The 72,089-nt window shown below is 40.9% G+C and overlaps 1 non-coding gene across 1 annotated transcript; it reads left to right on the top strand.

Moving 5' to 3' along the window:
* The first annotated feature begins 37,483 nt into the window (after positions 1 to 37,483).
* Positions 37,484 to 37,602, top strand: LOC145395115 (5S ribosomal RNA). Its single transcript, XR_013896545.1, has one exon. It is a non-coding gene; the product is annotated as a 5S ribosomal RNA (ribosomal RNA).
* Positions 37,603 to 72,089: the final 34,487 nt, after the last annotated feature.

Raw genomic sequence — 72,089 nt, 5'->3', positions numbered from 1 at the left:
AGAATGGATGTGGAAAATGTGCAGATTGGCCTGGGAGGATGGTAGAGTCCCGGAGGATTGGAAGTCAGGTATAATTATTCCCTTGTACAAAGGAAAATGGGAAAAAGAAGTGTGTGGTAATCATAGGGGCATTTGTCTTCTTAGTATAATAGGAAAAGTGTATGGCAGGATACTTATTGACAGAGAGAAAGAACAGAGGAATTAGTTGGAGAAGACCAGGAAGGCTTTAGGAAGGGAAGAGGTTGTGTAGATCAGATATTCATTCTTAGATCTTTAGTGTAAAAGTTTCTAGAGAAGGGAAAGAAGTTGTATGCAGCTTTCATGGATTTAGAGAAAGCATATGACAGGGTGGATAGACAAGGATTGTGGAAAGTATTAAGATTATATGGAGTAGATGGGACGTTGTTGAATGCTGTGAAGAGTACAGTATGTATGATGGTGCTAAGGCTGCAGTGCATGTGGATGGTGAACTGAGTGAATTTTTCTCTTTGAAGGTTGGGTTGAAACAGGGATGTGTCATGTCTCCATGGTTGTTCAATTCGTACATGAATGGAGTAATAAAAAGAGGTACAAGGTTGGGTAGTGGATGTTGGAGTGGCCCTGGTGAGAGATGGTAGTGTTTGGAAACTCCCTGTACTGTTGTTGATACTGTGCTGTTGAGTGAAGACGAAGGAGAGCTGCAAGGCTTGGTGGATGAGTTTGGGAGAGTATGTAAGAAACGGAATCTAAAGGTGAATGTAGGGAAGAGTAAAGTGATGGTCTTTGAGAGAGGTGAAGTCAGTGAATGTACAGAGAGGTTGGATGGTGAGGAATTGGAAAATGTGAGTACTTTTAAGTACTTGGGTAGTGTGATGAATAAGGATGGAGGTTTGGAGGGTGAACTGCTTGAAAGGGTACAGCAGGGAAGAAAGGTTGCTAGTTCCTTGAAAGCAGCGATAAGAAGCAGGAAAGTGAGAATGGAAGTGAAAAAGTTACTACATGACAGTATTGTGATACCAACTCTAACGTATGGAAGTGAAGCTTGGACGTTGCTGGAAGGACACAAGTCAAGAGTGAGAGCAGTGGCAATGAGTTATTTAAGAGGAGCCTGTGGAGTCACATGGAAAGAGAGGCTGACAAATGAGGATATAAAGGAGCATTGTGGTGTGGATGTGGATGTGACTGGAAGCGTTAGGAGGAATACACTGAGGTGGTTTGGCCATGTGGAGAGGATGGAGGGTGAAAGACTGACGAAGAGAGTGTATGTGAGTGAGGTGGAGGGGGGAAGAGGGAGGTGGAGGCCGAGGATGAGATGGAGGAATGGGGTGGAGAGGTATATGAGAGAGGGGGGTTGAGTTGGGAGCGGGGCAGTGAAATGGCGGGGGACAGGGTGACGTGGAGGCGATTTGTTTGTGGCCACCCCGAACGGGATTGGGACGTCTGGCAATATATAGATAGATAGATAGATCATCATCATCATCAGCCATAACTAGTCCACTGCCGAACAAAGGCCTCCCCCAACCTTTTCCACGAATTCCTTGACAGCCAATCTTTGCTACGTTTTCCCTGCAAATTTCTCTATCTCATCTCTCCATCTCCTGTCTGGCCTTTTTCTGCTACGCTTACAATCACTTGGTGTCCAGTCATTCAGCCTCTTGCTCCATCGGTTATCCCTTATTCTTGCTACATGGCCTGCCCACCTCCATTTCTGTTCTTTCATAACTTCTATAATATCTTTGACTTTGGTGTCTCACCTAAGTTGATCTTTTCCTGTCTCGTAAAGATGTTCCCAACATTGACCTTTCCATTGCTCTCTGAGAACGGATTAATTTATTTTCCATTGATTTTGTCAGTTTCCAGGTCTCATAACCATACGTCATAGCTGGATTTATACGTTCGTTATCTATATACTTTTCGTTTCATACAAACTGGCAAGCTACTTTTCATAATGTCTCTATGTTTACCGAAAGCTTTCCATCCAATATTAATGCGTCTTTTTATTTCCGTATCATGCTCTTTCTTTAATTTTAGTATTTGTCTCAAGTAGTTGTTCTCCTCAACTTCTTCAAGAATTTCATCGCTTATTCTGATGACGCTTTTTGGTGTTTGTGGATTAAACATTAGTTTTACTCCGGTTCATTTTCAGTCCTACTTTCAGACTTTCTCTGTTCAGGTCATTTAACATTTCTTGCAATGCCTCCGCTGTTTCTGGGATTAGGACAATGTCATCTGCAAAATCTTAAATGGGTTAGCTTTTCTCAATCTATGTTCACTCCTTTGTTTTCCCAGTCTGTCTTTCTGAAATACTTTCTAGGCATGCTGTAAATAATTTTGGTGAAATTGTATCTCCCTGTCGCACGCCCTTCTCAGTCTTCATTTTTTCCGAGTCCTTATGTAATTTAACTGTAGCAGTTCCCTCTTTATATATGTTTTCGAGCAGTTTTACAATGTTCTCATTCACTCCTTGTTCTCGCAATGAATTTATAATTGCTATGTGCTCCAGTGAATCAAAAGCCTTTTCGTACTCAACAAAACCTAAGCACAGTGGTTTATTATATTCCGTAGTTTTCTCAATTAGCTGATTCATTGTGTGTAGATGATCAGTGGTCGAATACCCGTTTCGGAATCCTGCCTGTTCACGAGGCTGGTTTTCCTCAAAAATTGTTATTCTGTTCGTAAGGACTTTAGTGAAGAGTTTGTATATGACTGATAATAAGCTAATGGGACGATAGTTACTTAGATTTTTTGAGTCACCTTTTTTGTCGAGTAAAAGAACTATCGCATTACCCCATGTTTTGGGAATTTTCTTGTTTTATACAGTGGTTAAATAAGTGAGCAAGCCTGTTTTGTGCTTCTACTCCTGCATCCAACAGTAAATCTATTACTATTCCATCTTCTCCCGGAGCTTTCCCTCTTTTCGTATTTTTAAGACAAATATTTACTGCGCCTGGTGTTACCGCAGGTATTTCACTTGTGACAACTGAAAAGTTAGCTATTGGTACTGTTATTTTTGATGCATACAGTTCTTTGTAAAATTCTTCAACTCTCTTCACCATCTTATCTCTGCATTTAATGATTTCACCATTTTTGTCTTTCAGTGATGTCATTTGTTGCCTTCCTAGTGCCATTTTACTTCGGACCAGTTTCAGACTTTTTCCATTTGTGATGGTTTCTTTGATCTGGTCCATGTTTCTCTTTCTTTTTTCTTCTCTCTGTCTTTTGTTGATAAGCTTATTTAATTCCGCTCGTTCTATTTCGTCTTTCTTTGTTTTTACCTTCATTTCCTTTCGTTTTTTCATAAGCCCGAGTGTCTTTTCTGAACATTTCTTGGCTATGGTTGTATTAGGTTTTCCTACTACCTCCGCTGATTCTCTTAACACTTTTGTTAGTCTGTCATTCAGCTCATCAATGTTACATTCAGCATTACTTAGAGCTTGAAATCTGTTCCTTATTTCCAACCGAAGATTGCTTTGTTTTCGTTTACTATTATTGGGCATCTCTTTTTATCTTTAATCATCTTCTTTCTTTCACTTCTGAAATTGAACCTGGATGTGCAACCCACCATTCTATGATCACTAACTATGTTTACTTTGTTGATAACTGTGACATTTGTGATCGTGTTATTCTTATATACTATAATGAAGTCGATTTCATTTTTTGTTTCTCCATTTGGGCTTCTCCAGGTCCACTTTCTCCCTGTTCTTTTGTGGAAGAATGTGTTCATTATTCTCATGTTAATCATTTCAGCAAAATTTACCAGCATTTCTCCTCTTTCATTCCTTTCTCACACTCCAAATTTTCCCATACATGCATCTCCATTTTTCGACTTCCCAACTTTTGCATTGAAGTCTCCCATGAGTATAGTATATGTTGTCTTTTCTTCTTCCATAATCTGGGAGATGTCATCATAGAATGTTTCTATTTCTTCGTCTGGGCTTTGAGTAGTTGGTGCATATACTTGTATTACTTTCAGGGTATATCTTTTGCACAGTCTAATGACAACATATGCTGCTCCGTCAGATACATTGCTTAATTTAGCAATGATGTCGGCATGATTTCTGTTCATTAGAAATCCTACACCACTAACTGTCATTTTCTCTTCCTCTGTAGTAAAATAGGTGGTTGCTGTCTTCGAGCTGAATTACTTTTTCTTCTTTTATGTGGATCTCACTCAAACCTACAACATCCCAACTAATGTTTTGCAGTTCAATATATATATATATATATATATATATATATATATATATATATATATATATATATATATATATATATATATATATATATATATATATATATATACATATATATATATATATATATATATATATATATATATATATATATATATATATATATATATAATTTATTTATTTAAACCTTTTAGGCAGATTTATGGAGTCAGAGGTCAAAGCAGACAAGCACAAATTTGGGAATCTTGTGTTATTGTATGTTCATTTATCATCATGGTAACTTGCAAAAGTACCGTATATAATAGTACTGTATCTGTATGGAGACCATCCTGCATTCCCCTGGGAATGCTGGCAATCTTTAATCATTTCTATTTCATTTGTGCAGCACTTTTTATTTTATTTACCATAGCTAGATTAAAGAAGCACTATTGTATTTTTCTACGATGCAAAAAAATACCAAAGTCTTGCAATGGCATTGATGTATAAAAAAAAACCAGTTATCGTATTAAAGAGGTTAATAGTACCACTGTAACACAATACCAGGGTCGCTTAAAAATGAGACTTGCCGATGACTCTAATGGTATTACAGGGAATCAGGCAAGGAAGGCAGTTTCTTTTCTTTGTTTTTTTGTTTTATTACGTATCTGACTCTGAGTACAGGATCTGGACTTTAACAATAACCCGTGTAACACAACTCAAGGGTAGATTTAATGGAGACCAGCCTCATTATTTCATCATCAACCTGGTCGTTATGATGTTACAAGGAATAGGACAAGGGAGAGCTCCGTGAGATTACTTTTTTAACATTCCCTATACCCTATTCCTGACTGCTGATCTCCATTTGCACTTCTTTCATCAGGCAGTATTGATATTATGAACAAGAAATATTCTTTCCTGTCACCATACAACAACAACAACAATAATAGGCTAATTATTATTATTATTATTATTATTATTATTATTATTATCATCATCAATATTATTAAATAATAAGTAGGTAAGGTTAAACCTTTATCCGACGGCGGCTTCTTCACGTACTCTTGCAATACCAGTGCTAACATATCCTGGGCTATAATTTTCCCGACTGGAGAGATTTGACAATGCTTTAACTGATCCTTTCAACACGACAGGTTTTTCTTTAAGCTGAATAGACTCGCAGTGAAGTTGCGAGACTAAGCAATAATGAGATATCATCGTGGTGAAGGGATAAGCACACTTCACTAACACGACCACTTTACCATCCTTTCTTGCAGCCAACAGGCGATTTTGCTCAGCTCAAGAAGGCGCTCTGGCAGTGGAGGAGTTACGGTATGGTTCTAGGGGCAGAGCTACGACTGCAACTGTTTGACTACTGTTGTCCTAGTGTTGGTATAGGACTGGGGGGGTTTTATAGCGGTAGTGTGGCTTTGTGGGTGGTTGTTTGGTTAGAATAGGGACTTTTGCGGCTATTTTTGCATACTTGTTTCAGAGAGGGAGGAGGGATAGGGACAGGAAAGATAAAAAATGAGTCACTTTCAAAATAGGAAGAAAACACAAATGGAGATACGGGAGAAATCCAAAATATAGAAAAGACCTAAAAACCGAAGAGAGAGAGAGAGAGAGAATGTGTCAAAGGGTTACACAGATGCAACCTTCAGCCGTGACCAGCTTAAGATGTCTCGTTTCACCATACTTGCCTACTGGTACTGAGGGTCGTAATAAGGAAGATTAATGGAATAAGTTTGTCGAGCGATGAGTACATGTGGGTTGATAATGAATAACGGTATACTGTATGTAAGTAGGTATTAGTGAATGTGTGTTACCGTGTAAGTTCCACCAAAAATGTGGAACTTTAATCACCAAGTCAATAGGAATGACAGAGAAGAGATAGAATTAGGTGGGGTAGAAGTTAATTTTAGAGAATACCCTTGTCTGGCCTTAATCCATCATCAGCAGTCAGTATTTTGTGTGTATGGGGACAAGTACGGACACAGTGGCTACACGTGTGACTGGCGAGGAAAGCATGCACATATTCCCCCACAACACGACACGCAACCGTCCTTTTATATCCACGTCCCTATATTCAGTTGATGGTACTGCAGTTGACCGGGGTGAATATGACCCTTCCAAATCGTTTCGTCTGTAACCCGAAACTAACCCCGGATCTCTTGGTCACTTGCCGGATATGCTACCAACTGTACCACCGCCATCGCATTCCATTCCCGTGAATGAACTGGAAATAGATAAGACATTAATTAAATGAGTACTAACTTGGGTACCTTCTTAACACTTTTACCACGAAAGGTACAGAACAGTCTTATTTTGTCTCTCCTCACCAACCGCCTCATCTTTCAAAAGTAATGCGATCATATTGTTTTTTTTTTTATCAGACTTGACTACGATGGGACAATTTCCCCAGGCTTCTACCGTTTGCTTCCTTCACACTATTAATATACCCGATATGTGTCTAACAGTAGCAAGAATATATCACTATTGTATGAGACGTCATCATACTGACGGTAGCAAGTAACCTCTTTAATCTGAGTATGTCATATTTTTGCTTCATTCTTGCTGCCACCAAACCATTCTGCCCAGCTCAGGGGAGTACCAGAATCCCAGTAATGGTTTAGTGAAGGTTTTCAAACCACCCAAGTGTAAAATTTCTCCGGAGGTGAATTAAATCGTCTGGAGATAACAATAACATACCGATAATACACAAGACGTCCTTGGGCCGAAAGGCTTAAGGAAATATTCACTGTAAACGTTCTACCTCTTACCCCCTACTACGGAGCTGATGGTGGGTAAATGCTACTTGTATTATGGGTTATTGAATGATTGTGCTGAACTGCTTGGAATGACACATGACACCGCAATGTAACAACTCAATTACATGAGAGAGAGAGAGAGAGAGAGAGAGAGAGAGAGAGAGAGAGAGAGAGAGAGAGAGGCAATCAGAAGGGAACATGGTATGCTCGAATAACGGAGATGAATTATCTGCATCCGATACGCATACCTCTCTCTCTCTCTCTCTCTCTCTCTCTCTCTCTCTCTCTCTCTCATATAAACAGTAAGGTATATATATATTTACACAAAAAGAAAGCACAAAATATCCTGAGCGCTTTCGTGTATTCATATCTTCAGAGGAGACCAAAGTAAACATGGTGGTGTACACCTGTCATTTTTGTATAAAAATGACAGGTGCACACCACCACCTTTACTTTGCTCTCCTATGGAGTTATGAATACACGAAATCACTCGGGATATTTTGTGTTTCTTTTTTTCTGTCAACATCAGCATATTTATGAATCACATGTTAAGTGATGGTTGCATGTAAATACCGTTCGTGTATATTTTTATATATAAACATATAATTATATATTAAATATATATACAAAAACACACACACACACACACACACACACACACACACACACACACACACACACACACACACACACGAGTATATAGCGCCGCAGAAACATTTGCCCCCATCTTAGTCTCTCTCTCTTTCCTTAGCCCAGAACTTTTAGCACAAATGCTATCACAAAACTCTAACTACTTGATCGATCATGTGTAATTGGCCTAACAGCACACCTGATGGATGAACTTGAGGCAATAACTGCTGTAGCCTACCTTTGCTGTTTGGAAAACACACACACACACACACACACACACACACACACACACACACACACACACACACACACGCATTACTTCCTTCTTCCACACTTTCAGTAGTGTCTTAATTTTTGTTGTTGCTGTTGTTCCCGGTTCATCCGAAATGTAAACCCAGTGAACTTTAAGTAACTTTCCTCCTGCAGTTTACCATTCTACTTTTGGAGACTCGGGATGATGAGGGATGTGTGTCAGCCAGGCAGTCGGGATCGCCTGGTTACATCGGTGCCACCACGTGAAGTCGTCCCTCTCCAGCACAGTTTTACTTTTTACACATCCATACGGTTTTACTGTTTCAGTCCCAAAACATAATCCTTATATCATTCTCGATACCTCCAGATGATTAATACTAAGACGTTTTTTGTACTGAAGACAAGATATGAAGTTCATTTACCCCTGCAATACAAGAGGTCTCCCTTGGACTGAATAAAACCGCGTGGATGATATACCCAGAAAGAATCAATAAATGATTTTACTTGGCCTATGACAGACATTCAGACATTCCCAAACCCTTCAGTACGATGACTCCAGATGATTTTACTGAACTCAGCATTGGAAGGTGTTGATTAAGGATATATTTAGCTAGCACTCTCCGGTAAAGAGGAAAAAAAAATCTTTCCTAGAATAAACAAAAAAGTCACGATGTAGCAAAAATACATCTAACGGAAGACAAAAAATAAAAGGTTGTCCTGGTATGAACAAAAAAAAAAAAAAAGTCAACCTGCAGCAAAAGTACAGTTAAGGGGGGAGTTCTCGTGGTGAAGTGGCAAAACCTTGATTACCCTAGGCTGACCTTTCATCACTGTGTTATCACCAGAGCCAAAGATATGAACTTCATTTTACATTTTTACACTGGCTACACTATCCTGTTATCACTGAAATTAATTTGCCATTTTTCTGGCAATTAATTCTTTACGTTTCATCCCTCTCATATAGCAAAATTTATCAGGGATCATTGAAATTAATTCGCCCGTCGCTTCCCTTTGTGTGGAAATCATTTGTTCCACTAAACCTTTACATCAGGATTAACCAATTTCTACATAACCTAACTAGACTGACTTTATGTCCTACCCAATTTTCATAGCCGAGCACAACTACACAAATCCTTTCATAAGTTTAGCACCACCGGCACAATACCTAACCTAATGACCCCTGATGGTTTTTCCCTAGTGATTAGCCCCTTTAGCCGCTACAATGACTCTTCTCTTACTCTTGCTTAGGGGACATCTTCCGAACTGGTATTGGGTATAGGTTTCATAGACTTGATGATCTTTTTTTTCTTTTGTTTTGTTACTAGTAGTTCCAGACGGTTCTGTTCAGCTTAGAAAAGCGACACAGTACTAAAGGGATTAACGATCGCCACCTTACTCCTAAAACTCAGTCTGTCCAAAGGTGAATACAGTCGCCTCGGGTTAAAGAATTTAGACTTAATAAAATCATCGATTTTTTTTAATTCAAGGAAGAACGAACCAAAAAGCTACAAGCCCGCAAAAATTGTTGGCACAGAGAGAAAAAAATACAAATTCGAGTTCTCGTCATTTCGAGATGCCTGGACACATTGCATTTAAAAGACTGAAGGCCCCAGGCAGAAAGAAACACAGACAGAGAAACAGATCTCCAGAGTTCACATATTGCATACCTGAAGGACTAGGAGTATCAGGTAACTTTTGAAGCAGTGAGTAGGACAGAAAAGGGGTGAGGGTCGTATCAGATGGTCAGACGGGTGCTACACGGCAGCCGCAATGGAGGAGGGATACATGCAGACAGTTCAAGAAAGCAGCTACCATTGATGTAGCGATGGAAAAGAGATAAAGATGCAAGAGTGTGGCAAAGAGAGAGAGGTTGAAAGGAGTCAGTAAGAGGAGGGAAGTTACTGAGACGAAAAAATTTTGACTTCACCTTGTTGAGAAGAGCTGTGAGTGGGGATCCCTAGCTAACACCATAAGAGCTGTACTCACGGAGGCGAATGGAGCCAAAGTATAAAGTCAACAGCTGTGTGAAGGTAAAGAAGGCATAGTACTCCTAATCTCTTGGAAGCAGATTTTACAAGACAGGTAGTGTGATCTTTTCAAGATAAATCCAAAGAGAATATAACCCCAAGAATGTTGAGATGATGCAAAGTTGAGTTCAGTACATATGAATATTAAAAGATACTCCTCTGGAAGATTCTGACTGATTGAAAGATACAGGAACTGAGTTTCGGATGCATTGACAAAATAACAGGGTTGATTGTACCTCAATCACAGACAAGAGCCAAGTCAGAAAACATGTGAGCCATAGCCTAACTCCGTGTTTGTTGAAGCAACTGCTGTAATGGATGTTGTGAGAAGCAAATGGAAAAGTGTGGGATGGAGTCATCAGCACAGGAGTGGATATGGTCAGATGTACAGCTCAGAATGCAGCAATAAAGGTCTAAATCGGACGTTATAGTAACTGAAAGGTTAAAGGTACGTACGAGCTCGCTATCAAGTCACAGCAACGCACTGCACAAATAAGTTCCGAAGTCTAATACGAAGCACCAAGTTTTCCCCAGGTAATCTAATGCCTTAAACCTCGTACAGGTGGGCTGGTCGTGTGTCTGCCCATGACTGTTCTGAACTACGCAAGTCTTGCCTCGAACTCCTACGGCTTGAACGTTAATTTGGAACTGGCTTTTACCGTCTTCTCTTGTCACCAGCCATTAGAAAGAGAGAGAGAGAGAGAGAGAGAGAGAGAGAGAGAGAGAGAGAGAGAGAGAGAGAGAGAGATTTATCTCCCTTCTGTAACCATTACAAACACCTACCCTATTATACTTACAGTTCGTTTACCTGTTTTTTTTTTTTTTTCGACTTTCTGATGTCGAATGAATGAATTTAATATCTACATAAATCGGTGGCTTTTGTATATTAAATCAAAGAGGAAAAGAAAAATAACCTTATTTATGATCATGGAAATATCTTTTTGTGAAACTGAATGCAGACATTTTCAAGAAGGTACAGTGTTGTTGTTGAGTAACCTTAGTCTGTCTGCCCGAGCAGATCCATCAACCGCAAGCAAGCAACGCCCTGCAGGGCCGTCCCGTGCAGTGGATCGATGTTCCCTTGCGGTAAACAGCGCCTCGCCACAGCGAGGCTTAGGAATGAGTGTGGAGGTTTGGTTCTCGATGATTGCCGCACATGCATTCTTCCGCCCAATTAACAGGGACACCATAGTAGACTCCACATCACCCCAGTAATTGGCTGTACAGTACCACCCAACGTTGTCAATGGTTTCCTGGGTTGCAGTAAACCATCGGGCTTCTCACGCGGTGTAGGGCTACCTGAAGTGGAAAATAGGGACAAAAAATTGACAGGAAGGATGGTGAAATAAGAGAGAGGAGGCCAGACATACAAACAGAATGATACACGTGAAGGAAGACGTAGGCAACACCACATCAAGTGAGTGGATGAAGGCTGCCACCATCAACCACTATGGGACATGGTAATCACTTCTGTTTGGTGACGTTTTGAGTACTGTATTCTTGTTACTGACAGACCATTTCATTTCATGTGGCTTACAAGCATCACCATTAAGCCTTTCAGTTCCATATTGTGTATTATTCTTGCCTTCACATTAGTGTACTCACCTTACGATAGACAACTGCTAACTAATTGGGTTAGATACAGCCTTTATTTGCCCCTTCACTACAAGATTGAACACTGCATAATAGCTGGAGAACGATACTTGATACATTTATTTGGCTTAACATAATATAAAAGTACAGTATATACATATACGGTACAATTTGCAAACCACGGTCCGTTGAGCCGATGCTCTTTTATGGACCTGATAATGTTTTCATATTTTGTTTGTCCTCGTGGATTTGAATGGACATGGAAGAAAAAAGGTTATAATTAATTCAGATATGGACATCTGTACTGATATCAATCAAAGATATAGTAAAAGTGTACATAAGTAGATGAGGGAGGAGGGAGGGGAAGTGAGTTGGGGGAAGGGTAGGCAAATGGTGGGTGACAGAGCGACTTGGAGGCGTTTTGTCTGCGGCCACCCTTTGCGGGATTAGGGCGTCGGGCTATAGATAAATAGATAGATAGATAGACTGCACATAAGTTATGAGAAATAGCAATAATAAGTGTAATAAAAGAAAAACATTAACAGCAATAATAACTGATAGTGTCAGTGCTTTGCCTACAACAGTAGCCGTAGGTGATAAAAAACATATGGAATCTTAAATAGTACAGAATGGTAGAAAATTTAGATTAATATAATTAAAATTAGTAGTATAATAACAGTGAAAATAATAATAATAATAATAATAATTTTTTAACAGTATTGATTATAGTAATAGTACCAATAGCAATAGTAGTAGTAGTAGTAATAGTAGAAATAATAATAATAATAATAATAATAATAATAATAGAAATAATAATAAACAATAATAATTACAGTAGTAATATGTATTGAAAACACTAGCATTACCAATATATCCATCATTGCCAATACCAGTAACATTACCCTGAGATAAATATTTTCCCAGTTCAACAACAAACCAGTACACATCTTTTTACATTGTTACATAGCCTATGATTTCATCATCCTTTGTGTAATTCTAACGTACAGTATGCTGCATGTTTGATCACGAGCGTGTTCTACCTCACGCCCCCCCTCCTCCCTTATAGTAGAGTAAGTCGTTCTTTCTGTTGTTCAGAGCAGGATCGTCAACTCTTTGTCCCCTATGGCTTCATTTGCGCGTCCTTCTTACAAGTTGTATCAAGCTCTGCCGGCCCCTATATAATGAGCTCAGTCTCTACATTAATTGCCACTTAGATCTACTCCTCATTTTGTTCACATCTCTGTCCTCCCCTGTACAGTTGTTATTATTGTGAGTGCTCAGGAAGTCTCCAACCATCTAGCAGCTGTGTAATTTGAGTATAACTGTTATTGCATTTTTTTCCTGTACTGTGTAGCATAAAGTGTTAATTCTTAGGCCTAGTAATGTTTTTGTGATTAATGTAGGGTTTTATGTCAGCCAATTGTTAATAATAGTTTGTATCTGTAATAATTTATTTTGCATTAACTGAGCATTACCCAGTGTATTCTCATTTTATCAGGGCTGACTTAGATAAATTTACTCTTGCTAATTTCGTGTTAATAGAGGCTATTGCAGTTAACCATATATTTAACCTGTTTTTTGCAATTACATTATCCTTATGAGTCCTGAATATTTCGTTGTTAGTTTGAGCATTAAACTTTAACTTGTAATTTTACCTAACTCTTTTGTTTTGAACCTGGAACTTTACAGGACAGTAGTGATTTTTAGTATTCTCACTTAAAGTGTACATTATCTTTCTCTGTTCCGTAACATAAATTTGCCGATCTCTTATCAGGATATTCAGGATATTATCATAAGGATATTGCTTGATATTTTGTGACTGATTTATTCATGATGTCTACTATTACTACGCTTGATGAAGCCAAAGATTTTTTGTCAAATGTGCAAACAGTGTGTGATGTAGAAAACAGAACAAAGAATGAACTTAAGCTTGTTGCTCAACAATTGGGAATTGCTGTTCGCTCTCATCATTCTAAAGATCAAATTGTTGACATGATTAATGAAAGCTTGTTTAATGTAACTCCTCGAAATGAGCAAACGCAGATTGAATTAGCTAAGTTACAGCTAGCCATGCAGGAGGCTCGTGCTAAGGAGGCTGAATTTCAGGCAAATGCTAAGGAGGCTGAGTTTCAGGCACAAGTTGAACATGCTAGGATTCAGGCAGACCATGAGTATCGCATGAAACAAGGTGGAACTGGATCATCTAGCTCTGATGATTTTGATGTGGCTAAAAATGTTAAACTTGTCCCTCCTTTTAATGAATCTGATTTAACAAAGTATTTTCAGTTGTTTGAGAGGGTAGCTACAGGTTTTAATTGGCCCAAAAAGTATTGGCCAGTACTCCTTCAAACTGTTCTCACCGGTAAAGCTCAAGTAACTTATGCAACTTTGCCTCAGGATCAATCTGATAATTATGATGTAGTTAAGAGCTTGATTCTTAAGGCCTATGAGCTTGTTCCTGAAGCCTATAGAGTAAAATTTAGGACAACTTATAAGCAAGATAAGCAATCCCATGTTGAGTATGCAAAAATCAAAGAAGATCTGTTAAAGCAGTGGTTAAATTCTAAGAATGTAAATTCTGATTTTGATAAATTTAAGCAGATGATTTTGCTGGAGGACTTCAAAAGGTGTATTAATAAAGATGTAAGCCTATATCTTGATGAGAAAAGAATAGATAATTTGTCTGATGCCGCAGTTTTAGCTGATGAATATGTTCTCACTCACAAGAGATATTCTAAAGAAAAAAGGAAAGCTGAGAGTAAGTACGTTGCCTCTACTCAGAGTACAGGTAACAGGAAAGAGAATAAAGATGATGTTTCTCAGGAAGTAAATACCAGCTTCACCTCTAGATTTCAGAAAAGTAAATGTACTTATTGTAGTAAGCTTGGTCATACTACGGAGAAATGTTTCAGGAGACAGCGTGATGTGAACAAACAGGAGTTTTTAAATATTCAGTCAATTGGTCTAGTGTCCACCCTTGAGAGTTCCCAGAATTCTTTAACTGAGTTAACTGAACCTGCTTTGAGGGGTAAATTAAATTCTCATGATGGAGCTCCTCTTTTAAGCAGTAACGTGGGTGACACTCTCAAGAGTTCATGTGCTAATTTCCTGTCTGATGGTTTTGTCAGTCCTCTGGACAGTAATAACAGGAAATCAGTTAAAATATATCGTGATACAGGTGCTTGCCAATCCCTTATGCTGACCAGTGTTCTAGGCTCTAATGTTAATTCCTCTGATGAAACTGTTATCTTAAAAGGTGTAGGGAATAATTACTTCTCTGTCCCTCTGTGCAGAGTGAATTTAGAGTCTGGTTTTGTTAATGGTTCCATTATGGTTGGGTTGGTTGAGACACTCCCAATGTCAGGTGTAACTTTCTTACTTGGAAATGATATTGGTGGAAGTCAAGTGTGTCCAGCTCCTCAGTTGTCTAGTGAGCCAGTGGCTGCGGCCCAGGATTGTGATGTCCTTGATGTGTTCCCTGCATGTGCTGTCACTAGGGCTAAGTCTAAAGTTACTGGTGACTTAGAGGATAATGATGATGATGATGTTATCCTAGCTGACACTTTTCTTGCTAATTTGGACCACGCACCAGATGAGGCAGTACCCCGTAGTGTTGATAATTTGCCTCGTCAAGAGTTGGTTGAGTTGCAGGTTGCTGACCCTGAGTTGAAAGGTCTAGCTAACTCTGCTTGCAGTGAGGAAGAGTCAGCTGGTGCTTCTACTTGTTATTATATAAAGTCAGGAGTACTTATGAGGAAGTGGAGACCCCCAACAGCATCAGCCGACTGTGAATGGGAGGTTGTACATCAAGTTGTCATCCCTCGTGTTGTAGGCAGGATATCATTAGAGTGGCTCATGATTCCAGTTTGACAGGACACCTTGGAGTGAGGAAGACTGTGGCACGCATTTTGAAACACTTCTACTGGCCAGGTATCTTCAGAGATGTTTCCTGGTATTGTAAGTCTTGTCACACCTGTCAAGTTGTGGGGAAGTGTAATCAGACCGAAAAGATTGCACCTCTAGTTCCCATTCCTCCTTTTGAGCCGCCTTTCACCCGTGTGTTGGTGGATATTGTGGGCCCTCTTCCTAAGACTTCTTCAGGATTTTCTTATGTGTTGACCCTGATTGATATGGCTACTCATTATCCTGAAGCCATTCAACTTTGAAATATCTCAGCAAAGAACGTGGTTAAGGAAATGCTAGGGTTCTTCACAAAGTCTGGTCTGCCCAAGGAGGTACAGTCAGACCGGGAAAGTAGTTTCATGTCAAATGTTTTCAAGCAGTCTCTGAAAGAGTTGGGCATCGCCCAGATCACGTCTTCAGCTTACCATCCCCAGACCCAAGGAGCGTTGGAGAGATATCATCAAACACTCAAATCGATGCTCAAGAAATACTGTTTGGAACATCAGAAAGACTGGGATAAAGGTCTTCCATTCGTTGTGTTTGCCGCAAGAGAATCTCCAAATGAATCACTGGGCTTCTCACCCTTTGAACTACTGTTTGGCCATGAAGTAAGAGGACCCCTTAAGTTACCCAAGGAATGCTGGCTGTCGGAAGAAGATGACGTCAACCTGCTGGAGTATGTGATGAAGTTCAAAGAACGGCTGTCCACTGCTTTACAGCTGGCGAGAGAGAATTTACGAGCTGCTCAGGAGAAGATGAAGACTTGGTATGATAAGAAGTCCAGGTTACACCACTTTCAGCCAGGAGATCAAGTTTTGATTCTGCTACCGGTTCATGGGCAACCTCTTCAAGCCAAGATTAGTGGTCCTTATTTCGTGGAGAAGAAACTCAGTGATGTCAACTATGTCATCGCCACACTAGATCGTAGAAAGAACAAGCAACTTTGTCACATCAACATGCTAAAGTTATATCACAGGCGGGACGAAAATTACCCAGTCTGCACTGTAGCTGTTCCACCCGAGTCTGCAAGTGAAGTTCTCCCATGCAGCAGGAGCTTGAGTGATAGTATGGGGAAGAATCCTGATATCATGAATAATCTCCAGACTAAGCTTTCTCATCTACCTCCCGAGGAAAGGCAGGAGTTTTCGGCATTACTGCAGGAGTACCCGCAAGTGTTCCGTGCCACTCCAGGAAGAACCACTGTGTTGATGCATGATGTCGATGTTGGAGACGCAAAGCCAATTAAACTGCCTCCTTACCATGTGAACCCAGTGAAAGTTCCTCTCATCCAGAAGGAGCTTGGCTACCTGTTGGACCACAAGATGATGAGCCCTGTCAGAGCGAGTGGAGTTCTCCTGTCACTCTAGTCCCTAAGCCAGGTGGGTCAAAGCGGCTTTGCATTGACTACAGACGTGTTAATCAGATAACCAAAACAGACACTTACCCTCTCCCTCGCGTGGAAGATTGCATAGACAAGATCGGAAAGGCTAGGTACATAAGTAAGTTTGATTTGTTAAAGGGATACTGGCAAGTACCTATGACTGAACGTGCTAGGGAGATCTCATGTTTTGTAACACTAGGAAAGACTTTTGCATGTTCTGTAATGCCATATGGTATGAAGAATGCACCAGCCACTTTTCAGAAGCTCATGAATGTTGTAACAGAGGGTTTGGCAGGGTGTGTTGTTTATATTAATGATGTATTAATCTTCAGTGACAACTGGAAAGATCACCTATGCCATGTCAGTAAATTTCTTGAGCGTTTGGTTCACGCTAATCTTGTAGCTAATTTATCAAAGTGTGAGTTTGGTCAAGCTAAAGTTCAGTACCTTGGGTACGTAATTGGTGATGGACATGTTCCACCACCAGGAGCTAAGGTTCAGATTATAAGTGATCTTCCCAGACCTAAAAGTAGGAAAGAGCTACAAAGATTTTTTGGAATGGTAGGTTATTACTGGAGATTTGTTCTTAGCTTTTCATTTCTTGTATCGCCACTTACAGACCTACTGAAAAAGGAAGTTAAATTTGTCTGGACCGATGACTGTGAATCCTCTTTCACCAAACTTAAAGCTATCCTATTAAGTCAGCCACTGCTCGCTACTCCAAATTTTGCTAAGCCTTTTAAGATGGCTGTTGACGCAAGTGATACAGGAGCTGGGGCTGTTTTGCTGCAAGAGGATGATCAGGGTATAGAACACCCTGTATCTTTTTACAGTAAGAAGTTCACTCCACCTCAAAAGAACTTCTCAATTATTGAGAAAGAGCTTTTGGCCTTGATTTTGGGTTTACAGCATTTTTCATTTTATTTGTGTTCTGGTTTTGACCCCATAGTCATTTATACCGATCATAACCCACTGAAATTCCTTAGTAAGTTTAAAGATAAAAATAAGAGATTGACAAGATTAGATTGAGTCTGCTTCTTCAGGAGTATTCATTGGACATACAACATGTCAAGGGGAAAGAAAATGTTATTGCAGATTGCTTATCTAGACTTTAGACATTGTTTTAGAGTAATAAGAAATTGCCTTTGTAAATTTCTTTTTCTTTGTGGGGAGGTGTTACATAGCCTATGATTTCATCATCCTTTGCGTAATTCTAACGTACAGTATGCTGCATGTTTGATCACGAGCGTGTTCTACCTCACTCCCTCCCTCCTCCCTTATAGCAGAGTAAGTCGTTCTTTCTGTTGTTCAGAGCAGGAGTGTCAACTCTTTGTCCCCTCTGGCTTCATTTGCGCGTTCTTCTTACAAGTTGTATCAAGCTCTGCCGGCCCCTATATAATGAGCTGAGTCTCTACATTAATTGCCACTTAGATCTACTCCTCATTTTGTTCACATCTCTGTCCTCCCCTGTACAGTTGTTATTCTTGTGAGTGCTCAGGAAGTCTCCAACCATCTAGCAGCTGTGTAATTTGAGTATAACTGTTATTGCATTTTTTCTTGTACTGTGTGGCATAAGGTGTTAATTCTTAGGCCTAGTAAGGTTTTTGTGATTTATGTAGGGTTTTATGTCAGCCAATTGTTAATAATAGTTTGTATCTGTAATAATTTATCTTGCATTAACTGAGCATTACCCAGTGTATTCTCATTTTATCAGGGCTGACTTAGATAAATTTACTCTTGCTAATTTCGTGTTAATAGAGGCTATTGCAGTTAACCATATATTTAACCTGTTTTTTGCCATTACATTATCCTTATGAGTCCTGAATGTTTTGTTGTTAGTTTGAGCATTAAACTTTAACTTGTAATTTTACCTAACACTTTTGTTTTGAACCTGGAACTTTACGGGACAGTAGTGATTTTTAGCATTCTCACTTAAAGTGTACATTATCTTTCTCTGTTCGGTAACAACATGCAGTGCATATCCACTCCCTGTTTCCTACTTACACCAACACATGCCCAGAACTACATAATAAATACACACAGTCCACATATACTTTAATAGAACACAACAACTGCTAATATATCAGATTGTAATTTAATTATATTTTCTGAATAATTCTGCTTTAGTTTTGTAACTGAAGGAGGTAAGTGACATAGTATCCTTGACAACCTCTTGCAGCTGGTTCCACACCTTTGCTCCCCTAAAGGTGGCACTTTGCTGTCCATGTGATGTTCTGTACAGTGGGAGACTGAGGTCATTAGTTCTTCTGGTGTCAGTAGTATGAGGTATATATCTGAAACCACAATCAACTTGGTGAATAAAATAGCTTTGAACACGAACAAGCATATTTGAAGGTGGATGATGTCATGAAGGTCAAGTATTGTATTCTTACTGAAGAGGGGATTAGTACCTATGATCGTATCTTTGTTTGTGGAACATGATACGGATTAATTTAATCTGTGCTATGAATATATTATCTAAGTATGTTTTGTGTGTCCCTCCCGATATTGCTGAACAGTATAATAAATGTGGATAAGCAATTGATAGGTATATTTGTCTTAAACAGTTGGAATTTAAGAAGTGTCTTATCCTATATAACACACCAGATATTTTAGAAATTTTAATTCGTAAATCATATAACTGGGAATGCCAATTTAATTTACTGTCAAAAATAATTCCCTCAAATCTTGTTTCATTAGTCTGGTTTATTACATGATTATCAGTTTTAATTTCAGTGTCAGGGGGTTGCATCATATTTGAATGTGATACCATAAAGTGTGTTTTAGAAATATTTAATGTAAGTTTATTATTCTTTAACTAGTTTGACACATGAACTAATTCTGTGTTTACTATATATCTCAATTTAAAGATGTCTTGGCACTGTATAAGGATAGTAGTGCCATCAGCAAAACGTAAGAAATATAGCTTATCACTACTACGGGTTATATCATTTATGTAAATTAAAAACGGTTTATCTATCTATCTATTTCCAGACGCCATAATCCCGTAAGAGGTGGCCATTTGGCTTTGAGTTAATTGTTTCACAGGAAGGGGACACTAACCCTTCACCAACCCACTTGGTGACACGTAGGAAGAACGTATGGTTTGGTTATATGGTTACCACCCAGCGTTGTAAATGGTTTCCTGCCTTACAGGAAACCATCTGGCTTGTCACTCAATGTTAAGCCACCTGTAAAGGAAAGAAAAGCAATAAGAAATGACGAGAAAGATGGGAGAGATAGGAAGAGAGGAGGACAGGCATAGAAATAGATGATAAAGGCTAAGGAAGAAGTAGGCAGCACTACATTACGTGAGTGGATGATGGTCACCACTACCTACCACTAATTACTGGACCTAAAGTAGAGCCTTGTGGTACACCACAGCTAATGGGTCTTTGTGAAGTGGTTTTATTTCCATAAACTACGTATTGTTTTCTCTGACTTAGCTCTGAAACCATTTGAATGCCGGTCCACGGATCCCATACACTAACAACTTCTGTAGTAAATAAAGTGAGGGATGGTATTGAAAGCTTTTGTCAAGTCAGAGAAAAAAGTCAACTGATACATCCTAGTATCTAAGGCAGTGTATATATATTGGCTACGGTGGTGGTGTGCCAGTTCTGTGGAGCGTTTAGGTTAGAATCCATGCTGAGACTCTGTTAACAAGGTATGTTGATTAAGATAGTCCATAAGTCTTATTACGACAACTTTTTCAAAGATTTTACTGAAACTTGGTAAAATTGATATTGGTCTGTAATTAGTGTGCATACTTGTGTCACCTTTTTTTTATAGATGGGTACTACTATTGCAATCTGTAAATGCTTTGGGAAGGAGCCCTCTTTAAAGGACTTGTTTAAAATATACTTAAAGAAAGGGGAAATTTCTTCCGTTATTATTTTCACATTTATATGGTCATGACCTGGTGACATTACTTTAAGTTCATGAATTATTGAGTTAATTTCTGTGGTTGTTGTTGGTCGTTAAAAAAAAAAAATGAAACGTTAGTGGGCTCTGGAAGAAAATTGTTTTATGAAACAGAAGTTGGTCTTCCTTGTGCTAGGGTGCTTGCCACATTACAAAAATATTCATTAATTCCTTTTGCTATGTCCTCACTGTTCGACGTTGTCCTGTTGTGTAGTGTGACGGAAGGTGGAGATGTAAGATTTTTATTTCTACCCATGAGGCTCTTGATACTTTCCCAAGTTTTCTTAGGATTACCTGCTTGTTCCTTAAGTTTTGATATGTAATACATTTCTTTAGCTGCTCTTATAACTGTTGTTAGCTGGTTCCTGTAACTTTTGAAAGAAGCTTCATAACTAAGGGGCCATTTGGCAAAGAGTTTCTGTAACCTATTCCTATGCTTGAGTGATATCCTTTTAGCTGAAGTGATATACGGTTTATTAGAATGTTTTTCCTTGCCTGTAAATTGTTTAATGGGAATCAATAAAATTTTTCAGATAAAATTCAAAACAACCATATACATTTTTACCACTGACTTCATCTATCCATCTGAAATGTATTAGATCAGTTTTGAATGCATTAATGAATTCATTGTTTATTGTTCTTTTGGTTATTGTAATGCATGAACAGCGGATATTATGTTGGGGAACCGAAAAAGAACTGACAACGAGGAAGTGATCTCTCATAGAAGTGTACAGTAGCTCCCAAAAGTATCTTTAAAGTGTGGTGCGAAGAATGACAAAATGAACAGAATGAAACATTATTCCCGGCCACTTGTCGTCTCGGTGCGGTTGGTACGCATGGTTAGGTATCGTGGGTGGTACTGCTAATAAACACATCAACGCCACTATGTGACTGCAAACATCCATCGACTTGTAAATGGTGACAGTTCAGTAATATTTATACCTCTGTGTTAAAGACTATAACCCATTACACACATTATATTGTGATAAATGCATCTTGGGAAACATAGTAACTGCGACGGATAGAGTTGCCATGTTCGAATACTGACTGCGATGGGCTGAGTTGTCATGTTGGAATATAAAAGAAGGAAGGAATTCTCCGAGCTAGGCCTATAATAGACCATATAGCCGTGATAGGGTGATGAGAGCGCTAACTTTCAGCTGAGTAGCTACCCAGGTGGGTCGCGAACTCTCTACTTCATGGTCTTGAGCTACCCACGCCACCATTGAGTCACCCAGCCCCCCTTGAATATAAATGAAACTCAGATTATTAACCAGCATGAGAAAAATGCCCATCACAGTTCTTTCGTTATCACAACTACAAATAGATTAACAATGCAGAGGTTAATAATAGCCTATAGGGTCTGCATGTAGGACAATTTTAACCATACATCATTATTATTATACATACTACTCGAATGTGGCGATATCTCGGTTTCGGAAGGTATTGTTGTGTTTCGTTACGTGAATGGCACAGCTTCATTGTAGGTGTCGCGTCGATTGAACAGAGGTCTGGATGCAGGCGGTGGATACAGTGGTTATTAAATGAATAAAAGGAGCCCCCAGAGTGTGTTCAATCTTACCTTGTATTTATTTTACATAATAATGTCCACTATAAGAATGAATCTCGCATGTCACCTCCACAATACGGCTGGTGTATCAGTGACATGGGTTTATATGCTGCTCTGGGGATTAGTTTCAGTTAGCTTAATTTACTGTCTTTACATTTCGTTTACCTCTACCTGTCTCTCTAATATTTTTGTGCCGTTCACATTATACTGGGTGTCATATATCTCCGAGTCATAATCACAGATATTATATAAACACTTTCTCAGAATATATCAATTCTAGGAAAGCTTGTATACTATTTATCTAGAGTGATGATAGCCTTGTGCTGGCACTCGTGAAAGCATTACTGGTGAACCATAGAAAGAGTAACCGTGCCTATGTTAAAACTAATATTTGTCATCATTATAACATCAAATATATCTACATATGACAAAGTGATTAGTATTACATTAGAAAGAAAACGGTATATACAATCCCAGGTCATATACAGGTGTATGGCAACCACTCCCCAGCATGCAAGTCTACCAATTTTGTTGCCGCTTCATGCAACACTTGTCAGATACATCGTCCATTGTGTCAGAATGTATAGTACTTTTTTTTAAAGATACTTTTGGGAGCTACTGTACATGATGCCACGGGCCTGATAGTTGTTTAAGTCGTTCTCGTTTTTATTCTCGTTTTTAAAGGCTCCAACATGCTTGCATGCATCGGCCTTGGTCACCTAATGGCGTCTTTCCATGCTGCACGGTCTATTGGAGCCTCCCTATTCAGTCCCTTAACCCTGAGGTCACACTTAAGGACCTCGTCCCATGTCTCTCAGACTACCCCTCATAACCGCCCCCCAGTATTAACACTTCTCACATTCTGCACCCAATTAGCATCCCCCATCCTCTCCACATGCCCAAACCATCTCACTCTACCTCTCCTCATCACAACACCAATACACTCCAGTCCCATCCTACCTCTCAACTCTTCCATCGTAAACCCAGCTCCCCGAGACCTTGCATGCAGGGACGCACTGCACATCCAGCTAATCATTGTCATTTCTGTACGTCTGAGCCTGCGAATATCATCCTCCTTTACTGCCTAGGTCTCACTACCATACAGCATTACACTCCTGACACATGCTGCATACAAAGACCCTTTAGCATGTAGGGAGAGTCCTCTCAATGTCAGGAGAGGCAACAGCTCCCTGAACTTCTTCCAACCACTTCTCATCCTAGCCATAGAGCTAGCTCCAGCCCCACCTCCAGCACACAACATGTCTCCCAAATAACAAATCTCTTCCACACACTCAAGAGACTCACCAACAAGTTCAATCTTTTCACGCCTGACAATCTTCACCTGCTCTCCCCGACACACCGTACACATAAAACCAGCATTATCTCGCAGTCTACCTCTGATACTATTACATCTCTTGTGCACCCATTTATCACAAACACTGCACAAGATGGACTTACTTCCAACACCCTTGCGGCAAACTGCACATGGCCACTCTCCCTCGTCTTTGACAGTACCGCCACCAACTCTCGATATCATCACTTTTGTTTTAACTGCATTTACCCTTAAGCCCCTGTGCCCCATACCATCTCTCAACATCCTAAATTTTTCCTCCACCTCCCTTTCGTTCTCTGCAATCAACACCAAATCATCAGCAAACAACATCTCCCACGGGAGTCCGTTTCTGAAGTCATGTGAGAGGGCTTCAAGTACCAAGATAAACAACATGGGACTCAAAACTGACGCCTGATGCACACCAACGTTCAAGGAAAACTCATCACTCAAATCTCCATTCACTCTTACGTGGGTGTGAGCACCCACGTACATAGCTATAACCACCCTAACCAGCCACTCCTCCAAGCAAAGCTTTCTCATTGTCCACTTCACCACCTCTCTAGGGACTCTGTCAAAGGCCTTTTCCAAATCAACAAAAACAAAACACACATCCCTTTTCTTCCCAGTATACTTTTCCTCAAGCTGTCGAACAATGAATGTGGCATCAGTGGTCCCCCTGCCTGGCATAAATCCAAACTGCATCTCATCAATATTCACTCTTTCTCTAATCATACACTCTAGAACTCTCTCCATTACCTTCATTATCTGATTTAAAAGCTTTATACCTCTATAATTTCCTCTTTCCAGGGCATCACCCTTCCCTTTACACATATTTACAATTACACTCTTCAACCAATCATCTGAGACAACACACTCATATATAATCATATTTATGAGGTCAGTGACTAACCTCACCCCTACATCTGAGGCCTTCAACATTTTGGCAGTCAACCCAGACACACCTACTGCCTTCTTCACCTGCATCCTGCCTATTGCCTCATTCACAGTAGCAGTGTCAATCAAATGCCAGTGGCCAGACACTGGATCTGCTGGCTCCAAACCTTACCTGTCCCAGTCAAACTCTTCATTCAACAGCCGGCTATAATGCTCTCTCCATGCATCGTTATTATCCCCACTGTTCACCACTACACTTCCTTCATCATTCTTCACACACTGCTTACCTATAATATCCTGATTATCCCTTTTCATCTAGTTTGCCACCTTAATTATAATATTTTTTTCTTTCCCCATGATTTAGGTTATCAAGTAAAAGTCTCTGTGACTCAGACTTCGCCCTGTATACCTCTCTTCTTGCCCTACGCTTGGCAGCCAAGTATTCCTCCTTGTTATCACCTTTCTTCCATTCCCAGAAAAATCTTCTTTTCTCCTTAACTGCAAGTTCTACACCCACATCCCACCACCAAGTTACTTTATGTCTTGGTGGGCCTCTTGTCCAACCGCTTATTACATCAGTAACTCTCAAGAGATTGTTCTTGAGGGCTCTGTACTGTTCATTAATGCCTCTGTCTACGGCTCCCTGTTCAGCCACCACTCTCCTCGTCTCGCTATAGAAGGCATCGCTTACTACTTGGTTTTCCAGCTTCCATATTTTCCTTCTAGGTACATAAGTCCTCTTTTTCATCACTCGTTCTTTAAGAACCATATCACAAATCAATAGCTTGTGCTGCTACATACACTCCTCACTTCCTATAACTTTAACATCCCTCACTAACCTCCTATCAGCCCTCCTAACCAGAAAATAGTCTATCTGACTGCTATTTCCCCCAGACTCGTACGTAATTAACTTTCTCTTTTCCTAAAATATGTGTTGTACAAATCATGTCCGTTGCCTCCCCAAACTCGAGTATCCTTTCCCCTTCCGCATTTCTTATACCATACGCACATCCCCCCTGTACTCCTTCATAACCTTGAGCTGCTCCACCTATATGACCATTTAAGTCCCCTCTCAAAACCACTATCTCATCATCCCACATACCACCTACTATCTATCTATCCATTGCCAGAGGCCATAATCCCGTAAGGGGTGGCCATTTGACTTTGAGTTATTTGTTTTACGGGGAGGGGCATTAACCCTCCACCAACCCACTTGCTGACACGTAGGGAACACATATGGTTTGGTTATATACTTACCACCCAGCGTTGTAAATGGTTTCTAGGCTTACAGGAAACCATTTGGCTTGTCACGCAATGTAAAGCATCTGTAAAGGAAAGAAAAGCAATATGAAGTGACAGGAGAGATGGGAGAAATAGGACCAGAGGAGGGCAGGCACAGAAAAAGAATGATAAAGGCTAAGGAGGAAGTAGGCAGCACTACATCAAGTGAGTGGATGATGGTCGCTACCACTTACTACATGTATTAATCCCAAAATCTATCTTTCTCTACTTCATCCAATCCCGCCTGTGGAGCATATGCCGATATAATTGAAGTTATCTTTCCATCGAACAGAATTATCACTACCAATATCCTATCGCTTACCCTCATAACATTCATAACATGTTCCACCCATTTCTCCACAACCATCACACCAACACCCCCATATCCGTCTATCCCCCCCTGCCAAAACAACTTATAGTAACAGACCTTCCCAACAATCTTTCTGGCTGATCCACCTCTGTACCAGACTTACTGCAAACATGCCACATTCACCCACCTCCTACTGAATGCCTCAACGACTTCCCCGGCTCTTCCTCTCAAACTTCCCACATACCATGAACCCACCCTCATCCCCCTGGGTGATATACTGTCCTCAGGCTTGCTTTGAAACTTATACTTGTATTTAGTCATAGTCAGTATTAATAAAGCGGGGTAGACATAACAGGCCCCACCCACTGCACAGTCCCAGGTCAAGGCAATGGAACTGGGACCCCTAGCCCACCAGCTTATCAGCGGCTGTGGTAGTGGCCTCAGGGCACCCTGCCAGGACAGCTGCAGGGACACCCTCCAAGCGCGCCTTGGCACTGCAACAGTCTCGTCATTATACACCCACAGATGGGGCAGCCCCCTGGGGTGCTACTCCCAGGTTCGGGCCCCTCTCTGTTAGGCAGAAGCGGCAGCCTAGGAACCGTTGGTCCAAATGTGATCTCTTAATGACGCTGATGTATTGGTCACCCGCATAGGTTTAGTAATTACTGGAAAGTAGGAGTAAGAATAGAACAAAATTCAATACCTCGTTTACATTATTGTCTTGTTGCTTAAGCAAATTAACGTTTAAGTCTCCCATTAAATAACATGGTAGAATTTGTTCGAATGTTACCAGTTCTAGGAGCTGCTCAAGAGATAGCATGAAATCATGAAGGCTTGCATCAGGGGACCTATATATCATTCCAACTAATAACTTGTTTGTTCTTGTACACTCTATAAGTATGTGTCAACTGAAGAGATAGGTCCTGACGTATTACCCCTTTTATATATCTTACTATGTAAAGAGCCACGCCTCCACCATTGGTTGCTTTATTTTAAAAATGGCATTATAATCATTATGATGGTAGAATGCAGAGATTTCATCATCTAGTGTTTCACAAAATCATATAATGTCAAAATTTGTTTCAATTATATTTAAGCTTTGATCATAAAAATTATCTGGGCGACGTGGTAAACTATTTATTAGACAGAAGCTCTAAATTAAAAGAAAGAAATATCTTCTCAAACTCAGGATCATCGCAAAAATAATAATTACATAATGGCTCTTTCAGGCCTTGACAGATGAGGTAATTGTCTAGTGAAATACTGTCCTCATCAAGATCAAATGGATGAAAAATCATGTTGTTTATAACATGCAAGGGATATTCATGTTCTTCCTTAACATTTAAAGTATTTATAAACTCTGTATCATTTAGATCACTAAATGCCAGAGAAACATGTTCTGTTGACATAAAGAATTGTAATATCATCACTTGTAGGTTATAGCATTTGTAGTCTTACCCATTTATTTTTTCATTTTAACCTGATGAATCTCTGGTGCGACATAGCAGGGGATGGGCGACTCCGGACTGCAGCATCGACAGAACGTCCTAGTCTGCTATCACTGGCAGGCAGGACAGCTGCAGCCTCACCAGCAGCGGTACCGGTCACACCATCACCACATACCGCACCAGGCGTCGCCCCAGCAGCAGGAGTAAATTCCCCACCAATGGAGCCAGCCTCGGCCCTGGCAGTGGTCGCACCAGCATCTGTAACATCGGCGGCAGCAGGACCAGCACTAGCAACAGCTACTCCAACGGCAGCAGGAGCATGTCTAGCGGCTGCACCGAGGTCACTGGCGGCATTCCCAGACACACTTTGTTTGTCTCTGACGATCAGCTTTGTGTATCTAAAGAACGTCAATTTGCTCTCACTCCTTGCTCGCTTCAAAAGAAATATTTGTGCCTTCCGTTTCTCTTGTGAAGCAGGCCACAAGTCCTCATTAATGAAGACTCAGATGCCTCATAACTTTGGAGCATTTCTTAACACGGTTTCTCGGTCACAACAATGCTTGAAACGAGCAATAACTGGGCGATGGCGAAGAGTACTTTCCTGTCCGGTTCGATGTGCTCTTCCAGTTTGAATGTTGGGCAGCTGAAGCTTGCCTTCTAGTAGTTTCAACATTTTTTTGGTGGTTTGTTCCCATGTCTCGCCGCCGGGAAGTTCATCAAGTCCAATAATTTGTAAGTTGTTTCTTTGGTTATAGTCTTCTTGGTAATTGCATCTGTCCTCCGGATCTTTAACTAATTTTGTTGATATTTCAAAGTCTTCCGTCAACTCCTTGATAGCTGGTTGATTTTCTTCCTTCTTCCGCTTGAATTGTTTCACTTTGGACTTGAGATCCTCCATTTTGGCCTGAGTGAATTCGAGACTTCTAGTTAATTCACTGATTGTTGGTTGCAGTGCTTCTATTTTTCCACTTACTTGCCCCATAAATACTTCCAAAGCTCTTTTGTAGGCTTGATCTTGGGCAGCAAGGAGTGTCATCGATAGTGCTGAATCCACTGTAGTTGGATAGAGGTGAAATTACGAGTAGCTAGCAGGAGCAAAGTGAGACACGTCCACTCGTTACGACGACCAGACAGACTGCTTCTTTAAATTCTATTTCTACCTCCAGGCAATTCCACTTAGATTGAAAAGACCTCACAATGAAGCGGCTACGAGAAACAGTGGTTTTTGTAGCTCCAGGTTCATCTGAAAAGTGAACTCAGTGGACTGCAGACTTAAACTTCCCTTCTCCGGTAGCCCGCCAAAATCAATTCAGGCGGCCGAGATGTACTGTATACAACCGGGCAGTGGATTCCCCTGGCTATATTAGTGCCACCACATGAAGGCGATCCTCTCCAGCACCAATGAAGGGGTTTTTAAAAAATTATCTGCTGCTGCTGCTGCTGCTGATAATATTAATAATAATAATAATAATAATAATAATAATGGAGTAAGCCAATAAGGAAGATTATCGAAACACATTAATTCGTCTCAGGAGCTGGAGTCTCATTCTCAGCAAAATTTATAATAGAGTTTTGGTAATTTCAGCTGCATCAAATTCTCTCTCTCTCTCTCTCTCTCTCTCTCTCTCTCTCTCTCTCTCTCTCCTGTGTGTGTGTGTGTGTGTGTAAGAGAGAGAGAGAGTGTGTGTGTGCTACTCGTACCGAACATTTTTCTTCCGGCTAATCCCCGGTTCAGAGAACAGATGTTGTTATTTAAAACATCTCCACACGCATCAGTCAATCAAACAAACACTTAGATGGTATCGCTCCTTAGACCAACTTGTAGTGCAATAACGATACTGTACTAATGCACGGTGATGCAACAGTACAACAGCTTAAATAAGAATATTAGTCCACGTGATAACACTGCGCTAGGTAAACGGATATACCCTTAGTCTATTTACTTCAAGGCGAATCCGACTGTAACAATAACACTACGTGAACCTAAACACCTGCACAACACATTTAGTCAGTACCGGTACTGGTAAATTTAGGGCTTCCTGCAAGTGCCAATAACATACAGTCTTTAGCCAACAGACAAACTGTATACGCTGTGATATACTAAGTTCATAGGGTTTACTGTCTCGCTAAAGTAACCCACACTCGAAACAAACAGTAAATATATATCGTTGCTTTGCTTTCGAAACATCCGGCTACCATATCGTATTACACAATGCTTACTGGAAGTGTTTGTTTATAACTTGTGTGCCACTCTGTACCATGCGTCGAAAAGTAAGGGCGGTTGTCATGGTAACAAGGGAGGCTGTAGTAGGTAAACTCTGCACGGTGGGCAGCCTAAGGTTACCGTCCGACGAGGCATTCAGGGCGTAGGAACTTAAGTTTATCTGTATTTTTTATTTATTTTTTTTTTATCCAATAGCCGAGGGGCACTGTTTCGTGGCTATTATTAGTACAGAAGCCTATTAGGCCTTTCAAGGCTGTCCAATTCAACACAGATAAATGACAATCAATAACTAGAACTCCATAACTGTCCTGCGGACAATTACTAGTCTCCACCTACTGTTTCTTACAATAGCCTGAACCCTAGTGGAGAGATTTTGATTTTTTTTTTTCTATCAGAAATAGCCTGTGCAATTCAGATTACTTGCGCAGGTACCATTGAAATCTCCAATAGACACGATCACCTTATCTCATTCACAACATAATAGGCTACTGATACTGGTATGACACTTTCTGCTATGCCCTTCCACTGCGCATAAATGACTTGGATTTTTTTTCTATCAGCAATGGCCCATGCCAGGACACATAACCTGACCCCTTCAGATTCTTCATGCAGGCACCGGTTCTCCTGGAATCGTCACGAGACTCTGAGGCCGGAATAATAATCACACTAGCAAAAACAATAGTCTCCATCTATGTAATAGGTGGAGACTAATTAATCTTCATTATCATCATACATAATAGTGTGTGTGTGTGTGTGTGTGTGTGTGTGTGTGTGTGTGTGTGTGTGTGTGTGTGTGTAGGGCAACTGAAACTGGAAAAAGGATTTTGACGAAACTTGGTGGGATGATTGCAACTGGGTCAATGATAAGCCCATGTCAATTTCATGTCGAAAGAAATTTTCCAAATTGCCGGTTGACCCACTTGTTCCCACTGGGTTTGGAGCTGAACGATCCTATCTAGCCGGGCGGGAAGTACTTGTTCCTAAGTCGATCCACAAATCGTTGGTTTCGAGCAATGCGAAGCGCGGTCTCTCATTTTAGCAAGTGCTGAGCGGCCCGGCAGGGCAGCGAAAAGCTCGTCATCACGAAGTTCATCACTTGTTTGTTGTGGCACGGTTGCTAGCAGTTCAATTCAGGAGATGGTAGGAGTTTTCCCGATCATCTGGTATTAACTCTGCCAGGGACACAGAGTCGTCTCCGGTGGCTTAAATATTCTGGACTATGATATCCTAGCCTCAGGACCTCGTACTTCCCGGGCATTACGGAGCCCCAAAGGAATGTTAAACAACTGAGAGACCGGCTGCCAGCTCTTTTAGCAAAGCGAGAGTTCAATATTAACTGTGTGTAACCTCTCGTAGGCTAATATTATAAGATTTACCATCCCCAGCTACGATCAGCCATTTTCAAGTTCAAATCCATGCTGGTACCCTATGAATACTGAAATCGGTTCCCCCCAAAATATGTAAGTGCAGTAACTACTGCTACTCCTCTTAAGTGATTTCGAATGAGCTAGGTTCTAGAAGGCTAAAAAATTTAAGTTAAAATTGTTCAGTCAGAGAACATTAGCGTCCCAAAATTCTGTATTATGGGGTGGTTGTGCTATTATCAAAGGTATTCATCTGGGCAAGTAAACACCACTATTCAATATCAACCACGGCTCATATTTGCAATTCCCCACTGTAATGGAACGGCAACTGATACATCCGATAGCAACATTTACAACTATTGTTGAACAAAATATCATTCCCGATAGCGCCTGACAGCTCAATGAAATATAGGAGCGGCACGGCGGAGTATGATGTGAATGAACTCGATATTTTGGCCGTTTTACTCATAAGATAGTATGATGCCACAGAAAGTAGCTTAATGCAGGCCACCACCGTTCGTTGTTGCGTGTGATGGACATTTTGGACATACATATGAGAACGGAATTATTAGATGATTCAGATGGATCACTGCCGTGCGGTAGGTGGGCAGGTGCCGTAATAATTAAGTGACATAAGACATAGAATATAATGGTAAAAGATACTGACAATGAAACTCGGTATACCGGTATAAACAGATTTTATTATAGTATTATACGTAGTGATTTGACTTGGGGCATAGAAGCAACAGTCCGTTCCGCGACATCTCTCAGTTCTACTTGTTACACAGCTTCACACGTCACCATTTTGGCACGAGTACTCACCGTTCATATTGAGTACGGTATATGTTATGGTTGTCTCAGAAGTAGTGCAAAAATATTAGATAAAGTGTCTTATGACATCATGCTTTTTGCATGAGTACATTCTGCTTTAAAACATAGTATTCAAATCGCCAAATTCTGCTTCAACCCAAGATCGAACTCGCTTCAATTTAGACAACACTCCTCTTCCCTATCCACTGGACCACCACATCCCCAAGTGAGGATTAGCATAAAACCAAGAGAATATTCCGGTGACCGAGATGTCCCAGCATACATCATTAGAGGGTATATTGGCAACTATGAGATTAACACCAGGCTTTCATGTTTTAACTGGTACACTAATCTGGTAAAATACGGGAACTCTTCAAAGTGCCAAGTCTTGCGTAGCCACTCGCAGCCCATCTCTCGTTGCGGCAAGACCTCCTGGCGGGACCAGCTCTCCACAGCAGCCTTATCAGCCGAGGGACGGGCCCGTCGTTTCGATCTGAGGGAGAGCCCTGGTCTGCCCACCAGGAGGTCGAAGCTCCTCCGCCCTAGACTACCCGGCCGACGACCCTCCCTCCGCCACTACCATGGACCGGGGCTATGCCATCTGTGACGACCAGAACCGGGCCTACCCTCTGTGCTTCCACCTGCTGCTGCTGGAGAGCTGGGCGAGTCTTTTTCGCCCTTTCCATCACGGGCGTGTCGGTCGAGGTCAGCGTCGGGGCTGCTTCAACCTGAGCTCGTCGGCGCCTCCTCCATCGGCGACGCTGTCTACCAGGCTCCCGTCCCGCCCTGCCCTCGTTTAGACCATCGTGATGCCGGCCTCACCATCCACCGCCAATCCCCCTCCTGCCTCGTCCATCATCGGGCAGCCGATCTCACCACCAACCATCGCACCTTCCCCTGTCTCTCCCGCCTTTCCCTCGTTCGCCAGTTTGCTGTCCCCGCTATGCTCTCATTGGAAAGCTTTTTTTCCTGTTTCTTCCATGACGGGCTCTTTGTTTGCCCGTGCCCCAACAAGTGCGGGGTGAATATAACAACAACAACTTGCGTAGGCCCGGTCAGTATCATTTCCTTCACACTTCTGGGAAATCGGGCTAATAAAGCGAGCGAGACTTCAACCCATTTGATTACTGTTGATTGAGTCTACCAGGAACTCATTAAGTTTCATTACACTTCCAGACATTACAAAGGGGCTAGTAAAGTATGATTCCAGCCCATTTCTTTCGCCTCCCCTCTCTCTCTCTCTCTCTCTCTCTCTCTCCATTAACTATATTAATTTGATGGTGGGTGGTGTGTTGGTTGGCAGTGAACATAGTAGCGCATCTCTTATTAACCGCTTTACAATGAGCTGTCTTCCTTAAACTAAATACAGTTATCAGCAGACTGCAAGACTATGAAGAGGACATTGTATCATCGTAATGGAGATTATTTTTGGAATGGCTATAGCCCCCTTAGCCTCTTCACTCCCATGGTTTTGTTTTAATTCTTGAAAACTCCAGACGATTTTGTTTTATTAGGTCCAGGAGAAGCTTTTCGAAATATTAGGACAAACAATTTACCTCTTCACCACAGGCCTGTCCCAAGATGAATAAATTTGACTGAAGGTGGGCAACACTAAACCTCTGAAAAATGTCATTGGACTGATGGAGCTAACGAGAAGTCTCTCATAAGCTAAAGAAAATCGTCCGCCGATAACAAGAATATTGATAATCGTACTGGATGAATTAAGTTAACGGGAACTGGTTATAGACTACCCCTACAGAACGAGAGGTCTCTCCTAAACTGAATAAAATCGTTTACCGGTGTCACATATATGTACAGGCTTAATAATGCTGTCGAAACATTCCTTAATAACGACATACATCAGTACTGACTCCAACTGATGTCTAGCTTTAATAAACTAATTGTAACAGCTTCCAGCTCGATGGCTACTCAAACACAACCACATTGTCAGTTTTGAGTAACTTAATTGGATATTTTATTGACCAAGGGCAGTTCACAGCCGTGACCCGTTTTGTCCGTCACCTCCTCCCTCCCCATGCCACCCACACACCTCCTCTCTCACTTTCACTTTATGAGCGAATGAAAATAATTGTTTTCTGATAAGAGTAGCAAAAAATAGCAAAGTATAACCCTTACTCTACTCATTCTTTTCTCAAACACGCCTCCTCACAACATGCGCAGTAGCCTGTATATACGTTTACACTGAATATACAGCTTGGGAGCCTGGACATTAATCAGGAGCTTGGATATTAATCACTGGACAGGACCTATCTAGTTAACCTTCTAGCCTTTGAAAAGTTCCCAGTGGCAAGTTGTTGTTGTTGTTGTCTCAACCCTGGTCTGGCTGGCCGAAAAGACCCGTCAACAACCCTTCAGCAACTGCTTCTGTGGGACTGTCCTGCAGATATAGTACAGCACTGTACAGTACTATCACGATCCAAAGCTTCTTTACCCCCCTGAGTGGAGGAAGGTTGAAGCCAAGGTTGAAGAAATGACGGGCCACCGAACACAGGCCAGTTCATGATGGAGGGGTTCACTCACCTGAAGCTTAGGAGAATAAGAATCACCCGGATGAAACACACGAGCCTATTTATGAATCACGGTATCATGAACCATTTTTAGTCTTGTATACTGGCAGTGTCCGATCATCTGGTCTTGATACAACCTTGGCTTCGACCTTCTTCCACTCAGGGGGGTAAAGAAACTTTGGATCGTGATAGTACATACTGTACGTGGTGCAGTGGAACGGCGCCCCCCTGTGGTACAGAGCGCCTCGTCAAGGTTGGCCAAAGGTCCTTCACCACTGCAAGGCTCACTGCTTCGCTTTACTTAGGGTACTCAGTACCACCAAGTGTGGGCTTCTCATCAGCACCCCCATTGGCAAATAAAATCGTCTGCCGACAGCCAAGTATATTACTTGTACCGGTAGTTTAGTCGTCAATCTCTCTCTCTCTCTCTCTCTCTCTCTCTCTCTCTCTCTCTCTCTCTCTCTCTCTCTCTCTCTCTCTCTCCTTTTTTTTCTTTTTACTGCTTTAGGCTATGTGTATTACATCGTGTGTAGGCTAATACCGTAAGCACCTACACGAAACGGTTAGGACTTAACAAGAAAATAGCCACTTTCCTTCACCTCAGACCTACGCCTTAAAGCTAAGCCTGAGCTTTATTAAAATCAATAACAATGATATTATTATTATTATCACGTGGCTGGTGACTTCAATGTTCCATTAATGTGCTTTGCACTGGATCGAATCCCAAAGAGAATGAAAGTTTTTTCAATTATGTAGCTAACCTAATAACCAACAAGGTCGTTAGCCGATTACTTATTGCCATTCCGTGATATAGACCATCCTGGCCTCAGGCTTCCAAACCTCCAAGAGGACAAAATGGGGATAGCTGTAAGCCTGTTATCGTTCCCGCTTAGGGTTTAGAGTACACTGCAAAAACTGTAACGCCTTAGAGATTTAAACTGCGAAGTAATGTGTCGCTAAAGGAACTGTCCATCCCTGGATTAGGTTAATGACAGCATCTGTTCTTCGCTATCTACTCTATTTCTACCTACTGCCTGACGTCTCTTGCCTGAGTCAACTTTTCCTTCAGCCAAAAACTTCTTCAAATCATTTCCAGTAGCCCTTACAACCCTTCTACACAGTCAGTCCCACTGTACGAACATCTTCTGCTACATTTTCACCAACTTTCTCGACAAACACACAAACACCAACCACATAGAAAGCGTTAAAAAAAAAAAAATGTGGAGTGGCCGTGGCGAATGCATGATGTAGTCAGGTGGAACAACATGTACACGTGGTAATGTAAGAAATTTCTCCTGGTGTGTGTGAGTGTGTGTGTGTGTGTGTGTGTGTGTGTGTGTGTGTGTGTGTGTGTGTGTGTGTGTGTGTGTGTGTGTGTGAGAGAGAGAGAGAGAGAGAGAGAGAAAGAATAAGATGCAGTTCAAGGATGTCATAGGATGTCAAACATAGGCAGGCTGTGCGCTGTGGGTGGGGAGGGAGGTGGTGTTCGAGGGGGGACGAGGAAGGCGGTGTGTGGTGAGGAATGGGAGGGAGGTGGTGTATGGGAGGTGGTATGGGAGGGGACTGAAGGTGCTAGTGTGTGTATTGTACCAAGTAATGTGGGAATGGAAGGTGGTGTCGTGGCTATGGTGTGTGAGGATCTATGGTGTGGAGGGAAAGTGAGGGATGTGCGGCATCAGGTGGTGGTAGTGGTAATGATGTAGGTTAAGGAGCAGCGGTGCCGCTGCTGTGTGAGATATTATCAGCAACATACTCTGGAGAAGGAGACCCAGTCCACAGTGCCCGATACCGCAGGTAGATAACCCCTGGAAAACTAGACTCATTTTCTTACACATTCTCCATCTGATCGTATTCCCGTTAGGAAAAAGGAACCATCGGTGAGTTAAAACCTTTTTATATACACGACTCCGGGCACAGGACACCATTAGTCAGCCTACATAATTAGGTCCCCACTCTGTGGTGTGGAACCTCTTGTATTTACTCCAATTTTTTTTCTTTCTTTAAAACAATTCGGTTTGATGTTATTCCTTTATTTCCTCAATTTGCTTCAAACCTGGTACCGTACAACTGTTCTCTTGGGCAAATGGCGCCGTGCCGTATATATGTATACGGTATGTATCGTGGTAGGTGGGGGTGCTCGCAATCCACCCACTCGATGTAGTGCTGTTCTCGGGTGTCTGCACTTTCCTCTCCTGCATTCTTCTTTCTTTCCATTCTCTTCTGTCTTTCCTTCATTCTTCCCTCGTCCTTCTGCCTACGGGTGACTTTACACGACCTCTTCTGTCTTTTTTTCCTTCATTCTTTCCTCTTACTTCTGCCTGCGGTTAACTCTACACTGAGTGACATGCCAAATCTTTTCCTGTACACCAGGAAACCATTTAGCCTGGTAGTTTAGCGGGGAATTACGGCACTCCAGTCAGATTGAGCCGGTGAAGATTTATATCCAAGGGGTAGTTAAGGTTTCTTGCTCACGTAATGTCACTCAGGGTTGAGTGAGGCTGGTCACTCATCTTAAATATCAGGACCAACTTGCCTAGCCCCGGGCTCCTACGCTCCTCAGGGTACAACATAGGATTGGATGATGGATATATATATATATATATATATATATATATATATATATATATCATCGTCATCATCAGCCTTTGAGGTCCACTGCAGGACCGGCCTATCCCTACCGAAACAGGGACGATACAGCCAATGTCTCTCTACTCAGTGGCTTAGGCTGTCTGGTAGAGACTGTATGTAGGGTGAGATGTGTTTGTGAGTGTGACTGTAGTGTTGTAGTGGCTTTGTATATGTGTGTAGTCTGTGAACCAAATGTAATCGGCCCGCCTTAAGCCGATTGGGTGCAAGCATACCAGTATGCGACACTGGTTCAACCACAGCACCCCTTGTGTCCGCCAAAGTAGCAAGTGGCTTTGTGAACGCTTCCCAAAGTTTTTACAACTCTGGCAGGAGCCGAACCCGCGCTCACCAGCGTGCGAAACGCACACTCTACCGCTGTACCACAGAGGCTGCATATATATATATATATATATATATATATATATATATATAGATATATATATATATATATATGTGTCTTTTAAATAGCCAACGGCCATACCACGTTGAGTACACCGCTTCCCGTCCGATCAGCGAAGTTAAGCAACGTTGGGTCTGGTTAGTACTTGGATGGGTGACCGCCTGGGAACACCAGATGCTGTTGGCATCCCTACGTGTCAAGTGGGGTTGGTGGAGGATTAGTGCCCCTCCCCGTAAAACAATTAACTCTAAGCCCTTGGCCACCCTGTCTGGGATACATGGCGTCTGGCAATGAATGAATGAAATAGATTTATGGAGTCAGAGGTCAAAGCAGACAAGCAAAAATTTGGGAATCCTGTGTTATTGTATGTTCATTTATCATCATGGTAACTTGCAAAAGTACCGTATATAATAGTACTGTATCTGTATGAAGACCACCCTGCATTCCCTTGGGAGTGTTGGCAATCTTTAATCATTTCTATTTCAATCGTGCTGCACTGTTTATTTCATTTACCATAGCTAGATTAAAAAAGCACTATTATATTCCTCTACGATGCAAAAAATTCCAAATTCTAGCGATGACATTGATGAATTAAAAATAAAAAGTAGGTTATCGTATTAAAGAGGTTAATAATACAATTGTAACACAATACCAGGGTCGCTTAAATATGAGACTCGCCGATGACTCTAATGGTATTACAGGGAATCAGGCAAAGAAGACGGTTTCTTTTCTTTTCTTTTCTTTTCTTTTCTTTTGTTTTATTACGTATCTGACTCGGTACAGGATCTGGACTTTAACAATAACCCGTGTAACACAACCAAAAGGTAGATTTAACGGAGACCAGCCTCGTTCTTTTATCATCTACCTGGTCGTTATGCTGTTATAAGGAATAGGGCAAGGGAGAGCTCCGTGAGATTACTTTTTTAACATTCCCCATACCCTCGCCCTGGCTGTGCTAATCTCCATTTGCACTTCTTTCATCTGGGAGTATTGATATTATGAATAAGATATATTCTTACCTGTCACCATACAATAACAGCAACAATAATAGGCTAATAATGATAAGTTATTATTATTATTATTATTATTATTATTATTATTATTATTAAATAAGTAGGTAAGGTTAATCCTTTATACGACGGCGGCTTCTTCACGTACTCTTGCAATACCAGTGTTAACTTATCCTGGTCTTTAATTTTTCCGACTGGAGAGATTTGATAATGCTTTAACTGATCCTTTCAACACGACGGTTTTTCTTAAGCTGAATAGACTCGCAGTGAAGTTGCGAGAATAAGCCATAATGAGATGTCATTGTGGTGAAGGGATAAACACATTTCACAAAGACGACCACTTTACCATCCTTTCTTGCAGCCAAAAGGCGATTTTACTCGGCTCAAGAAGGCGCTCTGACAGTGGAGGAGTTACGGTATGGTTCTAGGGGCAGAGCTACGACTGCAACTGTTTGGCTACTGTTGTCCTAGTGTTGGTATAGGACTGTGGGGTTTTTATAGCGGTAGTGTGGCTTTGTGGGTGGTTGTTTGGTTAGGATAGGGACTTTTGCGGCTATTTTTGTATACTTGTTTCAGAGAGGGAGGAGGGATGGGGACAGGAAAGATAAAAAATGAGTCACTTTCAAAATAGGAAGAAAACACAAATGGAGATACGGGAGAAATCCAAAATATAGAAAAGACCTAAAAACCGAAGAGAGAGAGAGAGAGAGAGAGAGAGAGAGAGAGAGAGAGAGAGAGAGAGAGAGAGAGAGAGAGAGAGAGAGAGAGAGAGAGAGAGAGAGATCCGTTTTTAGGCATATTTTCTTATTTTGGATGATTTCTCCCGTATCTCCATTTCTGTTTTCTTCCTTTTTTGAAAGTGACTATTTTTTTATTTTTTGTACCCATCTCTCTCTCTCTCTCTCTCTCTCTCTCTCTCTCTCTCTCTCTCTCTCTCAGAGAGAGAGAGACTCATTTTTTCTTTTAACCCCATCTGTCTGTCTGTCTGTCTGTCTCTCTCTCTCTCTCTCTCTCTCTCTCTCTCTCGAGAGAGAGAGAGAGAGAGAGAGAGAGAGAGAGAGAATGTGTCAAAGGGTTACACAGATGCAACCTGCAGCCGTGTCCAGCTTAAGATGTCTCGTTTCACCATACTTGCCTACTGGTACTGAGGGTCGTAATAATGAAGATTAATGGAATAAGTTTGTCAAGCGATGAGTACATGTGGGTTGATAATGAATAACGGTATACTGTATGTAAGTAGGTATTAGTGAATGTGTGTTACCGTGTAAGTTCCACCCAAAATGTGGAACTTTAATCACCAAGTCAATAGGAATGACAGAGAAGAGATAGAATTAGGTGGGGTAGAAGTTAATTTTAGAGAATACCCTTGTCCGGCCTTAACTCATCGTCAGCAGTCAGTATTTTGTGTGTATGGGGACAAGTACGGACACAGTGGCTACACGTGTGACTGGCGAGGAAAGCATGCACATATTCCCCCACAACACGACACGCAACCGTCCTTTTATATCCACGTTCCTATATTCAGTTGATGGTACTGCAGTTGACCGGGGTGAATATGACCCTTCCAAATTGTTTCGTCTGTAACCCGAAACTAACCCCGGATCTCTTGGTCACTTGCCGGATATGCTACCAACTGTACCACCGCCATCGCATTCCATTCCCGTGAATGAACTGGAAATAGATAAGACATTAATTAAATGAGTACTAACTTGGGTACCTTCTTAACACTTTTACCACTAAAGGTACAGAACAGTCTTATTTTGTCTCCCCTCACCAACCGCCTCATCTTTCAAAAGTAATGCGATCATATTGGGTTCTTTTTATCAGACTTGACTACGATGGGACAATTTCCCCAGGCTTCTACCGTTTGCTTCCTTCACACTATTAATATACCCGATATGTGTCTAACAGTAGCAAGAATATATCACTACTGTATGAGACGTCATCATACTGACGGTAGCAATTAACCTCTTTAATCTGAGTATGTCATATTTTTGCTTCATTCTTGCTGCCACCAAACCATTCTGCCCAGCTCAGGGAAGTACCAGAATCCCAGTAATGGTTTAGTAAAGGTTTTCAAACCACCCAAGTGTAAAATTTCTCCGGAGGTGAATTAAATCGTCCGGAGATAACAATAACATACCGATAATACACAAGACGTCCTTGGGCCGAAAGGCTTAAGGAAAACATATTCACTGTAAACGTTCTACCTCCTACCCCCTACTACGGAGCTGATGGTGGGTAAATGCTACTTGTATTATGGGTTATTGAATTATTGTGCTCAACTGCTCGGAATAACGTATGACACCGCAATATAACTACTCAATTACATGAGAGAGAGAGAGAGAGAGAGAGAGAGAGAGAGAGAGAGATTGATTGATATTTTTATTGAGATAAAATAAAATTACAGTGATATTTACATTATCTCAAAGGGATGAGGGTGCATACGCTCTCTCCACACCGTCTAACTTATTAGATTATAATTAGTTCAACACATACTATTTAACTCTATTATTTGTACATTTTCCGTTTGCACTAGTAATTGTTACACTGACTTATACGATCCTGCCCGTAGGCAAAGACTAGTTTTACCACATGCATTACAATTTGGTGATGTAATCAGTAGGCCTATATAATTATATAGACAGCAAAATGCTTTTGTTTGCCGTCATGGATGCCGGCACACATGTGCACCTGTAAATACAAACATGTACGCTGGCACACATTTATATTACACAAGCTTACTACACCTCCATACACGTTCTTTGGCCACATGCAAAGAGTATTTATGATGTCTTGTTATATCACAACCATATGATACACACTTATACAATGTATTTTAGTTGCTTACAGTCTTTCAGGATGCTGTATATTTTGTCATTATTAAACATCCATGTAATCTGTTTTGTCACCTCGTTTATTTTGCTGTTCCTGTACTTATCTAGCATTTTACAATATACTATACAGTATAGTGTTCCAGCGTGTGAGATCTTGGGCTGTCACACAACCTGCACCTATTGTCGTAGTTTTGGTTATTATTTCCTAGCTCCCAATTATATTTGTAGCCTAGTCGCAACCTAGTGCATGCAGAGTCCTTCCATTTGCTAGTGTTTTTCCCATAGGTAAAAGTGGTACTTCTTGCTACAGCAATGTAGTGGTCCATAGTACCACTAGGTTTAGTGTGATATTTTCTGATCACGTTTTCTCCTTTTTCTTCCTGAAAGTTTCTTATATAAGTCCTCATTTGTCTCATGGTAAGCTCACAGTTTATGGCTATCTGTGTGGTCGCACTTTTGGCTATTGTATCGGTTCTTTCATTTCCTTCTATACCTACGTAAGATGGAATCCACGTGAACATTACTTTTCTCCCTGCCATTTTAAGTTCGTGTATGATGTTCCTGCATTGTATGACTATACTTTCCATCACTGGTGTTTTACTGTTAAGAGATTCTAGTGCTCCCTTGCTGTCCACAAAGAAGCACATATCACCTTTACCCTTTCTTATCGCATTCAGGCCATACAGAATTGCTTATAATTCAGCCTGTGTTGAAGATATACTGTCACTCAGCCTATAGCCGTGTTCTCTCTCTGCCCACTGCCCAGTTGTCCATTTCCGGTATGTAGTCCCTGTTACGGAACAGAGATAATGAACACTTCAAGTGAGAATACTAAAATCACTACTGTCCCGCAAAGTTCCAGGTTCAAAACAAGACTTAGGTAAAATTACAAGTTAAAGTTTAATGCTCAAACAAACAACTAAACAATCAGGACTCATAAGGATAATGTAATGGCAAAACAGGTTACATATATGGTCAACTGCAATAGCCTCTATTAACACGAATTTAGCAAGAACAAATTTATCTAAGTCAGCCCTGATAAATGAGAGAACCGAATAATGCTCAGTTAAAGTAAGATATAATATTATTACGATACAAAATATTCACACACACACCGCAACTCAGCCAGGAGACAGGGCGTGTGTGCTGGGCATTCCCCAGGTCCTGTCCTCCCAACTTACTGTTATTTAATCAGCCCATACACCACTGACCGGGCTAGTGTGTGGCCCGGCCTGCACTGTATGTGCAGGGAATCTTTCAACGATTCAACGAACAAAATATTATTAACTCTGGCTGACAATATGAACTTTACATGAATTACAAAAAACCTTACCAGGCCTACGAATTAACGCCTTAGGCCATACAGTACAAGAAAAATGGTAACAACACTTATACTCAAATTATACAGCAGAGAGATGGCTGGAGACTTCCTTAGCACTCACAATAATAATAATACACTATACAGGGGAGGACAGAGATGTGAACAAAATGAGGAGTAGATCTAAGTGGCAATTAATGCGGAGACTGAGCTCATTATAGAGGGGCCGGCAGAGCTTGATACAACTTGTAAGAAGGACGCGCAAATGAAGCCATAGGGGACAAAGAGTTGACGATCCTGCTCTGAACAACAGAAAGAACGACTTACTCTACCATAAGGGGGAGAAGGGGGGAGTGAGGTAGAACACGCAAGCCTGGTCACTATGGAAGCCACGAGGCGAATCGTGATCAAACATGCAGCATACTGTACATTAGAATTATACAAAGGATGATGAAATCATAGGCTATGTAACACCTCCCCACAAAGAAAAAGAAATTTACAAAGGAAATTTCTTATTACTCTAAAACAATCTGTCTAAAGTCTAGATAAGCAATCTGCAATAACATTTTCTTTCATCTTGCCATGTTGTATGTCTAATGAATACTCCTGAAGAAGTAGACTCCATCTTGTCAACCTCTGATTTTTATCTTTAAACTTACTAAGGAATTTCAGTGGGTTATGATCAGTATAAATGACTTTGGGGTCAAAACCAGAACACAAATAAAATGAAAAATGCTGTAAACCCAAAATCAAGGCCAAAAGCTCTTTCTCAGTAGTTGAGTAGTTCTTTTGAGTTGGAGTGAACTTCTTACTGTAATAAGATACAGGGTGTTCAATACCCTGATCATCCTCTTGCAGCAAAACAGCCCCAGCTCCTGTATCACTTGCGTCAACAGCCATCTTAAAAGGCTTAGCAAAATTTGGAGTAGTGAGCACTGGCTGACATAATAGGATAGCTTTAAGTTTACTGAAAGAGGATTCACAGTTATCGGTCCAGACAAATTTAACCCCCTTTTTCAGTAGGACTGTAAGTGGTGATACAAGAATTGAAAAGTTAAGAACAAATCTCCTGTAATATCCTACCATTCCCAAAAATCTTTGTAGCTCTTTCCTACTTTTAGGTCTGGGAAGATCACTTATAACCTGAAACTTAGCTCCTGGTGGTGCAACATGTCCATCACCAATTACGTACCCAAGGTACTGAACTTTAGCTTGACCAAACTCACACTTTGATAAATTAGCTACAAGATTAGCCTGAACCAAATGCTCAAGAAATTTACTGACATGGCATAGGTGATCTTTCCAGTTGTCACTGAAGATTAATACATCAATATAAACAACACACCCTGCCAAACCCTCTGTTACAACATTCATGAGCTTCTGAAAAGTGGCTGGTGCATTCTTCATACCATATGGCATTACAGAACATGCAAAAATCTTTCCTAGTGTTACAAAACATGAGATCTCCCTAGCACGTTCAGTCATAGGTACTTTAACAAATCAGACTTACTTATGTACCTAGCCTTTCCGATCTTGTCTATGCAATCCTCCACGCGAGGGAGAGGGTGTCTGTTTTGGTTATCTGATTAACACGTCTGTAGTCGATGCAAAGCCGCTGTGACCCACCTGGCTTAGGGACTAGAGTGACAGGAGAACTCCACTCGCTCTGACAGGGCTCAAACATCTTGTGGTCCAACAGGTAGCCAAGCTCCTTCTGGATGAGAGGAACTTTCACTGGGTTCACACGGTAAGGAGGCAGTTTAATTGGCTTTGCGTCTCCAACATCGACATCATGCGTCAACACAGTGGTTCTTCCTGGAGTGGCACGGAACACTTGCGGGTACTTCTGCAGTAATGCCGAAAATTCCTGCCTTTCCTCGAGAGCTAGATGAGAAAGCTTAGTCTGGAGATCATTCATGATATCAGGATTCTTCCCCAAACTATCGCTCAGGCTCATACTGCATGGGAGAGCTTCACTTGCAGACTCGGGTGGAACAGCTACAGTGCAGACTGGGTTATTTTCGTCCCGCCTGTGATATAACTTTAGCATGTTGATGTGACAAAGTTGCTTGTTCTTTCTACGATCCGGTGTGGCGATGACATAGCTGACATCACTGAGTTTCTTCTCCACGAAATTAGGACCACTAAACTTGGCTTGAAGAGGTTGCCCATGCACTGGTAGCAGAATCAAAACCTGATCTCCTAGTTGAAAGTGGCGTAACCTGAACTTCTTATCATACCAAGTCTTCATCTTCTCCTGAGCAGCTCGTAAATTCTCTCTCGCCAGCTGTAAAGCAGTGGAAAGCCGTTCTTTGAACTTCATCACATACTCCAGCAGGTTGACGTCATCCTCCGACAGCCAGCATTCCTTGAGTAGCTTAAGGGGTCCTCTTACTTCATGGCCAAACAGTAGTTCAAAGGGTGAGAAGCCCAGTCATGCATTTGGAGATTCTCTTGCGGCAAATACAACGAATGGAAGACCTTTATCCCACTCTTTCTGATGTTTCAAACAGTCTTTCCTGAGCATCGATTTGAGTGTTTGATGATATCTCTTCAATGCTCCTTAGGTCTGGGGATGGTAAGCTGAAGACGTGACCTGGGTGATGCCCAACTCTTTCAGAGACTGCTTGAAAACATTTGACATGAAATTACTTCCCCGGTCTGACTGTACCTCCTTGGGCAGACCAAACTTGGTGAAGAACCCTAGAATTTCCTTAACCACGTTCTTTGCTGAGATATTTCAAAGTGGAATGGCTTCAGGATAACGAGTAGCCATATCAATCAGGGTCAACACATAAGAAAATCCTGAAGAAGTCTTAGGAAGAGGGCCCACAATATCCACCAACACACAGGTGAATGGTGCCTCAAAAGGAGGAATGGGAACTAGAGGTGCAACCTTTTCGGTCTGATTACACTTCCCCACAACTTGACAGGTGTGACAAGACTAACAATACGAGGAAACATCTCTGAAGATACCTGGCCAGTAGAAGTGTTTCAAAATGCCTGCCACAGTCTTCCTCACTCCAAGGTGTCCTGCCAAACTGGAATCATGAGCCACTCTAATGAGATCCTGCCTACAAACACGAGGGATGACAACTTGATGTACAACCTCCCATTCACAGTCAGCTGTTACTGTTGGGGGTCTCCACTTTCTTATAAGTACTCCTGACTTTATATAATAACAAGTAGAAGCACCAGCTGACTCTTCCTCACTACAAGCAGAGTTACCTAGACCTTTCAACTCAGGGTCAGCAACCTGCAACACTAACCAACTCTTGGCTAAACAAATTATCGACACTAAGGTGTACTGCCTCAGCTGGTGAGTGGTCCAAATTAGCAAGAAAAGTGTCAGCTAGGATAACATCATCATCATCATTATCCTCTAAGTCACCAGTAACTTTAGACTTAGCCCTAGTGACAGCACATGCAGAGAACATATCAGGGATATCACAATCCTGGGTCGCAGTCACTGGTTCACTAGACAACTGAGGAGCTGGACACACTTGACTTCCACCAATATTATTTCCAAGTACGAAAGTTACACCTGACATTGGGAGTGTCTCAACCCACCTAACCATAACGGAACCATTAACAAAACCAGACTCTAAATTCACTCTGCACAGAGGGACAGAGAAGTAATTATTCCCTACACCTTGTAAGATTACAGTTTCATCAGAGGAATTAACATTAGAGCCTAGAACACTGGTCAGCATAAGGGATTGGCAGGCACCTGTATCACGATATATTTTATCTGATTTCCTATCATTACTGTCCAGAGGACTGACAAAACTATCAGACAGGAAATTAGCGAAATTAGCACATGAACTCTTGAGAGTGTCACCCACGTTACTGCTCAAAGGAGGAGATTCATCATGAGAATATAATTTACCCCTCAAAGCAGGTTCAGTTAACTCGGTTAAAGACTTCTGGGAACTCTCAAGGGTGGACACTAGACCAATTGACTGAATATTTAAAGACTCCTTTTTGTTCACATCACGCTGTCTCCTGAAACATTTCTCCGTAGTATGACCAAGCTTACTACAATAAGTACATTTACTTTTCTGAAATCTAGAGGTGGAGCTGGTATTTACTTCCTGAGAAATATCATCTTTATTCTCTTTCCTGTTACCTGTACTCTGAGTAGAGGCAACGTACTTACTCTCAGCTTTCCTTTTTTCTTTAGAATATCTCTTGTGAGTGAGAACATATTCATCAGCTAAAACTGCAGCATCAGACAAATTATCTATTCTTTTCTCATCAAGATATAGGCTTACATCTTTATTAAATCACCTTTTGAAGTCCTCCAGCAAAATCATCTGCTTAAATTTATCAAAATCAGAATTTACATTCTTGGAATATAACCACTGCTCTAACAGATCTTCTTTGATTTTTGCATACTCAACATGGGATTGCTTATTTTGCTTATAAGTTGTCCTAAATTTTACTCTATAGGCTTCAGGAACAAGCTCATAGGCCTTAAGAATCAAGCTCTTAACTACATCATAATCATCAGATTGATCCTGAAGCAAAGATGCATAAGTTACTTGAGCTTTACCGGTGAGAACACTCTGAAGGAGTACTGGCCAATACTTTTTGGGCCAATTAAAACCTGTAGCTACCCTCTCAAACAACTGAAAATACTTTGTTAAATCAGATTCATTAAAAGGAGAGACAAGTTTAACATTTTTAGCCACATCAAAATCATCAGAGCTAGATGATCCAGTTCCACCTTGTTTCATGCGATACTCATGGTCTGCCTGAATCCTAGCAAGTTCAATTTGTGCTTGAGCCTGTGCCTGTGCCTCCTGAATACGAGCCTGAGACTCAGCCTCCTTAGCCTCAGCCTCCTTAGCACGAGCTTGAAACTCAGCCTCCTTAGCACGAGCCTCCTGCAGGGCTAGCTGTAACTTAGCTATTTCAATTTGCGTTTGCTCATCTGGAGGAGTTACATTAAACAAGCTTTTATTAATCATGTCAACAATTTGATCTTTAGAATGATGAGAGCGAACAGCAATTCGCAATTGTTGAGGAACAAGCTTAAGTTCAATCTTTGTTCTGTTTTCTACATCACACACTGTTTGCACATTTGGCAAAAAATCTTTGGCTTCATCAAGAGTAGAAATAGTAGACATCATGAATAAATCACAGTCACAAAATATCAAGCAATATCCTTATGATAATATCCTGAATATCCTGGCGAGGTCGCCAAATTTATGTTACGGAACAGAGAGAGATAATGAACACTTCAAGTGAGAATACTAAAATCACTACTGTCCCGCAAAGTTCCAGGTTCAAAATAAAAGACTTAGGTAAAATTACAAGTTAAAGTTTAATGCTCAAACTAACAACTAAACATTCAGGACTCATAAGGATAATGTAATGGCAAAACAGGTTACATATATGGTTAACTGCAATAGCCTCTATTAACACGAATTTAGCAAGAACAAATTTATCTAAGTCAGCCCTGATAAATGAGAGAACCGAATAATGCTTAGTTAAAGATATAATATTATTATGGATACAAAATATTATTAACTCTGGCTGACAATATGAACTTTACATGAATCACAAAAATCCTTACCAGGCCTACGAATTAACGCCTTAGGCCATACAGTACAAGAAAAATGGAAACAACACTTATACTCAAATTATACAGCAGCTAGATGGCTGGAGACTTCCTGAGCACTCACAATAATAATAATACACTATACAGGGGAGGACAGAGATGTGAACAAAATGAGGAGTAGATCTAAGTGGCAATTAATGCATAGACTGAGCTCATTATATAGAGGCCAGCAGAGCTTGATACACCTTGTAAGAAGGATGCGCAAATGAATCCATAGGGGACAAAGAGTTGACAATCCTGCTCTGAACAACAGAAAGAACGACTTACTCTACCATAAGGGGGAGAAGGGGGGAGTGAGGTAGAACACGCAAGCCTGGTCACTATGGAAGCCACGAGGCGAATCGTGATCAAACATGCAGCATACTTTACATTAGAATTATACGAAGGATGATGAAATCATAGGCTATGTAACACCCCTAATGAGGATTCCACACCCCGCCTCCCCGTGCAGTAGAACTGAGCCGTCACAGAAAGCGAGGGAAATGTCATTTAAGCCAATACTTTTAATTTTTTATTCGTATTCCTCCTTCAGTAACGCATGATCACATAATTGTTTTTTCTTTGTCAGAGGTGTGATGTCAATTTTAACCCTTTCATCTTGCCGAGGTGGTGGTGGTGTGAACTTACCCCTTTGTACACAGAGTCTTAATACATCATATTCTTGTAGTGTTTGTGTAAGATGCTTCGTGAATCCTCTTTTCCCTTGCTTCCAGAAGGTTCGTATACGGCATGAATAGTCCCGTATGTCAGTGAGTAATTCGTGACCGCCTGGTGTTCTTATGTGCCTGATGGCAGCAATAATTTGTAGTTCTACCACTCTGTCTTTTATACTAGGCAGACTTAGTTCAAGTTTCATGGTGTCTGTCATTTCGTTTTTTGGACAATTTAGTATGATTCTCTTGCATTTGTTTTGCACTTTTTCAAGTTTCTCAAACCTTCCTTTGTCAAGGCAAGAGAGGATAGGACTGGCATAATCTATGACCGACCTGATAGTGCTTACATAAAGCATTCTGAGTATAGGAACACTGACCCCGTCACCACCCCAGGACAAGGACCTCAAGGGTTCCATTTGTGCCTTACACTGTATAGTTATGTAATTTACCTCGGCCTCCTTAGCCTCTGCAGTGTATCCGATGTACATTCCCAAGTATTTGTAACTGTTTACTTTCTCAATTATTTTATTATTTATTGACACATGTTTGCTAGTCTTTGCTCGACTCTGAAATTTTGTTTTGTTTTCATTTATTATAGGACCCATTTTTTGTGTCAAATCTCCAAATTTGATTAAGGTTTGTTGCATGTTTTCTACTGATATACCCTGTAACATTATATCATCAGCATATATTATGATATTAACTCCATCGGCTAGCTTTTGTTTAGCAATTTTGTTCATTAATACGCTGAATAGCATAGGGCTTATTACCCCTCCCTGGGGAGTCCCTAGCTCAAATCTGCCCTCCTGGGATAGGGCTCCCTGGTAGGAGACTTGAGCCCTTCTGCCATGCAGATAATCCCCCACCCAGTGAAGAAGCCTGCCTGACACCCCCATATTGGCCAGTTCATACAATATAATTTCTCCATTGGCTTTGTCAACCGCACCCTTGAGGTCCACAAATGTCCTGCAGTAGTCCGAGTCATATGATAAACATTTCATCACTGTGTCGGTCGTTCCCCTACCTTTAATAAAACCATACAGATTAATACTTAGTTGATCACCTATTACATAAATTAATCTTTCCAATACAATTCTCTCCATCATTTTACAAAAGCACGATGTTAGTGAGGCTGGTCTGAACCCTTCTCAAGGTTTGGGGATAGGAATAACAACTGCTTTCTTCCAAGCCCTTGGCAAACGGACCTCAAAGTAATTCATGTTATATAGATGGAGTGGCCCATTCTCTATACTTGCCAAGCAGTTTGGTATGTCGTAGGTTACACCGTCTTCCCCAGGGGCTGTGGATTTGCCATGTTTAACAGCCCTACATAACTCGTTTTTGGTTATTGCAATATCTGTTTTATCACCTCTGTTTAGCGCACTAACGATTAACCCTCTTCTCTCTTCCTCCCAGTTTTTAATGGCCCCTTAGATATTTGCAGGGATAGAGTCTTTACTTGATTCAGCTGACCATTTTCTCATTAATTCTTCAGCAAAGTTTTTAGGGTCAGGATGTGCTACATTCTTGATGCCTGTCCTTTTTCCTGTAATTATGTTTACACTATTTCACTCCAGATTTCTCCAACATCGTGGAATTACCTACTCTCTTGGCGAACGCCTGCCAGTATTTCCCCCTGGCTTCTTTTCTGGCCTCCCCACATAACTTAGCTATCTCCAGCAACGTCTTTTTTGGTTTCATCATCCCTTCCATTGTCAGCCCATTTTCTGTGGGCGACTTTCAGCATCCGCGTCCATTCAAGTAGTACCTTGTCATGTGCATATTTGTTTTTTCTTCGTGATTTTTTCTTTGTTGGTTTCCTTTTTTTAGTCAGTGAGTCTTCTATGGCTTTAATCATTTCCTCATAAAAAGAGTCTAAGTTTCTTGGTTGATAGTTATCAAACCAATTTTGTATTCTGTTAGTGAAAACTTCCATATCCTCTTTCGGTAATATAAGTCTGTTCCTTTTATGTTCGTAGGTTAATTTTCCTAGAGATATTTTAATGATAAAGACAAATGGTCACTGAGAAGCTCTGGCTCTACCAGGCAAATTCCGTCCAACCCTTGCCCATTTAGTATGAAGGCATAATCCAATCTCCCCCCCTTAATGTGTGTTGCATCTTTTGTACCCAGTAACTGTATATCTTTATAGTCTTGCAAAAACTGAAAAAATCTTACACCATTCGTATTCATTCTTCCTCCATATTCAAGTTCATTGTGTCTGGTATTTAAGTCCTCAGCTACAAGTGTAACCCCATTAACCCCTTAACAGCTGGGCGTCACTTTCGTGATGCTCTGGAGCAAGAGATCATACTGCGGGGTGTCACTTTTGTGATTCTGCGGTATTTTGAATTCACCCGGGCTTTCAAGTGGTGGCTTGTATCATCCCAGTGTCCAGCTATACTCAGTTCTGCTAATGTCACCTGTACTTCCATCCACTGTTGACAATATAGCCATTTTTCTCCTGTCCTTGACTCCCCTCCTCCTTACTTCCCCTCCATTACCCTCTCCTCCTGCCTGACCAGCTGCACTGCGCTACATAAATGCTGGACGGATTTTTCCACTCATTTTATCCATTGAAATGTGCCCTTTGCCCTATTCTTATACAAAATAATATATAAAAGAAAAAGAAAAGATAATTGATACTGCCATACATCTGGAATGGGCTAATTATCACCTAGCAACACCTTATGTGCACTCGTTCGCTAATTTTCCCTGTTTATTTCCCCTTGAAATATGCTGTATGACCTGTTCTCATAATAAAAATATATATATAAGAAAGGAAGGGAGAAGCCTAAGTGATATTTACATTCACCTGGAACTACCTAATTTATCATGTATTGTCTAGATTTCCTGCCAATAATTTCATAACGTATATATTAGCAGCTGTCACCACGCTGACATTGGCAGCCCTTCACTGCCCCTAGGCCACAGCATTCAGTTTACTGTCGTCTTTCGCGCCTGTCCAATTCTGCTGCTTTTTAGCCCCAAGCAAAGGGCCCTGTGACCTCTACCCCTACTAAACCTCGTGTGGAAAGGGGTAAAGGGCTAAGTGACTGTTGTGGAACGTAAACTGGCCAATTTATCAATGAAAATAATGGACAGTGACTACAATCTTTCTGGTGACTCTAAAACGGTGCAAGCAGAAATGTAAATAATGTGTAAATAATGTGTAAACAGCAAGTGAAAGCAATGAATGTAAATATAACTGAACAGTGGAAAATAGTTTTAAAAGTTACTGCAAGTGACAGTGCATAACATAGTGTAAATAAAATAGAAATGTAAATAATGTAAATGAAATAGAGAATGTAAATAGAAATGTAAATGAGTAGTAATATAAGAATACGAGTATATATACTAGGAGTAATGAAAGTGAAAGTTTCACTCTAGCATGTATGAATACTGGAGTAATGAAAGTGAAAGTGACAGATTAGCTCTCTATGCTAGTATACAGGACGAGAAAGTGAATACCTGGAGTGAAAATAAACTACTATTACTGAAAGAAACTTATAGACAAATATTGTATATATAAATAAGTGTAATAAAGTACTAGGAATATAAAGTGTGAGTGTGTTTATAAATAATAAATGACAGCTCCGCCTCAGAATACCATCAGGGAACCAGCACAGGAGGAAAACTTGTATGTCCTCATAAGTTAAATTGCTTTCACAGTGTTTTTTTTTTTTTTGGAATATGGATTCTAAACTACTTGAAATTCATAGAATAGTATTTGTAGTTATAATATCAGGCAGTGGCAACCATATTACGGGGTATCGGGAAGTGTAAAGTGGAGACTTTGTTACCCAAATTCAGAAGTCTCAACAAGTCCTACAGTAGATGACGAAGGGTCAACAAACATCCCAGGGGAAAGCTGAAGGTATGTGCCATAAGCATATTTAATTTTAATATTCTAGGTCTAATAACTGATTTTTGGCAAATATTTTTAAAAAGTCAGTCGGAGCGTGAATATTCTTGCTGGACACGCAAGGAGCGCAAAAACAAGCCCGCAGTGTAGGGGTTAAATAAACTGCAAGGCAAACTATTTACAGAGAAACGATTTTTTTTGGACATACAGATTAACTATATTCATGATGCCTTCTTTTAGAGTTGTCTTCACAGAGACAGATTCTACTTCTTCTGAAATATAAGGCTGGTCAATGAGTTCAGTTGGTATCGCGTTTTTAATGTATGTTGTGACTCCCCTTATATCAAATTCTGCAAGCAATTGATATTCTTTATAGCCATTAATATTGAATAAGTCACCATCCTTATCACAGTCTCTTGGAGGAGGATTATATCAGTATCATACTTTGTTACATAATAGTGTATGTCATGTTTCCTTACCCATAAGCTATTTATGTTCCATGCTATTACATTTAAAACCTTGCTATCCATATTGACTAGCTGTGTCAGGCTGATCAACAGTTAGCTTCTCCATGAAATTTGATAACCTGTCAAACTGTGTTTGTATTTCCACCCATCCTTGTACTAATTTGTCTTTTATTGCATAATTTCCTTGTGCTTTTCTAATAGGCTTTCAATATTTTCCATCCCCTTGTTCATAAGCCTATGGCATTTTAGAGTAACTTCCCTCCCTTGCACACTGACAGTACAAGTTGCTTCACTTTCATTAGTTTTATTCAGCACACTGCTGTCATTCATGTGCTTGCCTTTCTTTTCATTTTTTGTTTTGTTTTAGTTCGTTTGTGTCTTTTTCTCATCACTATTTACCACTTCTACCTCACCTACAGCGTTCCCTGCTATTTTGTTTACCTTTTTCTCTAGATTTTCAAGTCTAGAGCCTTGTTCACGTATATACCTAAATATTTCCTTTGTTTCCTCCCACCTGGCTTCTTCTATATCCCTCGCCTGTGTTGGGTTGGCAGCCCTGGGCACTGACTCACTGTGTGCTGAGGCTTGGCATTCCCCTTGGGAAGCCGCTGTGTCCAGTTTAGGTGTGATGCCACCTATTCCTCCCTGCTTGAAGGCTGCGTGTTCCGGCTTTGGATCGTAGTGTGTTGTCTGGGTCACGTGACTGGGTCGCTTGGGTGCTGCCCTCACTGCTGAAAATGCAGGTCGTCCTCTTGTCCACAGATTCTCCTGCTCCATGTTTCCTGGCATCAGGTATGGTGTCCGTGGCTGGTACCTTCCACACCCCGCCTGAGTGTGCGCGGGTGGGATTGGTGGATTAGCCAGGTGGCCTCCCTCCCCTGGGACACTCTGAGGTACACCTGCACTCGGCCTGGGTCGTTTCAAACAGGCATAGGACAGGGCATTATGTTCCCCTCCTCAATTGCAGCATTTTGGCAACACCCTGATTTGGTTGTTAATTTTCTCCTGGCAAATGGACGAGTGGTGAGGTTTGCCGTGGACTCTACATCTTGGGTCCTTATAACATCCCCTAGTTATATGCCCCCATCTGCTGCATTTAACCCTATTCGGTGCAACCCTTGGCGATTTCCCACACTTACGACCATAGTATCGTGAAAAGAATCTTGAGTAATGTTATTGGTTTGACGAATGAAAGGAACGCATTCGGACACGTCGGCGCCGTTGCAAGGCAAGCGCCGCCAAACATATCGTACCGCACCCGCGCGCACTAAAACACACACACACACACACACACACACACACACACACACACGTTTAACTATTATCAAATTTAAAATTAATGTAAATATCAAATGACCAATTATTTTACCATTCACCAACGCTTATCATGTTTGCCATATAACAAGCTGTAGGCTATATTTTCAGTCTGAGGGCTGCAATATCAATAAACCGTTTACTGTTGTCTCACACACACACACACCGTCCATAACATGGAAGTTGATAGCTTACACATCTTCCTCATCATCAATATCACCACCCTTCCTCCCTCACACTCACTACCTCCCATCTTCCTCACCCCCACCTTCCCTCCCTCCATCACCCTCATCACTATATTCCCTTCTACCCTACTCTCCCTGTCTCACTACCACCGCTTTTTTCTCACCACCATCTCTCTCACTCACTCTCCACCATTAATACTCGCCCTTTCTTCCTCACCATCATAACTCCTAAACCCACTTTCAGTGGATTTACTACTAGGTAGACTAGTTGATGGAGAGGTAGCAGGCTATGAAGCCTATGCCCAGAGTCGAACACATAAAAAAAAAAAAAAAAGGAAATCTAATAATGTAAGCATGTAAATAATTTCTGGTTATACATGCTAGTATTTTTTTTTATGCAAGAAAGAAGGAGCCAAAGGGCAGGACCTACAAATTGCTCCCTCCAAGAAAAAAAACAAGACAGCAATGCCAAATTCAAGATCAGTTCATTTCGAGATGCCTAGACACACTGTGTATGAAAGACTGGAGACCGTAGGCAGTAAGAAAAACAGAGATGGAGACAATTCCAGAGTTGACCTGTTGCTTACATGAATGACTGGAGCAACGGTTAACTCTTGCATTAGAGTTGGACAGAAAAGGGCTGATTTTGTTGCTAAGACAGGTGCTACGTGCCTGCCGTGGTGGTGGAGGAATGCAAGCAGACAGTTCAGATGAGCAGTGACCATCGAAGTGGCGATAGAAAAGAGACAATGATGCAACAGTGCGGCGGAGACAGAGGTTGAAGGGAGCCAGTAAGAGGAGAGTTAATGAGACGAAAAGTCTCTGACTCCATCCTGTTGAGAAGAACTGTGTGTGGGGAGCCTCCCCACACATGACAGCTGTGCTCTACACAGGGGCGAATAAAACCCGTGTATAAAGACAACAACTCTGCAGGGCGGTGGGTTAGGGCTTCCTGACTAAAACCTTCCAAAGTGAAGAGTCCAGTCCTGCTGAGGACTAAAAATGGAAAGTACATACCTGGTAATGATGATGATGAGAATACTACCATATATTTCTTTCTAATGACTGAATATAATATTTAGCTAAGCGAGTTTCAGCCACACTCAAAAAAAGTGTGTAACCAGGATACGGGACGAGGACCCAACTAGCTATGTATCCCACCAACCACTTTCCCCAACCTCCTCCCTTTAGAAAGTAGTTACATTTATTTTTCAAATGTCATTACCATTATATAATAATGAATTTACAGAAGTAAAAGATTATTCTTATTAATTAATTTTACACGTGTGGTGTGAGGACTGTGTTGGTGTGTGAGGACTGTGGTGGTGTGTGAGGATTGTGTTGAGTGAGGACAGTGGTGGTGTGAGGACTGGTGGTGTGTGAGGACTGTGTTGGTGTGTGAGGACTATGGTGGTGTATGAGGATTGTGTTGAGTGAGGACAGTGGTGGTGTGAGGACTGGTGGTGTGTGAGGACTGTGTTGGTGTGTGAGGACTGTGGTGGTGTGTGACGATTGCGTTGGTGTGTGAGGACTGTGGTGGTGTGTGAGGACTGTGGTGGTGTGTGAGGATTGTGCTCGTGTGTGAGGTCTGTGGTGGTTTGTGAGGATTGTGTTGGTGTGTGAAATATTATCTATTCGTGAGAACAAAACAGACTCAACCTTCTCATGGACCCACTTCACGTGTAACTAAGGAGTGAGAAACAGGTAGACCTTTATTATACAAATGGATGGCGAGTGAGAAAGGGCCGGGAAGAACAGGAGGTAGATAAGGCAGAAGGCGGTAGATGTACGGGAGATAAATGCTTGAAAAGGCATACATATTTCATAATAATTGCAAAATTCCACATCAACAGCCTTGTGCCTTACCCACCTCCTATTCTGCCTGTCCCTCTGTTGTATAATAAAGGTTTACCTGCTTCTCAGTTCTCACTCCTTACTTACAGCTGAAGGAGGTCCTTAAGAAGGCTGAAACTGTTGTCACCAATATATTATATAGGTATTTCTAAATCTGAGTACTGCAAATTAAAATTGAAGGGCACAGAGAAATATTTAGTTATAACCAATTATTCAAAGGGCACGGTAGTTCTATTTGCTCATGCTACTCCCCAAGGAGTATTCAGAGCAATGCAATAACAAATATTCAATTATGAATAGTTATACCCAAAACATCATCAATATATAAATCAATAGTTATTCAGTGGGGCAGTCAATCCCAAAATACCGACAAATTAGTCAGTAGACTGTCCTGATGTCAGTTTATTACTAATTTCACACTGGTCAATCACTAGCCTATCATTGAGACCTTTGTCGGTCAGCCAGTCAGTCTCTCCAGAAGTCAGTCCCTTGATCCTTTGTTAGTAGTCACCACGAGAAAATGCAGCTGCCAGCCAAAGCTCCGTACATGCGGGGTCATCATTAAATTCTTACGAGTAGACTATTAACCAGGAAACGTGCCAGTCCTTGGATTACTAAATCGCTTAGAGCAGTCTGTAGCTTCCTGGTTAATCCTGTATCTCTATTAACCGGAGAACAAGCTGTTCCCTGGTTAATGCACAGGCACAGTGTGGATATGAGGGGTTAGGTCCAGAGCCTTGCCTGGTGCTTTCAAGGGAGACAGCAGTCAATCAGGCCCCAGCTCCTTCTCTCCACTGCGAGACCATGCTTCATTTCAGCTGATCCACCCCCTGCAGCATCGACCCCTGGTAAGTTAAAAAGATCCCGACAGGTGCCAGTTAACTAACAGGGCCCTCAGTGACCCACAGCCCGTCACAGGTCGAAAGAGTAATACCGTTAACTCGGGGCTATTCATGCCTATGTTCCTAATCTATGTATTTTCCGGCGGTATTTGATCCTACGCACTCGAACATCCTTTTTACTCTACACTTACAACTAATATAAGTAGCTGGAGGATTCTTATGCTGCAAGATCCTCACCTTCCGTATCTCTGTTTACATCTATCATATAAGGAAATTTTTAAACAAAAATATAATCCGTATATAACGTAAACTCAGTCATAATCTATACATATTCGCAGACGTGCATATTCATTCTTAATTTCCAAAACAAGACTTTCACTGATTGGGCATGTTACTATAGCATTTCATACATACTTTATTTCAATGCTGATCACAGGTGTGCTTGAGACGTACTTGACATTGTTTCGTGGACGATTTTACTTTAGGGCGATTCTGAGTGTATCCTGGACCATAAAGAGACTCCAGGCACTTGTGCCGCTTGCCTGACCTATTCTCATGTGTTACTTCTGGGACGGCCTCCTCTACCTCTCCCTGTCCGAGCATCAGATTCATCTTACCTATTGTATTCCTGGTCAAACCACAAGCCTGAACTTTTCTTCTTTCATTTTGCGGATTACACAATGCCTTCACTAACTGCCAGCCATAGGAGATTGAAGCAATTTTTCTTGGGTCCTGATTATGATATAACGAATAAATTGTCTGTGAATTTACTCTGGCAGTGTCGACAATGTAGCCAAGGGCATTCACTGTCCGTCTTCTAGATTTAGTGTGTACTGTATGAAAACTTATTCTCTGATCCATAATGCCAGTGCCTCCTTTAGTGAAATCATACAATTTAAATAGTTTTTTTAATTTTTTCCCAATCATCATCCTTGGTAATGCCTAATATAGAGGAGACTGTGCTCAGAAGTAACACATTTTTCTTACCTTTGCTTTTGGTGGGCGTTACATAGGAGTTCAGTGTCATTTCCTCCCCGTTTCTTCCAGTAAACTTGGTATGACCTATTATCCCTTTCTGTGACTGTCTTTATCTCTGGTGGTATGCCTTTCCTGGTAGAATCTATAGTACCTAAGGCTGAGATACCTTGTGTTTGAAGCCACTTCAATAACTCTATACTAGTGTACAATTTATCCAGACTAATAATCCTACCTCTAAGGTCGACTGTGGCTTGTAACTGACTTACCAGAGCTTTCACTGTTGAGACTGTACTGCGTATGTAGTGTGGTCCTGGCTCTCCAGGTTTACCTGAATATACAGCTGTCTTAAAGGTAAATGGATATCTAACAGCATTAATAGATTTATATAGGAGGCCGTAGAGTACGGGTTTGCTCTTATTGTACTGTCTGAACCCTATTTGTGTTCTGCACCCATACAACGTTTCATCAGTGGTCAAGAAGTCACCTGGCTCTAACACTGAGCAACAACAATTACTGAACTGTTCAAAAAGCTCCCTGATTGCTGCAAACCGATCGTGTACCCATCTCTGGTGTCTGGTATCAATGTTGTCAAAAGTAATGTTGGCATGTAAGAAATCAAATCGTTTTACAGACATGACTCCAAATATTGGGTGACCAAACATTTCCATGAAGAGACGATGATAGCAATATTTATTTTGTCCTAACAAGCCTCTTGCATTGAGCAGGCCAAAAAAGCTTTTCAATTCTATGGCATCAGTCATCTTGACGTGTGTTGGTATTTCAGCACTGTCAGTATTAGAAATTTCGGTAATTATGCCTTGAATCTTATTGTAAGTATGGGTTACAATACCATTATTCATATTAGATGTTATAAACAACTCCCATGCCATTATTTCTGTATTAGCTGACCTTGCCTCTCCTAACAAACATCCTTCACTGGGCAATATCTTCTCAACATGCCTACCTTCTGTATGATTGGTCCATGTTATTGACTTACCGATATCTGATTTTCTCTGGGGTTTCTCTAAAATGCAGGTATATTCCCTGAGCTCGTGTGGCAGGACAAATTCGTCATAATTTTGTTTGTTCAAGCATTGGTCCAAAGAACTGATTAATCTATATTTTTCACCAGTGGCTTTCTGTTTCTGAGTGGTACCCACTCTTCTTCATTATGTCATCATTCTGATCCTCATCTTCATTGTCGCCCTCAGCTACTCTATCCAAGGCAAGGTCATCATCATCATTGCCAACTACCTCTTCCAAGTAATCTTCGTCTGGGTCGTCAACATAGTCGAAAGTAAAAGCCATGACTACGTCCGTCAGCACGTCCACCCCGTCCCCCAGTTTATGCCTAACTAACCGTCGTCCGGCACGCCTACACGAGAGCCGCGAGGTTTGTGTGTGTGTGTGTGTGTGTGTGTGTGTGTGTGTGTGTGTGTGTGCGTGTGTGTGTGCACATTACAGTGCACGTGTGTGTATCTGTGTGCACAATACAATGCACATGTGTGTATCTGTGTGTATATGTACGAACAACCATTTCATTGGGTATGAGGAGTATAGAGTAAAACCAATGAATAATACATAGATAATAAAATTAGTGCATGAAATAACCATTTCACTACGTATGAGGAGTCATAAAGTATGAACAATGAATAATACATAGAAAATAAAGTAGTTTTAATGAAAACAGGAAATGTACGTCTGGAAGCTGTGTTGATGATCGTTAGGCTTGCGTAGGCTAAGGTCCAAGATATTCCACTCATCTTCGAGCGTTTTCTTTTTGTTTAGCGCTCTCCACGGGGAAAAATCGTTAATTTTAGAGAAAACGCTCGTTTCAACCCAGTTTTTTCGCTCAGAATCATCATTTGTTGTGTTTCCAGTGATTTAATAAGAAAACAATCGTGAGACCATGCATTGCTTACAAACTAGAGTTTATTGGTAAAAATTAGTTAGGGCATATCAAAAATGATACGGGTTGCACCGAATAGGGTTAAGGCATAATCTTCCTTTTCTTTGTAGGGGGAAAGGAGACGGTTTCCTAGACCGTTCACAAAAACTTTTTCCGGTACCACACCTTTCATTAAGACTATCACCTGGCTCCTCTCTTCACCATTCGCTTTATTCCTCTTGGCCCACACAAATCGTGGATCGTCCAGGACATATTCAGGGTCTAAATATCTGGGGTAACCAAATGTAATAACTTTGGTCATCTTCTCATTCCTTACCTCAGGTACCTGCAGAATTATGCCGTTATAGCCAGTAGTGGGTAGGAAATCCACTGCCTCTTGGTCACTGACAGTTATGTATGGACGGTATGTTCCTTCCTTAAATTCCAGCTTGAATGGCTTGTGTTCATGCCCGAGTCTGACCGTCCATTGTAGTTTTTGTTCGAAGGTCATGGTACAGTCGTGTGGAAAGAGCGGCCTATGTCGTTCCCTGGCCTCGTTCTCCCCACCTCCTGTACCTGAATGTTCGTGTGGCATATCCTCACCACGTGGTCGGCCTAACTCCCCATTCCGGATCTCCTCACGCCCTTTATTTTCTTGTGTTACCTTCTTGTTTTTTTTTACGTCTCTCACTGCTGTTCCTTCTTCTTCTCCTTCACTGCTTCTGCCTTCCGTGTCCTTAATGTTCCTCTTCGATCTCCTGGACTTAACTAGCGTGAACCCCATCTCATCATCATCACCTGCTGTTAAGTCCATTTCTGCCACCTCCGGTAGGGCTTCAGTGCCTTCAATTATTCCAATATCTGCCATTTTTACTAACAGTGTTTATGAGATGGATGATTGGCCGGCAAACAACCCGCCTGCCTGCTGCTAGTCTCACTGATGATTTGCGAGAGGGAGCAGTGTGCTGTACGGAGGGCAGAGGTCGACTCAGAGAGAGAGAGAGAGAGAGGGGGGGGAGGGAGGCAATAAGAAGGGAACATAGTATACTCGTATAATGTAGATGAATTATCTGCACCCGATACGCATACCTCTCTCTCTCTCTCTCTCTCTCTCTCTCTCTCTCTCTCTCATATAAACAGTTAGGTATATATATATATATATATATATATATATATATATATATATATATATATATATATATATTGTTACATAGCCTATGATTTCATCATCCTTTGTATAATTCTAATGTACAGTATCCTGCATGTTTGATCACGATTTGCCACGTGGCTTCCATAGTGACCAGACTTGCATGTTCTACCTCACTCCCCCCTTCTCCCCCTTATAGTAGAGTAAGTCGTTCTTTCTGTTGTTCAGAGCAGGAGTGTCAACTCTTCGTCCTCTATGCCTTCATTTGCGCGTCCTTCTTACAAGTTGAATCAAGCTCTGCCGGCCCCCTATATAATGAGCTCAGTCTCTGCATTAGTTGCCACTTAGATCTCCTCCTCATTTTGTTCACATCTCTGTCCCCCCCTGTATAGTGTATTATTATTTTTGTGAGTGCTCAGGAAGTCTCCAACCATCTAGCTGCTGTATAATTTGAGTATAATTGTAATTACCATTCTTCTTGTACTGTATAGCATGGGACGTTAATTCGTAAGCCTGGTAAAGTTTTTACTGTCAGCCAGTATTAGTAATAATTTGTATCTGTAATAATATTATATCTTGCTTTAACTGAGCATTATCCGGTTTTCTCATTTTATCAGGGCTGACTTAGATAAATTTGCTCTTCCTAAATTCGTGTTAATAGAGGCTATTGCAGTTAACCATATATGTAACCTGTTTTGCCATTACATTATCCTTATGAGTCCTGAATGTTTAGTTGTTAGTTTGAGCAATAAACTTTAACTTCTAATTTTACCTAAGTCTTTTGTTTTGAACCTGGAACTTTGCGGGACAATAGTGATTTTAGTATTCTCACTTGAAGTGTTCATTATCTCTCTCTGTTCCGTAACATAAATTTGGCGACCTCTTACCAGGATATTCAGGATATTATCGTAAGGATATTGCTTGATATTTTGTGACTGTGATTTATTCATGATGTCTACTATTACTACTCTTGATGAAGCCTATAGAGTAAAATTTAGGACAACTTATAAGCAAGATAAGCAATCCCATGTTGAGTATGCAAAAATCAAAGATCAGTTAGAGCAGTGATTAAATTCTAAGAATGTAAATTCTGATTTTGGTAAATTTAAACAGATGATTTTGCTGGAGGACTTCAAAAGGTGTATTAATAAAGATGTAAGCCTATATCTTGATGAGAAAAGAATAGATAATTTGTCTAATGCTCCAGTTTTATTTAATGAATATGTTCTCACTCACAAGAGATATTCTAAAGAAAAAAGGAAAGCTGAGAGTAAGTACGTTGCCTCTACTCAGAGTACAGGTAACAGGAAAGAGAATAAAGATGATGTTTCTCAGGAAGTAAATACCAGCTCCACCTCTAGATTTCAGAAAAGTAAATGTACTTATTGTAGTAAGCTTGGTCATAATACGGAGAAATGTTTCAGGAGACAGCGTGATGTGAACAAAAAGGAGTCTTTAAATATTCAGTCAATTGGTCTAGTGTCCACCCTTGAGAGTTCCCAGAAGTCTTTAACCAAGTTAACTGAACCTGCTTTGAGAGGTAAATTAAATTCTCATGATGAATCTCCTCCTTTGAGCAGTAACGTGGGTGACACTCTCAAGAGTTCATGTGCTAATTTCGCTAATTTCCTGTCTGATAGTTTTGTCAGTCCTCTGGACAGTAATGACAGGAAATCAGTTAAAATATATCGTGATACAGGTGCTTGCCAATCCCTTATGCTGACTAGTGTTCTAGGCTCTAAAGTTAATTCCTCTGATGAAACTGTAATCTTACAAGGTGCAGGAAATAATTACTTCTCTGTCCCTCTGTGCAGAGTGAATTTAGAGTCTGGTTTTGTTAATGGTTCCGTTATGGTTAGGTTGGTTGAGACACTCCAAATGTCAGGTGTAACTTTCTTACTTGGAAATGATACTGGTGGAAGTCAAGAGTGTCCAGCTCCTCAGTTGTCTAGTGAACCAGTGACTACAATCCAGGATTGTGATATCCCTGATGTGTTCTCTGCATGTGCTGTCACTAGGGCTAAGTCTAAAGTTACTGGTGACTTAGAGGATAATGATGATGATGATGTTATCCTAGCTGACACTTTTCTTGCTAATTTGGACCGCTCACCAGCTGAGGCAGTACCCCGTAGTGTTGATAATTTGTCTCGTCAAGAGTTGGTTGAGTTGCAGGTTGCTGACCCTGAGTTGAAAGGTCTAGCTAACTCTGCTTGTAGTGAGGAAAAGTCAGCTGGTGCTTCTACTTGTTATTATATAAAGTCAGGAGTACTTATGAGAAAGTGGAGACCTCCAACAGCATCAGCCGACTGTGAATGGGAGGTTGTACATCAAGTTGTCATCCCTCGTGTTTGTAAGCAGGATCTCATTAGAGTGGCTCATGATTCCAGTTTGGCAGGACACCTTAGAGTGAGGAAGACTGTGGCAGGCATTTTGAAACACTTCTACTGGCCAGGTATCTTCAGAGATGTTTCCTCGTATTGTTAGTCTTGTCACACCTGTCAAATTGTGGGGAAGTGTAATCAGACCGAAAAGGTTGCACCTCTAGTTCCCATTCCTCCTTTTGAGGCACCATTCACCTGTGTGTTGGTGGATATTGTGGGCCCTCTTCCTAAGACTTCTTCAGGATTTTCTTATGTGTTGACCCTGATTGATATGGCTACTCGTTATCCTGAAGCCATTCCACTTTGAAATATCTCAGCAAAGAACGTGGTTAAGGAAATTCTAGGGTTCTTCACCAAGTTTGGTCTGCCCAAGGAGGTACAGTCAGACCGGGGAAGTAATTTCATATCAAATGTTTTCCAGCAGTCTCTGAAAGAGTTGGGCATCACCCAGATCACGTCTTCAGCTTACCATCCCCAGACCCAAGGAGCGTTGGAGAGATATCATCAAACACTCAAATCGATGCTCAGGAAATACTGTTTGGAACATCAGAAAGACTGGGATAAAGGTCTTCCATTCGTTGTATTTGCCGCAAGAGAATCTCCAAATGAATCACTGGGCTTCTCACCCTTTGAACTACTGTTTGGCCATGAAGTAAGAGGACCCCTTAAGCTACTCAAGGAATGCTGGCTGTCAGAGGAAGATGACGTCAACCTGCTGGAGTATGTGATGAAGTTCAAAGAACGGCTGTACACTGCTTTACTGCTGGCAAGAGAGAATTTAGGAGCTGCTCAGGAGATGATGAAGACTTGGTATGATAAGAAGTCCAGGTTACGCCACTTTCAGCCAGGAGATCAGGTTTTGATTCTGCTACCGGTGCATGGGCAACCTCTTCAAGCCAAGTTTAATGGTCCTTATTTCGTGGAGAAGAAACTCAGTGATGTCAACTATGTCATCGCCATTCCACATCGTAGAAAGAACAAGCAACTTTGTCACGTCAACATGCTAAAGTTATGTCACAGGCGGGACGAAAATAACCTAGTCTGCACTGTAGCTGTTCCACCCAAGTCTGCAAGTGAAGTTCTGTCATGCAGCATGAGCCTGAGTGATAGTATGGGGAAGAATCCTGATATCATGAATGATCTCTAGACTAAGCTTTCTCATCTAGCTCCCGAGGAAAGGCAAGAGTTTTCGGCATTACTGCAGGAGTACCCGCAAGTGTTCCGTGACACCCCAGGAAGAACCACTGTGTTGATGCATGATGTCGATGTTGGAGATGCAAAGCCAATTAAACTGCCTCCTTACCGTGTGAACCCAGTGAAAGTTCCTCTCATCCAGAAGAAGCTTGGCTACCTGTTGGACCACAAGATGATTGAGCCCTGTCAGAGCGAGTGGAGTTCTCCTGTCACTCTAGTCCCTAAGCCAGGTGGGTCACAGCGGCTTTGCATCGACTACAGACGTGTTAATCAGATAACCAAAACAGACACTTACCCTCTCCCTCGCGTGGAAGATTGCATAGACAAGATCGGAAAGGCTAGGTACATAGGTAAGTTTGATTTGTCAAAGGGATACTGGCAAGTACCTATGACTGAACGTGCTAGGGAGATCTCATGTTTTGTAACACTAGGAAAGACTTTTGCGTGTTCTGTAATGCCATATGGTATGAAGAATGCACCAGCCACTTTTCAGAAGCTCATGAATGTTGTAACAGAGGGTTTGGCAGGGTGTGTTGTTTATATTGATGATGTATTAATCTTCAGTGACAACTGGAAAGATCACTTATGCCATGTCAGTAAATTTCTTGAGCATTTGGTTCAGGCTAATCTTGTAGCTAATTTATCAAAGTGTGAGTTTGGTCAAGCTAAAGTTCAGTACCTTGGGTACGTAATTGGTGATGGACACGTTGCACCACCAGGAGCTAAGGTTCAGGTTATAAGTGATCTTTCCAGACCTAAAAGTAGGAAAGAGCTACAAATATTTTTGGGAATGGTAGGTTAATACAGGAGATTTGTTCTTAACTTTTCAGTTCTTGTATCATCACTTACAGACCTACTGAAAAAGGGAGTTAAATTTGCCTGGACCGATAACTGTGAATCCTCTTTCACCAAACTTAAAGCTATCCTATTATGTCAGCCAGTGCTCACTACTCCAAATTTTGCTAAGCCTTTTAAGATGGCTGTTGACGCAAGTGATACAGGAGCTGGGGCTGTTTTGCTGCAAGAGGATGATCAGGGTATTGAACACCCTGTATCTTATTACAGTAAGAAGTTCACTCCACCTCAAAAGAACTACTCAACTACTGAGAAAGAGATTTTGGCCTTGATTTTGGGTTTACAGCATTTTTCATTTTATTTGTGTTCTGGTTTTGACCCCATAGTCATTTATACCGATCATAACCCACTGAAATTCCTTAGTAAGTTTAAAGATAAAAATCAGAGATTGACAAGATGGAGTCTACTTCTTCAGGAGTATTCATTAGACATATAGCATGTCAAGGGGAAAGAAAATGTTATTGCAGATTGCTTATTTAGACTTTAAACAGATTGTTTTAGAGTAATAAGAAATTTTCTTTGTAAATTTCTTTTTCTTTGTGGGGAGGTGTTACATAGCCTATGATTTCATCATCCTTTGTATAATTCTAATGTACAGTATGCTGCATGTTTGATCACGATTCGCCACGTGGCTTCCATGGTGACCAGGCTTGCGTGTTCTACCTCACTTCCCCCTTCTCCCCCTTATAGTAGAGTAAGTCGTTCTTTCTGTTGCTCAGAGCAGGAGTGTCAACTCTTCGTCCTCTATGCCTTAATTTGCGCGTCCTTCTTACAAATTGAATCAAGCTCTGCCGGCCCGCTATATAATGAGCTCAGTCTCTGCATTAGTTGCCACTTAGATCTACTCCTCATTTTGTTCACATCTCTGTCCTCCCCTTTACAGTATAGTGTGTTATTATTTTTGTGAGTGCTCAGGAAGTCTCCAACCATCTAGCTGCTGTATAATTTGAGTATAAGTGTTATTACCATTTTTCTTGTACTGTATGGCATGGGGCGTTAATTCGCAAGCCTGGTAAAGTTTTTACTGTCAGCCAGTATTAGTAATATTTTGTATCTGTAATAATATTATATCTTGCTTTAACTGAGCATTATCCGGTTTTCTCATTTTATCAGGGCTGACTTAGGTAAATTTGCTCTTGCTAAATTCGTGTTAATGGAAGCTAATGCAGTTAACCATATATGTAGCCTGTTTTGCCATTACATTATCCTTATGAGTCCTGAATGTTTAGTTGTTAGTTTGAGCATTAAACTTTAACTTGTAATGTTACCTAAGGCTTTTGTTTTGAACCTGGAACTTTGCGGGACAGTAGTGATTTTAGTATTCTCACTTGAAGTGTTCATTATCTCTCTCTGTTCTGTAACAATATATATATATATTTATATATATATATATATATATATATATATATATATATATATATATAGATAGATAGATAGATATATAAAGCACAAAATGTATTTATATCATCAGGGCAGACCAAAGTAAAGATGGTGGAGTGCACCTCTCATTTTTGTATAAATATGACAGGTGTACACCACCACCTTTACTTTGCTCTCCCTTGGAAATATGAATACACGAAAGCACTCGGGATATTTTGTGTTTCTTTTTTTCTGTCAACATCAGCATAATTATGAAACACATGTTAAGTGATGGTTCCATGTAGATACCGTGTGTGTATATTTATATATATAAACATATAATTGTATATTAAATATATATATAAACACACACACACACACACACACACACACACACACACACAAGTATATAGAGCCACAGAAACCTCTGGCCCCCCATCCCCCTCTCTCTCTCTCTCTCTCTCTCTCTCTCTCCTTAGCCCCGAACTTTTAGCACAACTGCTATCACAAAACTCTAACTACTTGAGCCATCATGTGTAACTGGCCTAACAGCACACCTGATGGTTGAACTTGAGGCAATAACTGCTGTAGCCTACCTTTGCTGTTTGGGAAAAAAAAAATACTTCCTTCTTCCACACTATCAGTAGAGTCTTACTTTTTTTTAATGCTGTTGTTCCAGGTTCATCCGAAATATAAACCCAGTGAACTTTAAGCAACTTTCCTCCTGCAGTTTACCATTCTACTTTTGGAGATTCGGGAAGATGAGGGATGCCTGTCAGCCAGGCAGTGGGATCGCCTGGTTACATCGGTGCCACCACGTAAAGTCATCCCTCTCCAGCACAGTTTTACTTTTTACACATCCCTACGATTTTACTGTTTCAGTCCCAAGACATAATCCTTATATCATTCTCGATACCTCTAGATTATTACTAGGATGTTTTCCGTACTGTACTACTGAAGATCAGATATGGAGTTCATTTAGCCTACCCCTGAATACAATAGGTCTCCCTTGGACTGAATAAAACCGCGTGGATGATTATACCAAGAATCAATAAACACGTCACCGTAATGAAGAGGTTTGGGAAGACTTTTTAGTGAATGGACTACAAACGATGATCCCTAATACCTTCACTACCGTGGTGCTAGTTAACCCATTCACTTCACCCCATGACATGTTTTTTTTTCATTCTTGCTACTTCCAATGCCTCTTATTTAGCTCACATGAGACCTGTCAACTGGAGGGGATACTTATAGCCGACATTAATCTCTTCCCTACTCCAGATCCCTCCTAGAGTTGAATAAAATTGTCTGTTGGTAGCTTCATCAAAATGGAAAAATGCGTCATTGTGATGAGGAGGTTAATTTATCCAACTTAAGGCAAACCTCTCATAATAAACCAGTCCTTTCGATTAATACACACTACCGGTACCGTATTCATTTTTTCACGTATTTGGGAGGCGAGACGATGATGATAATGATGATGATGATGATAGTCCAGGGTGATTTACTACTCAGACCTCAGAATAACGCCAATATATCCATAATTACGGTACGGATTTCACTGGAACTCCGCACATTCATATTCTACTGTACATCAAACATATAGGCTACTGCACCTGAGAAATACATCGACATGTGAAAAGCGACATGCTGGAAATGAAATGTTCTTTTACCGAAGCGGCGCTGAGTGGCCATCAGCTGATCTCGTGACCATGCCGAACTTGATAATTAACAGCTTATTTTCAATTTTCCTGATATACCCTGTAATTCAGATTTTTTTTTTTTCCTGGCACTGGGTTACACCTTAGGGGAAAGGATTTTAAATTTAGCTTTGAGCATTTAAACCAGCTAAAAGAAAACACTATTAAGGAGAATGCAGTGATCACAGTGGTTTAAGTTACAATGACAATTCGCTACTTTGGAACGCTGGATTCATTTACCGGTATATGTAAACGCTGAAGGAGACCGATTGCAAAATTTGATAGAAATGTGGATAAACTGTAATAAAGTGAAGAAAATACGTACCAAGCTTAACTCAGTTCATTAATTTAAAAAAAAATAATCAAATAATTCTGGGGCCTCAGTGCAGTGATTTACCCAGTAGCTAAAACAGTTCTGATCTGATTTGGACCAAACTTGGTGAAAGGGTTGTGGATTAGTCAAGATTTTCTTTCTGACAACAGGTCGAAGATCAAGGTGGCATTACAAAGTTAACTTTTTTTTTTTTTCCGATTTTGACCAAACCTTGCCGGGAAAAGGAGAATCACTTTTGGGAACACTAAACCACAGCTCAAGGTCAGGGAATAAGGTCAAACGTCAAGGTCAACTCAAACAATTCTAATCTGATTTGAACCGAACATGGAAGGGTTAAGAGTCAGCAACAATGAATTCGATTTTCAAAACAACAGGTCGAAGGTCAACTGCTCGGCCCTTAGATCGGCTAGTGAACGCGGATGCTGTACTCTGGGTGACCCCTCCCCCCCTCTCTTTCTGTCTATCTATCTATCTATCTATCCTGCCTACAAACCTTGAGCCTGTGAGAGATATCATGAAGCGTAGCGGAAGGGTTAGATATACCGGTGACCGTCATGAACCCCTGCAGTATGAGGCCATTAGCAATATATATATATATATATATATATATATATATATATATATATATATATATTCACTCATCTTAAATGTCAGGACCAACTGCTTAGCCCCGGACTTTTACGCTTCTCAGGGGGCAATGTAGGGTTGGATGATGGATATATATATATATATATATATATATATATATATATATATATATATATATAAATCGTCTAGAGCAGTGGTTCTTAACCTTTTTCTTGGCGACCCAAAATCCATAAGATGGTCTATATGGCGACCCAAACCCTCGTAAACTTATTCTGCACCAGAACTGAAACAAACATGTCATATCATGTGACTAAAACTAATGCAATATTTCAATATTTTATTGATGTCATAATAAATAAATTTCATTTTTATTATATGTACTTCCTAAGAACTAAAATATCAACATATTTTGGCAGGAAAAAAATAAATTGAACAGAAAATCAAAATAATTCATTCATGTTGATGATACACCTATTTACTCTGACCATCAAGGAGAGAGTCACTATTTTGGATGTTGTCTGAGACATAAAGTACTATAATCAGTGAGATCCCTGGCACTGAAAAGTTTCAATCAGCTTCTCAAACTGGGGTGATTTAGATGACAGACTGCGTCTTAGGTCATGCTCTGGTTGTAGACGGTTTCTGTACTTTGTGAGTGCAGAAAATCCTGTCTCAGATGAGTTGTAGCAAAGGGAAGGAGTGCTTTCAGGGCTTCACCTCCAAGAATTTTCTTTTCTTTGTAAACTCTGATCAAGAATGAGCTCAGTGATTCGTTTTGTTTCCTGAAATCATAACGAAGTGTTTCATCATTCTGAACCTCGATGAGCTGCTCCTGGAGGTAGCTGATGTTCGAAATCTCGTCAGGTAAGTCTTCAGCTTCAATGCTGAAGGAATTTTTTACCCAGGCATACTTCATCACATTCTCAGGAATGTAGTGAAAACTCTTCGATTAGTCTGGAGATATGTTCCACAATAATGCTTTGGACCTGGGTGAGAGAAAATTTTTCGTCTTCCAGAAATTCACTCAAAGATGGGACGACACAGTCTTCCCAGTCACAGTTTTACTCTTCCACAGCTTCTGTTTCCCCTTGAATGCAGTCACCTTCTCTGACAGCCCAATTAATGTCTGATCGTGACCTTGCATTGGAATGTTCAAGGGGTTAATCTCAGCAAAGATATCTGCAAGATAAGCCATTTGCACCACCTACTTTGAATCAGAGAATCTTTGGGGCCAGTGAATGATTCTTTTTTGCTAGAAATATCTGTTTCGTTCCACATATCAGGCAACCGTTGGAGCACCCTTCATCGTGACAGCCACCTAACCTCAGAGTGGTACAACACGTGTACATGTTCTGAACCAAAATCAAAACATCCGACTTATGATCCTGGAGGGCACAGCCCTAGATTAATGAAACTGACTACCTGGATGACTTCCTGCAATACTTTCTGTAACTCAGGTGACAACCCCTGAGAAGCAAGATTCTCACGGTGAAGGAGACAGTGAACAATCAGCATGAATGGATTTTCTTCTTTAACTCTAGCAATGAAGCCATGACGTACTCTCATCATTGCTGGTGCACAGTCACAACAGACGTAAAACACTGATTCCATTGAAGCCCTGCTTCCTTGAATGAGTCCACAGTACTGAAAATATCTACTCTGGTTGTGGTCGTGTGTAATGCCCGACAGAACAGAAATTCCTCTTCCATGTCTTCTGGACCTCGGTACCGTACGTAAGCCATGAGCTGGGCATCATTACTCCGAAATGAAAACGGTTAAGTTTTAAAATATAAAATGTACAGTACCTGTACGCTACTCCCAGTTGTGTGCATGGTAATATTCTTTTTTAAGCCAAATGCAATCGCCTACTGTAGGAGAGAGAGAGAGAGAGAGACAGAGACAGAGCGAGAGAGAATGTAAAGTGTGAAGTATCGACAAGTACGGTAATATGTTAAAAAGTAATAGTATACAACATTAATAATATCAGTAATATATTTGTCTCTTGGCGACCCACTCCAAATGGCTTGGCGACCCAAATTTGGGTCGCGACCCATAGGTTAAGAACCACTGGTCTAGAGGCAACAAGAATGAAAATGACGTCATCGCAGTGAGGGGGCTGGGTCTCACCGTAATGAAGGGGTTAACCGAGACTACATTAAAAAGACTACTATAGCCAATATCACAATACAGAAATGCCGGTATGGTGGCTAACTGATATCGTGACGCCATCCCAAGATAAAGCTTCAATATTAAGGTTAGTGTTAGTTGGTTATTTCAT

The sequence above is a fragment of the Coenobita brevimanus genome, chromosome 29, assembly GCF_032717465.1.
Source record: "Coenobita brevimanus isolate Jiangsu-jjx chromosome 29, ASM3271746v2, whole genome shotgun sequence".
Taxonomy (NCBI): domain Eukaryota; kingdom Metazoa; phylum Arthropoda; class Malacostraca; order Decapoda; family Coenobitidae; genus Coenobita; species Coenobita brevimanus.
This window is presented reverse-complemented; position numbering and strand designations above follow the sequence as displayed.